Below are 71,100 nucleotides of genomic sequence, written 5' to 3' on the forward strand. Positions count from 1 at the left end.
GTGGTTGTATTGCAAGACTATGACGTCATCAAACAGGCTATGGATCAATACCAACTGAACGGGCGCCCTTCCTTTGAAATCAGTCAAATAACATTGCCTGGTCACGGTAGGTACAAAACAGCACGTAAGCTAAGGCAGTCAAGGAAATATACGAATGAATCTTGGCAGTGAACAGGGGGACCTAACATGCATCACTGAAGTTACTTCATCTTTTGTCTTTCATAATATTATTTGCAAATCGTATTATTTATCAATTTGAACTTTTTACTTCCCGCAGGCATTCTAACTGCCTCCGGAGCACCATGGGTGGAATTAAGACGTTTCTCCTCATCTGCTCTGCGAAAACTGGGGATGGGGAAGTCATCTTTGGGAAAGCAAATTTCCACTGAAGCGCAGTTTCTTGTCGAAGAAATACGAAAACAGGGAGGTAAAAGTTTCAATCCAAAGGATATGCTACAAAACGCCGTAGCTAACGTCATCTGCTATTTGGTGTTTGGTAGCAGGTTTGAGTATACTGACGTCAGATTCAAAGAGCTCCTCGTGGCGTTGAACTATTCGCATGAACTAGGCGGGGCAGGTGGGGTGGTCGAGTTCGTGCCAATCTTCGCTAAGTTAACTTTCTTACCCATTGTCAAGAAGCACATAGCCTCCAACAGGGCCTTTGAGAAGATAATGGGCAATCTCCTCAAGGAACACGAGAAGGGGTATCAGCCCGAGATCTCGCGAGACTACACAGACGCGTTCTACAGCGAGATGAAAGCGAAAGAGAGCAATGGTCAACCAACCTTCATGAACCCTGTCAGTCTATACTATTCCGTGTCGGGCCTGTTTGGAGCTGGAACGGAGACTACGACCAGTACCCTCGGCTGGATATTGCTGTACATGATTGGCTACCCTGAAATCCAGACCAAGGTTCAGCGTGAGATTGACAGTGTGGTGGGACGGGACAGGCTACCACAGCTCTCAGATAAGCCGAAGCTAGTCTTCACGCAGGCGGTACTGAGTGAGATTCATCGTGTCAGCATAGTCCCTCTTGGAGTGCCGCATAAATGCACAGAAGACACCACCGTTTCAGGGTAAAACATGTTTGCATCATCATTTTATCATCGTCCTATTTTGAAACAAACGAACATACAGAATGGGTACATTAACATTAATGAAATTGACGTAAGATTAACAATTGAAAATTGAATTTTACATTTAACTTTAATTTTTGTAATGGAAAGGTTTACCACAATGTGTACCTTGCACTGCTGTCTGGTTTGGTTAATGTACAACATGGTGTTCATTCAACACTTAAAAAAGCTGCCAAATATTTGGGTTCCTAAGTCTGATTTCTGAATCTTTTAATTCCACCAGGTTCCATATTCCAGAAGGAACCATTGTGATAACAAACCTCTGGCATATCTTGAACGACCCGCGTGAATGGACCAATCCCAAAGAGTTTCGTCCGGAGCGATTCCTGGACAGCGATGGCAACTTTGTGCGGCGGGAAAAGCTCATACCTTTTGGCATAGGTAAGTGATAAAGCGCCATGAAGTAAGGTTGCAGCTCTTCTCATCCCAGAGGGTCTGAGTTGTTTGTTTTATATATTTTGAATTCATTAAGGGTGTGCTAGCGAGTTTTATAACACCGGCAATCTTGGACCTAGGACAAAAGGGTAGGACACAAACAATACATCCACGATAGACCGAACGTCCACGATTGAAAATCCGTGTACAAAACTTATGAGAGCTGTTGCTAAAGTTAGTACAAACAACGGAATGAGAATTAAGGACAATTGGGGGTCCACGATTGCTGGCGTTTACGAAGATGGGTTTGTGTGGGGGAACGTGCATTACATTCACTGTACATGTGGACTTCCGAACAAAATTAAAGATACATGTATCCACATAAACCAGGTAGCAGCGACGTTGTATGGACTTTCCCATGTCCACACATCTGGAAAACAACTTTAGAGGCATTTTGGGGTTAGCTTTATCCGTGGCAAAATGAAGAGAACCTCTAAATGAAATCGGAGAAAAAAATGAGTTGGAAGAGTTTTCACAGTTTGAGTAAAATGAATTTTTTTTCACTGGTTTTTCTTAACTACACGAAAACAAAGGAATGTCCACACTAGGTTTGTGGTGAAACAAACGTCTGATTTTGTGTGTGTGTTTTTGTGTGTGTTTATTTGGTTCTTTTTTTATCGGGGTGGGGGGGGGGGGCTGTGTACACATGCTGCCTTATGGGGTATAGTAAGCACAATGTGGAAAATTGACCTCACAAGTCAGTCTTTACAAATCTATCAGCCCCATGAGGAGAACGCTATGGAGTTTGAGATTTCAATAGAAACAAAGAAGAATAAAGGAAAGGACACAAAGCACTTCCACTTAAGTACATGTAACATGTGTGTAATGTAAGGCTGTACATACCGAGGTTCCTCAATGGGTCAGAAGCACAATAGGGGAAAAAAGACCCCACAAGTCAGTCTTTCGAAATCTATTGCCCAATAAGGAAAACGCTATTGAGTTTGATATTTCAATAGAACCACAGAAAACAAAAGAAGGGAAACAAAGGTTTTCTTCCCTACAGATAATGTAGATGTGGGCGGGCGCGTGCACTACAAAGGAGAAGACAATGGCTTGTCCTCGGGAGTCGGGAATTATGTAAAACCCTACTCTGTGTGTGAGTGTAATAATAACCAATAGTTTACTTACTCTCATTTACAATGCATAAGTTTAAATCCATTCTTATTTTTTTTTTTCCTGATAGGGCGTCGTTTCTGCCTCGGTGAAAACCTAGCTAAGATGGAGTTGTTTATCGTCTTCACTGTCCTCATGCATCAGTTCACCTTCAAGGCTCCAGAGGGCGCTAGTGTCTCCTTTAAAGCGCGCGAGGCCTTAACGCTCGCGCCGATTCCATACGAAGTTGTTGCGATCCCACGCAACTCCGAGCACATAAATAACCCTTAAAGCTACAATCCATCATTTGCAGTTATCTTAAAAGTAACTGAAGTAATTGTTATTGAAAAGCGTACTTGGTTGAAAGATAGTAAGGGGACTAAACTCCCTGAGAATTTTCTTTCTGGCAAGCTGTCATTTTAAAGAAATCAACAAACGAAGGCCTTTCAAACGGTGCGCGCCATTGGACATTTTCGTCAGTAGTTCGTGTTTTTTTTTTCATTCGGCGAAGCGCGTGCAGTCGTCTGCACGACGCATATATACGCGCCCGCGGTTCGTCGGATCGGTGCGCTGAATGGACCGATCCAGTAAGCTCCGCCCAGTGCGCACGTGTGCAAATTAACACGTGCTCCTGTCCAATGCCATGTTGCATTTTCCTTCCGCGAGCATCATACGCGCATGTCGGTCGGAATGGTCGGACCGTAGTGCTCGCAGTCGGACATAAATCACGGCTGTGATTGGTCAAAACACCATGGGGCGGTGCTTACTGGATCAGTCCATTCAGGCACAAATCAAAACATGATTCAGCAACTTTTCTTTTGAAATCGAGATCGTAGAATGTTGTTTTTCTCGAAATTAACAGTTGGAGCTGAGCTGAAACTTCATCAGGTTAGTTGTTCAGCACCTTCTTTAGATTTTTGCACGTTTGTTGCTTCAAACGAACAAAATGCACAAACTCATGATGGACTGGGCGTACCTTTATAATGGGTTGCAGCGCAGTTTCAATAACCATGGCATTTTCTAAAAGAGTTTCATTTGCAACTTGAGTCACGTAAAATTGTTGAATGTTTGATAACTGTTTATTTCTTATTCGAAAACAATTTGATACAGAGCAAAAAATTATGTTATACTGACCGAATTCGTCGAAAACAACGGCTGTTTTAACGCAGCGTCTATCAATTTACTTGACACTTAAAATCAGAATCAAAATGTATTACTGTCTAATATAATTATCAAACATGTCAATGTTATTCAAAATGCATTCAAATTCAACTGGGCACTCCGAGACGTGTCGGTTTTCATGCACATCTATTCATGCACATGCACATTCCTTTTTATTAAATTTTGAACTGCTATAATTATTACCAAACTCCAAGAAGCAAGGGGTACACTAAAACATTAAAATGGCAGCTCGTAATTTTTTTTTAAATTATCCAATATAGACTGAGTTACATTAGTGAAGGTTGGGGAAAACGATCATGATTTCACGAATAACCTCGGGATAAAAGAGTCAAATGTTTTATTTACGTTATTTACGTTATCTATTAATGAGGGTAAATTCCGATCAGTGCAGAGCACGGCTTTCCATGGACGCCCACAATATGAGAAATATGAGACACATTATGTAGCACCTTTCATAGTTACAAGGTACTGCGGCGCATATTGCAGCCACTGCCAGAAACACCGGGCAAACCCCTTCTATAGCGATAAGTGTTACCTAACCCCTTCGAGCAGCGGCGCAGTGAAAGAAATCTTTTTGTTTTCCAAATATGGTCGTAATTTTTTTCAATGGGCCAATAAGGCCAAGCTTCCATGTAATCCTCACCCCTACTAAACACCACAAGCCTGTAGACTCCCATTGGCCAGACCCTAGCCACTCCGGAGTAAGGAGTTTTGAAAGACAGAAGCCAAGATGGCGGCTAATGCCTTTGTGCAGTAATTGGAGATCTTAGTGGCCAACCCCTAATAGTGCCAAACATCCCTTTGTGTCAACCCCTCGTGCCGCCCAGAGCCCAGACAGGTTGTAAACAAAGACCTATATCTTGTGCATGTACAGGCATGCCAGGGTTATTGACCTAGAAACACGTAATGTGATAAAACTCTCATGGTGGTTCCACTGCATAAATTTTTTGGGCAAGCTGCTCGAAGGGTTAAAGAGGTTGTGGAATGCTGGAAATCGTTTTGTTTTTTATATTTTTATATTGTAGAGTAGACCCATATCTATATATATAAGAGAGAGTTTAACTCGGCCTCCGAGACGATGTTTGCTCATGAAAGGATCCGAGACCGCGGGCTCCCGCGGCGCCAAAATCGCTCCACGTCCGTGGAAAAATGCGGAGGGTGTCTTCCGGCGGGTCGGACACTTCGGGTCGTCCTGATTTTCCCGTACGGACCGGCGATCCTTTTCGTCGATTTTTCGTGACTGCATTTTGCGCAGGAATTTGCCGTCGTGTGCGCTTTCACGTTGACTGCCTGGCCGCCCCCTGTCCTGGCTTTTCTGCGTGTCTAGACTGTGCGAGGTCAGCGGCTTCGACGTAGGGGTTCCGTTTACGTGTTCTACTCAGCCGTTCTGCAAAAGCGTTCACCAAATTGTGTATGGGTTGACCTTGGTAAAATATTTTTTCTCCATGGTGCATGGCCACCAAGTGCCCCTATTCTTTCATATGCTTCGCTTGCCGCCCCTGCGCCGTGTGCAACGAATACTCAGAAGGACTACACATTAAGTATGCCATGCGCGGTCTGACCAATCGAAAGTCTACACTGCGTAGTATTTCCGGGCTATGCAAAACTGTCGATGGCAATGCGTACTGCAGCCTGCTCCACACCCTGGAAACGAGGTTGGGTCTACGGTGCTCGCTATTTGAAGCGCAAGCATGTGACGTCGCGTGACAGAGTGCTGTTGCTTCCATAATGTGTTTACAGCTCCATGCTTCCACCACCTAGGCTGAGCGTTGGAGTTCGCTGCCCGCCACGTATAATTCAGTGTCGCGTTATAATTTCGGGGGCCTGTTTGGAGTCAACGAAGGATCGATGCATTGCTTCAAACTCGCGATCTTAAACGCAGTCACAAAAAAATCGACGAAAAAGTGTCCGACCCGACGGAAGACACCCATATTTTTCCACGGACGTGAAGCCGCGGTCTCGGATCCTTTCAGGAGCAAACATTTCTCGGCGGCCGAGTAAAACTTGCTCTTATATAGATGGTTGTACCAACTTTAATAAAAGTTACCGACTTTTTCCTCGCAGACGGTCTCGCAAATTGTTACAAGTTTACGTTTGTTGAAGAGTCCAATACTGAAACTTAATTATGACCTTCCTTCATGATTCAGACCGTTTGTAATTTTATGGTAACACTCAACATTTACATTTCAAATGACACCTTCACGTTTTATTGCATTATGATTTAAACCAGCCTTCGCCTGTGTACTACAGTAACCTCTTCACTACGTTTTCCAAATTCTGCCTCACAAAAAGCCAATTTAACAGAACAACGGCAACATTTACAGACAGTTGCCACGGTACATAATTATCATGTGCGTAAATCGACGGGGGACAGGGGGACCCCCCCCCCCCCACACACCCACACACACATTTTGAGGGGGGGACATTGTTTGGTCTCCCCCCCCCCCACACTTTTTCTTCCCCGAATAAAAATATTGTAGCCTACAATAATGATTCTATTGCTCAGAATACATGTAGCTGATTCAATTACTCAAAACTTTCACAGATGATCTTTTGCTCAAATTGGTTTTAGTGATCAGAAATTGCCTCAGATCACACCACAGAAATTGCTATTCTTTAACTGCATGTCTCCCCGACTATATCCCCCATTTACATTTAACTCCCCACAATTTCATCCCCAACACTACGCCCTACCCGATCTATGATCGGGTAAACCAGCTTGTATAGCATAATGGCAAACTCCCATTCTTTTCTAATGTGCGTTTATATGTTTATAAAACTGAAATTCATCGAGTTATTTGTTGGTCGGCGAGCGCATAATTGAAATCAACAGTCGTCGGGCTCTTCGTAAAATCAGAAAAAGCGTGAAGTAATAAACAGGACTCGTTTATAGAACGACTGTTTACTGCTGCCCAACCCGCCCCGTCAGCACGTGTGACTCGCAGTCAAGCAGTGAAAAATCAACATTTTGTAAAAGACTTGCGGAGATTGATATTCCTTCCCATTGCTTAATTTTTGGATGAGTATATTGAACAAGGACACGGTGACCTCTGAGCTGTTCTTCCGTATAAATTTGAGCCCCAACTGCCCGAAAAAGTGACCAGCGAAAACACGGATACTGCAACTGGCCAGCTGAAAACGCCAGGCAACGCGGCTCTGATGAGTGGTAGGTCTCAGTGCGACGTTTGCGTGAAAAAAACAGCTGCGTTATCCAAGGACTAAAGTATTATGTTCATGATAACATTTTTAGATGAGCATCAACAGTCCTACCGCAACTTTCTTCGTGATTTACAGACAATCTCAAACGTTATTCTGGTGAATATTCAGTCCACAGAGACGACAAACCGTCAGGTTGTTTTCGAATTATACGCGTACGGCACGCATAACGCATCACGGCAGTGGATGTGGTCGACCGTGTCCAGAACTAATGTTGTACGGTTAGCAGCGTCGTGGGCCCCGGTCAAGTTCCTTGCGTTGCCTGGTGCTTTTTATGTATACGTTCGCCACAAAAAATAGTCCTCTTCTCTTTTCTTTCCTTGTGCATTTTAACCCTTGTTTTAACACCCTGAAACGATAATTACGAATTTACTTGAATTTTGAAATTGTTAACTTTATTGTTTACCTAAAAAAAAGCCGTAGACTACCGCTTCACCTCGGCCTGTAAACGTGGCTACCAAAAAAGTACAACTCATAAATCATAGTCATGCTCCGTTCATAAAACAAAAATCTCTGGACTTACGACATGTTCGGGATCCTGGTTGGAAACACAATTCACTGGTCCCGAAATTTAACGAGCACTATCATTATTTTCAGTACCTAATTAAGACTTTATTCAAGAAATTCCAGTGGCAGAGAATTTGTCATTCGATCAAAAGAAGTTCTAGGGAAAATGGAGGGTGAGGCCTGTCACATTAATCAGCACTAACGTTAGGAAAACTAGCGGTCCTTTTTCTACGCATTTACCTTCAATTTGTGTATGTGTGACAACGCGTGCGCGTATGCTGCGCAGATAATGGAGGGTCGAGAGCGGATACATTTGAACGGGTCTACGGTTCTTCAAGATTGGCAATGGCCAAAGAAGACTGTTTTGGACCATTTGAAATGGTCCTATAAAACATTAACAAATCATATCTCTATTATTTCTTGTCCAATTTCAACAAATCTCTTGAGAAAAGAAGACTCTTGTCGTACAAATGTACAGTGCATGATCAGCGCTCTATCCGTTAATTTGGCTGAAATCCGATTCGCACGGTACCCTTCGGACAAACTGCATGGCTACGGAGGATTCTTTATTCCTCCATGCTGACACCCGGACGGGAAAGCTGGCAATTTATTGCATACAAAATGTGATTACAGCCAGCGACTGACACAATTATTTATAGGCATATAGGTTTGCCTTGGCCTAGTGCGTTCGCTACCCGTACACGTACACGTATCAACAACGAATTATTTTGAAATTCCAACACCGTTTACCGGTGTCAAAATCTACGGGCCCAACGGCCGGGCCCAGCGGCACAGTACACCCGTGAATTTCCAGCCAGCTTGGCATAGCGCGTGTCACGGTGATGCGATGTACTATGTGCATGTGAACGATCGACGATGTTGATGTAACGCAGACATCTATGGTTGGCCGTTGGGGCAAACACAAAAGAATGATCCCCGATCTATAAATAAAATGATGTGTAACTATCAAAACACTGAATAATCAATAGTAAGTACCAAAAAGTCAATGGAGATATCTTCCTATTAAATTCTGAACTTGCCCATTAGAATTTCGGGGGTAAAAGCTGTTGCCAACTACGGTTGAATATTATGGAGCATGTGGCTGCCCATACAAAATGTCGCTCAGTGTAATTGTAAACAAAGTCATGTCGTTGCGCGGAGTGATTTGCAAAAAGTTTCGCTGGAACTACGCTGCATCGGGAGTCCTGTTTATTACGTCACGATTTACTATGTTTTGTTTGCTGCCCCCAACGACGAATTTTACACAAATTGCACGTTCGGGTCGAAACAGGACCTGAAAAACAGCTCTCAAAGTACCTTTTGTATTCATTTCATGACAGAAACAATAGTTGTTTTTATTTCATCACAACCTAGGCTACATATACCCGAAAAATGACGGAAATGTCTTCGAGCATTCACCAACCTCTTTAAGGGGGGAAAATTCATTGAAGAGAAATGAAGTTCACGAGTCGCACCACGAACCGTCGTATCGCAATTTTTGGTGTTTTGAGAAAAACCGTTTTAAAGGCAGTCACGTTTGGTAGGCTCACTCCTTAAACTTCCTGTGTAAGGCAAAAAACAAAAATATTCGGTCTCTGGTCGGACCAAAGTTCCGGAATTGACGCGGGGACGCGGCTTTTTTTTTTCTTCAAGCTTGGATTGTACAGACAAGGTGGGGGTACTATTTTGCTTTTTTGGTGTCCTCATGTATATTGATGTCCTCCATAATTTGCCTTGGTGCTCTCGATCATTTGCCTTGGTGCAATTTCCCATTCCTTGGTGCTCTTTGGAAAAACAATTGAGGAGGTGCGGCAATAGAGGGAGCTGTTGGAGCGACCGCGGAACATTTTGGAAAAAAAAAGATTGACGCGCATGATTAAAATCGACGCGCGCGCTGACCAGAGACCGACTTATTATTTTTTTTGGCCTAATAAGAAGAGTTCAATCCGTTTCGTTTCAGCTCGAAAATTATAGTTTAAACGTCATCGTATGCAATCCGTTTGCTTCTGAGTTACTAATAGTTTTTAAGATATTCAGTTCCCAAGATACACGTAGCTTTGTAAAACTTACTGTTTTTTTTTATTGTATTTCATACAACGCGCGTATAATAGTGGCCACGTGGCAGATACGAGAATAAGACAGCTCGTGAAACGATGAATTCACGCTTTTCATGGGGGCTGGTGATGTTTAGCTTCGTCACAGCGCGCGCTATGGGAATAAGCGCGCGAAGCAACGTATTATTGGGATACGACACTTCGTGGTGAAACATTTTTGATTTTTTTTAGAGATACGCCGCACAGTCTAATTAGCGTTCTCAGTTAATTAGAACGCAGATCGGAATAAAACTTTGTGAAGTTGAGCACTTTGATGAAATAAAACGTTAAAAGCAAAAACTCAAATTGGCCCAAAATCGGGATACGACGGTTCTTGGTACGACATACGTTGTATAGTCAATGTGTTAATTTTTATATACGTCATAAATCTGAGTCAAAGTTAAGTTGTTAAAAAAGTACACTAATATACATTTTGTAAAAAGAAAGATCCTTTTAAAATTCTTTCGCCGACCTTTGTGAATGTTAAAATAGTATTAAAATCCCCTTCCATTCATCTAAGAGATGTAAAAGTGTGTGCTCAACTAATAATGGTAAACACAGAATAATGTTAATAAATAAATAATGTGGTTTTTTTTGGCATTGTATTCTATTTATTTTTTTGTGTAGACATTTCGAGCATGGGTATGCAGGCCTTAGGGCTACAGTGTTTAAGTACACTTTTGTTTACCCTGGCCGGTTTGGAATGTTATATTGTTCTTGTTTTCTGTCCCTCTATCTCCTCTCCCCTGTCAAACTGTCCACCCTCCCTTCCCTCCCCCTCCCACCGACCCATTCCTACTCGCATCCTTCAGTCTTGTCTGGTCTTACTTTTCAATTTCCAATTTTTGTTTACTTTCTGATATATATTTGCTTTGTCATTGTACTTTTGTTCATTTGTTGGCCGAATAATTAATAATAATAATAATAATAATAATAATAATAAACAAGTTCATCATCAATATGAATATTTTAAGATCAAAATCTCACACTTTTAAAAAAATATGAAGCCGCCAAGGGAAGGCGGATGGGGGGGGGGGGGGGCTAACGGGGGCCATGCCCCCCCCCCAAAAAAACCCACGAACCCATTGTTTTGTTTGAGTACACCACCATCTTTTCTTCCAAAAAATGGTCAAAGTGGTCAGAAATTGCCTCAGATCGCACCACAGAGCATCTAGAATCCAAAACATTTCGTGGCCCATGAGTGGGTCCCAAACTTCACGCCATCATTTTTGACCCACTTTTTGACCCAAACAAATGTGTTATGGATCCGCCCTTGAAGCTGCACCGATATAGTGAGCAACTTGAGAACTTTACTCGTTGCAATAATGTGTACATACTTCGCAACCAATTTAACCAATGCACGACATATATGTATTCCACTCCAAGATTATAGTCCATGAACAATCTGCTTCGGCTGGAAGGTTTGAAGGTCCCCTAGACTTGCAGAAAATGAAGGGTGCTAATAGTAAAAAGCATCGTCCAAACACTCCTGCAGCAGGGTTAGAAAAATAACACCGAGTTAGGGCCTATATGAAAAATGACAATATTATACAGTTCTAAGAGCGCACACGTATACGTGGCTACGCCGTACAAGGGACGTCTCTGTAGCGGTGAGTTGTGAAATTTAATTTGGGTTTAATCATAGTTGTTATTTCAAAGTGTTTTCTAAACTTTAATTTATGATCACGCATACCTTTGATTGGAAATAAGTTTGTTGCGGTAAAACTGTTCATTAATCGTTCCCGTACTTTCGTAATAGCGCCCTCTTGTGATATGGTGCATTTTGTAAGGTCAAAGTGTAAATTCTTCATGATTCCGATGATTCGTAAACAATGAACGTGTACCAAATTTATCTCCCCAAATAAATGTAAAATTATCAGGGTTTCTAAGTCCCAAATGTTGTAGTTTTGGATCCAACACAATCGGTAAGCCTTGTTGATTTATTCATGGTTATAATTTATCATATTCTGAGTGATTAAGTAAGATTATTTGTAGCTTTTCAAAGTGAAGATTTATATGTTTTGGGGGTGTTTACTTACACGTACAGGGATAATGTACGCACTATGTCAAGTGAAGGCTCAAGCTCAATCGCATCTATATTTGACTAATTAATCTAATGGTTTATTATGTTTTTTCTGTAATTGTTAATACTAAAGTTAAGTATTGTAATTTGTGTAATTACAGTGAACCACCACCACCACCATAAGAACCAAATACAGCAGCAATAAAGTACTACTGCCTCAGGGTGCGTTCAGAAAGGGACCAAATACTTCGAATAAAAACACTTGTGTAGCAAATGACGTTTGCAAGGCTACAGTCTCCCTTCTTGTACTCTATACAATCATTTACCGACCCTTGTCATTAGGTGAACAAAATCGTGATCTGTTCTTGTCAAACAAGACGTTTGGAAAGAGTGCGTTCGAGTAGCTTTCCTGTGTTCACTGGATTTACATTCAAAGAAGCTACAAAATAAGGCTAATCGAACACTGTTTTGTATTCGCCTTGCATTCTTTGAACAATGATAAGGTGAAAGTGGTAAACTTTTGATCCCAACACTAGAGAATGTCGTACCTGTAACTTTCGACCGAAACTCCGGTCTTCATCAGCAGGATGACCCGGATGTTGCAACCTTTACGTTACGGACACGTGATTCCAACACCGGGTAACAGACTCCTGGGAGGTTTGTACCGCCTCCCCCGTCCCAGTTTAAAGAAGGTTTGTAGGTTCTGATAAAGGCTGCCTCCTTCACCCCCTTTCGAAGTATCGTGCGTCTCTATCTAAGATGTTTACTTTAGATATGTCTCCGTGATGGCCTGGTGCTCTCTCTCTATATATATATGTTGAGAAACCTTCGCAGTGGACGAACTGGGGCTTGGGTCACGTGTTGGGATCACGTGTCCGTAAGGTCAAGGATGCAACATCCGGGTCTGCTGATGAAGACCGTTGCGGGTCGAAAATCACAGGTATACGAAACTCTCTAAAGTGTTGTGATCAACATGAAAGTTTACCTCTAAATTGTATTTCACTACCAACACAGATGAACTTTCACGCAGGTGAAAGGTTGTTGCCTAGCGGGATTAAAGAAACCAGAGATATATAAAGTCGTCTGCTCCACTGGTAAAATGGAATCAGTTCGATCGTGGGAACCAGATCAAGAACAATTAATGAAATCGGAAGACACGGGACAATCCAATCCAACACCGTTGACAACTGGGATTATTTGTGTCATAAATTTCTCCATTGCACTATTCAAGTTCCCGCCATCTTTAATCTCGCTAACCACGAAATCGTCCATTTATGTCATTACACACGTGCAACCACTATACACCCGCCTGCGAGCTGGGGCAGTCACGTGGTGGACACCATGCATGGCAGACACGAACATTACGTCGCGGCGAATCGCAAATCGACCACTGCAAAAACCGCAGTGTTAATTTAACACCATTCGGTATCTATATAGAACAACACCAGTACAATTTAACACCAGATGGTCTTATATAGATACCAACAGTGTGAATTTAACACTGCAGTTTTTGCAGTGAACGGTCTTGTGTAAGTTTTAGTTTCACTGAACGTGTAAGCTACTCGAACGCACCCAAATAGTGAACTAGAGATACAACCAACACCCCAAGGTAATTATTATTATTATTTTTTTGTCGGGGGGGGGGGGGTTGTCAATTTTTGTTTTGGTTGCAAATTTGTGATCCAAACTATGTCTGAGGTGTATTGCCAACATTTCAGACCGTATTACCTCTACACAGATGATTATTTTTACAAATGATTATATCTATTTTATTTGCAAACCATCAGCCTGAGGTTTTATTTCAACGAGAAGTTTGAAAGTGGGAGGACTAAGATTTCAAGAGTTGTATAGATGTACTATTTTTAAGGCGAGAGAGAGAGAGAAAACCACGATAAGCGACAACTATTATAAGCACTGCTGTAAGCCACACTGGAAAAGTATACTAACTGGTGTGTCGGGGACAACGTAAGGCAAGCGAAAGTTTTCCCTTTCCAGGTTGCGAACCCAATACTTCAAAAGAAATAAAGAAAAAGAAAAATCTGCTACACGTACAAAAAACAGTAATTTTTGACCAAAAAGTGAAGGGAAGACAATATTGCAAATACATAATATTAAAATGATCATTTAAACTTGGAAGAATTCGAAGAACATTTACATGTAGCATGCAGCCATTAATGAGGTGTCTTCTTATTTTATTTGTAACAGCAAACGCACAAGAGGTCTACCAAACTAATGAGCACATGCCTGTGGAATACAAACAACATCCTGAAGATGACTGCACTGCAAAATATCCAATATAGACTTTTCCGCCTACCTGAGATGGGGGACGTGTCGTAGCTCTGTCTGCAAAACCCACACCGAAGGATCTTTGATGATGATATCTGGGCGCGTTTGTCTCTGGCCTTTCAACTCTTCTTGCAGAGCGAGCACGCATCATGTTAACCACCGCCATCAGTCCCACGACGACAGCAAGAGCCACAACTCCCACAGCAGCCAGAATGACAATAACGTGGAAATTATCACCTACCTCTGGGCCTATATTATCATACAAAATACATGGCATTAGGAAAAATAATGGAATTATGCTTAGGAAATGCTTTCAAGTTCACTTTTTGTTTGAAAATATTTCATTCGAGCTCAAGGGGTGCCCTGACATCTTAGAGAAAACTCCGAGATATTCTTGGGTCGACGTGATTACGTTTAAATTTAGAAGTAAATTATCCATAACGTAGGCCTACTCCCATTTGGTAAATTTTGTATAACTATGGCCAAATCCTAAGTCAGTCCCCATGTATATTTCCCGTGAATTTCTCAAACAAAGAAGTAAAAACAATCAATTTAGATAATTCTGACTTATGCTTCATCAATCTTAATCACATTTACTGTATAAAACTGAGATTTACTTCAAGGGTTTGTTTTCTTACATTGTCGATTCATACAATCATTTACAAGATAGACACTACACAAACCTCCGTTTTCGCACAGACGTCCCGTGTAACCTTCCACGCATCTGTATGAGGAAAGGAATCAAGAACGAGATTAGCATATCGTTATCGTATTTTTTCCAAACATTACAATTCGTCACCTTAAGATCCTGCCAATTTTCAAAGAATAAAAATAATTTCACTTGATTATATAATCACATAATGTTAAGACTTACTCGCAAGAATACACGTAGTCTTGGGGACTTCCTGCTTGCTTGCAGATGCCGCCATTTGTGCAGTAGTTCGTGGGACAACCTTGATTTGGAACTGCTCAGAAATAAATAAAATACATCAATGATCATTTGCCGGAGACGGTGTAGTAAGACTGGAGTCCAGGACACGGACTCGAGTCAGTCTGGAGTCCAGGACACGGACTCGAGTCAATCTGGAGTCCAGGACACGGACTCGAGTCAATCTGGAGTCCAGGACACGGACTCGAGTCAATCTGGAGTCCAGGACACGGACTCGAGTCAGTCTGGAGTCCAGGACACGGACTCGAGTCAGTCTGGAGTCCAGGACACGGACTCGAGTCAGTCTGGAGTCCAGGACACGGACTCGAGTCAATCTGGAGTCCAGGACACGGACTCGAGTCAGTCTGGAGTCCAGGACACGGACTCGAGTCAGTCTGGAGTCCAGGACACGGACTCGAGTCAGTCTGGAGTCCAGGACACGGACTCGAGTCAGTCTGGAGTCCAGGACACGGACTCGAGTCAGTCTGGAGTCCAGGACACGGACTCGAGTCAGTCTGGAGTCCAGGACACGGACTCGAGTCAGTCTGGAGTCCAGGACACGGACTCGAGTCAGTCTGGAGTCCAGGACACGGACTCGAGTCAGTCTGGAGTCCAGGACACGGACTCGAGTCAGTCTGGAGTCCAGGACACGGACTCGAGTCAGTCTGGAGTCCAGGACACGGACTCGAGTCAGTCTGGAGTCCAGGACACGGACTCGAGTCAGTCTGGAGTCCAGGACACGGACTCGAGTCAGTCTGGAGTCCAGGACACGGACTCGAGTCAGTCTGGAGTCCAGGACACGGACTCGAGTCAGTCTGGAGTCCAGGACACGGACTCGAGTCAGTCTGGAGTCCAGGACACGGACTCGAGTCAGTCTGGAGTCCAGGACACGGACTCGAGTCAGTCTGGAGTCCAGGACACGGACTCGAGTCAGTCTGGAGTCCAGGACACGGACTCGAGTCAGTCTGGAGTCCAGGACACGGACTCGAGTCAGTCTGGAGTCCAGGACACGGACTCGAGTCAGTCTGGAGTCCAGGACACGGACTCAAGTCAGTCTTGATTCGTATTCTCGATTACTTGGACTCGACTTGAGTCACTAGTGGGGGGAAAGACTTCAAATTGAGACCTCGTGAGCCACCTTGTTTTAAACAAACAAAAAATAACTATAGTAAATAGTTCCGACGTTAATTTTTTTATCGAAAGTAACGCCACTGAAGATAAATAACACTCACCAGGTGGTAATGCAAATAAGTGTTTATTAAATGCGCCTCTCCTTATTTTTCTCGCAACAGCGCATCCTGATATCCATATCGCTACGTGTACATTATGGTTCTATGTCCATGCACATCAATATGGACTCGAATCGAATGACCGTGATACTCAGGCTCGGACTCGACCGGGCCCAAGTGCCTTAAAACTCAGACTCGAACTCGACTCAAGTACTCGACGACAACATTTACGATACCTCAATAGCATGTGTTGTAGAAAAACACCTTAATCAAAGTTCAGATTCCTTTCGCATTATTAAGATATTCTAGTTAAAATGTATTTAAGTGGCATTAAATGAACCTGCTGCATAGGTAGCCGACGGATCAATAGTAAGTGAATCGGATGCATCTCCGTCGTTACTTCCAGCGATGTTCAGGACCTGGACTAAAGCATTCGCCTCGATCGCCGAGTTGGTAGGAAATATGGCAACGCCGTTGACCAGTAAACTCCCATTACGTATCGAAGAAATCACAAAATCCACGACGAGAGCGGTGGATGGTGAACCGCGGAGGATGTCCAACACCTGCAACAAAACAAATCAACATTAATATTATTCCCAAAAGTAACAACAGATGCGACGGGAAAACACGATGAAAAGTTCGGCACGATATCAAATTTGAATTTACAAGTAGCACAGACTATGATCGTTTATCAAAGCTATCCGTATTCGAGATTATCTGATTCTGTAAAGGGTTACATCTAATAGTCCGACGTCCCATTGGTCCGATGAAACATAACAGTACTGCGTAGTTCCACTGGTTCAGGTTGACTGACACTGACCCCAGGACGTCGGACCAATGGGACGTCCCCTCTTTAAAGTACCGAACACCTACCGCCATGGTCACTTGTGCTGATAGCTCACGAAATGCCTGAGAGCTGCTGTTGGTAAGATCATCGGTAAATCTAGCTGATAAGCCATTCAACGCGAGGATTCGGAGTCCGACAGTCACTTCAAATGGTACAGAAAAAGAATATTATCACTAAATGTCACTTTTGACTTTTAAACTTGTAAGAGCAAGACGATGTTTTGTGTTTTAAATACTTCTCCTTTGTGTAGTAATGTCTGAATTGGGGCCACGATTCCTTTGGAGGCTAAATATATTCAGAAATATGATCCACAAGTTTCCTTTAAAATATTGTGTTTTACCATAATATGATGTCAGGGGCGGATCCAGCTATGACTTAAGCGGGAATTAACTGTCAAGGGTGGGGGTGGTTAGCAGTCAGTTTTGTGCATTGAAACGTCCATAAGCAACTCTGTTGCAAAATATGTAGATGACTGTCGTTTTGAACATTAATTTTTTTTATTTTAAAAGAATACGGCCACCAGCGTTGATGATGAATCAATCAATAGTAAATATTTGATTATTCGGGTGCACCACGAAGTGACGTATATATCGTCTATGGACTTTGGGCACACGATCACTTCGTGGTGCAACCGATAGCATAACCATTGTTATCAGAAAGTCTCTGTCGGCCAGCAGCGTATCTATATTTTTTTTATGCCGGGGCAACATTAAGACTCTACTGTATCGATGCCTGAACCCATAGAAGTACCTTCCGTAGTCAATTGTAGAGTAGAATCGGTGGTGGCCAGTCGGTCAATGGTGAATTCAGAAGTGGATGATCGGCCAGTCGTTGATGATACACTTGTTAGTAGTGGGTTGATTGTCGATTCTGCAGCTTTCGTTTCAGTCGACAATAATGATGCCGATGACAATGATCCTGGGAGAAAGAAAAACACACCAAATCACATTACATGGACAACTATTGTCAAAAAAATTAATTTTACATCCATTTGGTAATAAAAGTTGGAGAGAAGAAGTTTTTAAAATGAACTCTTTTTCCACTGAAACTGCATGGTCACTGGCCGATTATCCACGTCTGAATTTGCGGACTGGCTGGCCACTACTGATTCTATTCTTTAGTTGACTACAGAAGGTAACAATATGCAGGCCTCAATTTTGCGGAAAAAAAATCTTTCAGTTTTGGCCGTTCATATACTTTGAAATTGATGTACAACCGACAATGACCTTGAGCTCCAAAAGCAAGATAATTACTTTTCTCGGATGAGGAATGCGTGTTACCTGAATCAGTGGTGGCAAGTCGTTCGTTGATTGGCGATTCAGTGGTGCTTGGTCGACTAGTCGTTATTGGTGAATCACTCGTAGTCAGTTGGTTGATGTTTGCTTCCACAGTGGATGTGAAATCAACCGTCGTTGTTGATTCTTGTTGAAAGTAGAGAAAAGGAAAACGTCACCATGAAGTGAAAAAGCCCCAACTTTATCCAAAAGAGCAACATAAGTTTCTGCTTTCCAGGTGGCTGAACTAAGAAATTCCACTGGAATCAACACAATAGTATTAGAAGGGGAAAATGAGCTACATTAAAAGCGAGATAATTACTTTTTTCTGATGAGGAAAAGCGTGTTACCTGAGTCAGTGGTGGCAAGTCGTCCGTTGATTGGCGATTCAGTGGTGATTGGTCGACCAGTCGTTATAGGTGATTCACTCGTAGGGAGTTGGTTGATGTTTGCTTCCACAGTCGATGTCAAGTTAGCTGTCGTTGTTGATTCTAGTTGAAAGTAGAGAAAAGAAAAACGGCACCATGAAGTGAAAAAAGCCCCAACTTTATCCAAAAGAGCAACATAAGTTTCTGCTTTCCAGGTGGCTGAACTAAGAAATTCCACTGGAATCAACACAATAATATTAGAAGGGGAAAATGAGCTTCATTAAAAGCGAGACAATGACTTTTCTCTGATGAGGAAAAGCGTGTTACCTGAGTCAGTGGTGGCAAGTCGTCCGTTGATCGGCGATTCAGTGGTGATTGGTCGACTAGTCGTTATTGGCCAATCACTCGTAGTCAGTTGGTTGATGTTTGCTTCCACAGTCGATGTCAAGTCAGCTGTCGTTGTTGATTCTGGTTGAAAGTAGAGAAAAGGAAAACGGCACCATGAAGTGAAAAAAGCCCCAACTTTATCCAAAAGAGCAACATAAGTTTCTGCTTTCCAGGTGGCTGAACTAAGGAATTCCACTGGAATCAACACAATAATATTAAAACAAGAAAATGAGCTTCATTAAAAGCAAGACATTGAGTTTTCTCCGATGAGGAAAAGCGTGTTACCTGAGTCAGTGGTGGCAAGTCGTCCGTTGATCGGCGATTCAGTGGTGATTGGTCGACTAGTCGTTATTGGCGAATCACTCGTAGTCATTTGGTTGATGTTTGCTTCCACAGTCGATGTCAAGTCAGCTGTCGTTGTTGATTCTGGTTGAAAGTAGAGAAAAGGAAAACGGCACCATGAAGTGAAAAAAGCCCCAACTTTATCCAAAAGAGCAACATAAGTTTCTGCTTTCCAGGTGGCTGAACTAAGAAATTCCACTGGAATCAACACAATAATAGTAGGAGGGGAAAATTAGCTCCATTAAAAGCAAGACATTGAGTTTTCTCTGATGAGGAAAAGCGTGTTACCTGTGTCAGTGGTGGCAAGTCGTCCGTTGATTGGCGATTCAGTGGTGATTGGTCGACTAGTCGTTATTGGCGAATCACTCGTAGTCAGTTGGTTGATGTTTGCTTCCACAGTGGATGTCAAGTCAGCTGTCGTTGTTGATTCCAGATGAAAGTAGAGAAAAGGAAAACGGCACCATGAAGTTAAAAAAGCCACAACTTTATCCAAAAGAGCAAAATAAGTTTCTTCTTTCCAGGTGGCTGAACTAAGAAATTCCACTGGAATCAACACAATAATAGTAGGAGAGGAAAATGAGCTCCATTAAAAGCGAGACATTGAGTTTTCTCTGATGAGAAAAAGCGTGTTACCTGAGTCAGTGGTGGCAAGTCGTCCGTTGATCGGCGATTCAGTGGTGATTGGTCGACCAGTCGTTATTGGCCAATCACTCGTAGTCAGTTGATTGATGTTTGCTTCCACAGTGGATGTCAAGTCAGCTGTCGTTGTTGATTCTGGTTGAATGTAGAGAAAAGAAAAACGACACCATGAAGTGAAAAAAAACACAACTTTATCCAAAAGAGCTGCATGCGTTTGTGCTTTCCAGGTGGCTGGACTAAGAAATTCCACTCGAATCAACACAATAATATTTGACGGGAAAAAACAAGAGCTCCATTAAAAGCGAGACAATGACTTTTCTCTGATGAGGAAAAGAGTGTTACCTGAGTCAGTGGTGGCAAGTCGTCCGTTGATTGGCGATTCAGTGGTGATTGGTCGACCAGTCGTTATTTGTGAATCAGTCGTAGGTAGTTGGTTGATGTTTGCTTCCACAGTGGATGTCAAGTCAGCTGTCGTTGTTGATTCCAGATGAAAGTAGAGAAAAGGAAAACGGCACCATGAAGTGAAAAAAGCCCCAACTTTATCCAAAAGAGCAACATAAGTTTCTGCTTTCCAGGTGGCTGAACTAAGAAATTCCACTGGAATCAACACAATAATATTAGAAGGGGAAAATGAGCTTCATTAAAAGCGAGACAATGACTTTTCTCCGATGAGGAAAAGCGTGTTACCTGAGTCAGTGGTGGCAAGTCGTCCGTTGATCGGCGATTCAGTGGTGATTGGTCGACTAGTCGTTATTGGCGAATCACTCGTAGTCAGTTGGTTGATGTTTGCTTCCACAGTCGATGTCAAGTCAGCTTTCGTTGTTGATTCTGGTTGAAAGTAGAGAAAAGGAAAACGGCACCATGAAGTGAAAAAAAGCCCCAACTTTATCCAAAAGAGCAACATAAGTTTCTGCTTTCCAGGTGGCTGAACTAAGAAATTCCTTTGGAATCAACACAATAATAGTAGGAGGGGAAAATTAGCTCCATTAAAAGCAAGACATTGCGTTTTCTCTGATGAGGAAAAGCGTGTTACCTGAGTCAGTGGTGGCAAGTCGTCCGTTGATTGGCGATTCAGTGGTGATTGGTCGACCAGTCGTTATTTGTGAATCAGTCGTAGGTAGTTGGTTGATGTTTGCTTCCACAGTGGATGTCAAGTCAGCTGTCGTTGTTGATTCCAGATGAAAGTAGAGAAAAGGAAAACGGCACCATGAAGTGAAAAAGCCCAAACTTTATCCAAAAGAGCAACATAAGTTTCTGCTTTCCAGGTGGCTGAACTAAGAAATTCCACTGGAATCAACACAATAATATTAAAACAAGAAAATGAGCTTCATAAAAAGCAAGACATTGAGTTTTCTCTGATGAGGAAAAGCGTGTTACCTGAGTCAGTGGTGGCAAGTCGTCCGTTGATCGGCGATTCAGTGGTGATTGGTCGACCAGTCGTTATTTGTGAATCAGTCGTAGGTAGTTGGTTGATGTTTGCTTCCACAGTGGATGTCAAGTCAGCTGTCGTTGTTGATTCCAGATGAAAGTAGAGAAAAGGAAAACGGCACCATGAAGTGAAAAAAGCCCCAACTTTATCCAAAAGAGCAACATAAGTTTCTGCTTTCCAGGTGGCTGAACTAAGAAATTCCACTGGAATCAACACAATAATATTAGAAGGGGAAAATGAGCTTCATTAAAAGCGAGACAATGACTTTTCTCCGATGAGGAAAAGCGTGTTACCTGAGTCAGTGGTGGCAAGTCGTCCGTTGATCGGCGATTCAGTGGTGATTGGTCGACTAGTCGTTATTGGCGAATCACTCGTTGTCAGTTGGTTGATGTTTGCTTCCACAGTCGATGTCAAGTCAGCTGTCGTTGTTGATTCTGGTTGAAAGTAGAGAAAAGGAAAACAGCACCATAAAGTGAAAAAAGCCCCAACTTTATCCAAAAGAGCAACATAAGTTTCTGCTTTCCAGGTGGCTGAACTAAGAAATTCCACTGGAATCAACACAATAATAGTAGGAGGGGAAAATTAGCTCCATTAAAAGCAAGACATTGAGTTTTCTCTGATGAGGAAAAGCGTGTTACCTGTGTCAGTGGTGGCAAGTCGTCCGTTGATCGGCGATTCAGTGGTGATTGGTCGACTAGTCGTTATTGGCGAATCACTCGTAGTCAGTTGGTTGATGTTTGCTTCCACAGTGGATGTCAAGTCAGCTGTCGTTGTTGATTCCAGATGAAAGTAGAGAAAAGGAAAACGGCACCATGAAGTTAAAAAAGCCACAACTTTATCCAAAAGAGCAACATAAGTTTCTGCTTTCCAGGTGGCTGAACTAAGAAATTCCACTGGAATCAACACAATAATATTAGAAGGGGAAAATGAGCTTCATTAAAAGCGAGACAATGACTTTTCTCTGATGAGGAAAAGCGTGTTACCTGAGTCAGTGGTGGCAAGTCGTCCGTTGATCGGCGATTCAGTGGTGATTGGTCGACTAGTCGTTATTGGCGAATCACTCGTAGTCAGTTGGTTGATTGTTGGTTTCACAGTCGATGTCAAGTCAGCTGTCGTTGTTGATTCTGGTTGAAAGTAGAGCAAAGGAAAACGGCGCCATAAAGTGAAAAAATCCCCAACTTTATCCAAAAGAGCAACATAAGTTTCTGCTTTCCAGGTGGCTGAACTAAGAAATTCCACTGGAATCAACACAATAATATTAGAAGGGGAAAATAAGCTTCATTAAAAGCGAGTCAATGACTTTTCTCTGATGAGGAAAAGCGTGTTACCTGAGTCAGTGGTGGCAAGTCGTCCGTTGATCGGCGATTCAGTGGTGAGTGGTCGACTAGTCGTTATTGGCGAATCAGTCGTAGTCAGTTGGTTGATGTTTGCTTCCACAGTCGATGTCAAGTCAGCTGTCGTTGTTGATTCTGGTTGAAAGTAGAGAAAAGGAAAACGGCACCATAAAGTGAAAAAGCCCCAACTTTATCCAAAAGAGCAACATAAGTTTCTGCTTTCCAGGTGGCTGAACTAAGAAATTCCACTGGAATCAACACAATAATATTAGAAGGGGAAAATAAGCTTCATTAAAAGCGAGTCAATGACTTTTCTCTGATGAGGAAAAGCGTGTTACCTGAGTCAGTGGTGGCAAGTCGTCCGTTGATCGGCGATTCAGTGGTGATTGGTGGACTAGTCGTTATTGGCGAATCACTCGTAGTCAGTTGGTTGATGTTTGCTTCCACAGTCGATGTCAAGTCAGCTGTCGTTGTTGATTCTGGTTGAAAGTAGAGAAAAGGAAAACGGCACCATAAAGTGAAAAATGCCCCAACTTTATCCAAAAGAGCAACATAAGTTTCTGCTTTCCAGGTGGCTGAACTAAGAAATTCCACTGGAATCAACACAATAATATTTGACGGGAAAAAACAAGAGCTCGATTACAAGCGAGACAATGACTTTTGTCTGATGAGGAAAAGCGTGTTACCTGAGTCAGTGGTGGCAAGTCGTCCGTTGATCGGCGATTCAGTGGTGATTGGTCGACCAGTCGTTATTTGTGAATCAGTCGTAGGTAGTTGGTTGATGTTTGCTTCCACAGTGGATGTCAAGTCAGCTGTCGTTGTTGATTCTGGTTGAATGTAGTGAAAAGAAAAACGACACCATGAAGTGAAAAAAACACAACTTTATCCAAAAGAGCTGCATGCGTTTGTGCTTTCCAGGTGGCTGGACTAAGAAATTCCACTCGAATCAACACAATAATTGTAGGACGGGAAAAAACAAGAGCTCCATTAAAAGCGAGACAATGACTTTTCTCTGATGAGGAAAAGCGTGTTACCTGAGTCAGTGTTGGCAAGTCGTCCGTTGATCGGCGATTCAGTGGTGATTGGTCGACCAGTCGTTATTTGTGAATCAGTCGTAGGTAGTTGGTTGATGTTTGCTTCCACAGTGGATGTCAAGTCAGCTGTCGTTGTTGATTCTGGTTGAAAGTAGAGAAAAGGAAAACGGCACCATAAAGTGAAAAAAGCCCCAACTTTATCCAAAAGAGCAACATAAGTTTCTGCTTTCCAGGTGGCTGAACTAAGAAATTCCACTGGAATCAACACAATAATTGTAGGAGGGGAAAATTAGCTCCATTAAAAGCAAGACATTGAGTTTTCTCTGATGAGGAAAAGCGTGTTACCTGAGTCAGTGGTGGCAAGTCGTCCGTTGATTCGCGATTCAGTAGTGATTGGTCGACCAGTCGTTATTTGTGAATCAGTCGTAGGTAGTTGGTTGATGTTTGCTTCCACGGTGGATGTCAAGTCAGCTGTCGTTGTTGATTCCAGATGAAAGTAGAGAAAAGGAAAACGGCACCATGAAGTGAAAAAAACCCAACTTTATCAAAAGAGCAACATAAGTTTCTGCTTTCCAGGTGGCTGAACTAAGAAATTCCACTGGAATCAACACAATAATATTAAAACAAGAAAATGAGCTTCATTAAAAGCAAGACATTGAGTTTTCTCTGCCAGTGAGGAAAAGCGTGTTACCTGAGTCAGTGGTGGCAAGTCGTCCGTTGATCGGCGATTCAGTGGTGATTGGTCGACTAGTCGTTATTGGCGATTCACTCGTAGTCAGTTGGTTGATGTTTGCTTCCACTGTCGATGTCAAGTCAGCTGTCATTGTTGATTCTGGTTGAATGTAGTGAAAAGAAAAACGACACCATGAAGTGAAAAAAAACAACTTTATCCAAAAGAGCTGCATGCGTTTGTGCTTTCCAGGTGGCTGGACTAAGAAATTCCACTCGAATCAACACAATAATATTTGACGGGAAAAAACAAGAGCTCCATTAAAAGCGAGACAATGACTTTTCTCTGATGAGGAAAAGCGTGTTACCTGAGTCAGTGGTGGCAAGTCGTCCGTTGATCGGCGATTCAGTGGTGATTGGTCGACCAGTCGTTATTGGCGAATCACTCGTAGTCAGTTGGTTGATGTTTGCTTCCACAGTGGATGTCAAGTCAGCTGTCGTTGTTGATTCTGGTTGAAAGTAGAGAAAAGGAAAACGGCACCATAATGTGAAAAAAGCCCCAACTTTATCCAAAAGAGCAACATAAGTTTCTGCTTTCCAGGTGGCTGAACTAAGAAATTCCACTGGAATCAACACAATAATTGTAGGAGGGGAAAATTAGCTCCATTAAAAGCAAGACAATGACATTTCTCTGATGAGGAAAAGCGTGTTACCTGAGTCAGTGGTGGCAAGTCGTCCGTTGATCGGCGATTCAGTGGTGATTGGTCGACTAGTCGTTATTGGCGAATCACTCGTAGTCAGTTGGTTGATGTTTGCTTCCACAGTGGATGTCAAGTCAGCTGTCGTTGTTGATTCTGGTTGAAAGTAGAGAAAAGGAAAACGGCGCCATAAAGTGAAAAAAGCCCCAACTTTATCCAAAAGAGCAAAATAAGTTTCTGCTTTCCAGGTGGCTGAACTAAGAAATTCCACTGGAATCAACACAATAATATTAGAAGGGTAAAATGAGCTTCATTAAAAGCGAGACAATGACTTTTCTCTCATGAGGAAAAGCGTGTTACCTGAGTCAGTGGTGGCAAGTCGTCCGTTGATCGGCGATTCAGTGGTGATTGGTCGACTAGTCGTTATTGGCGAATCACTCGTAGTCAGTTGGTTGATGTTTGCTTCCACAGTCGATGTCAAGTCAGCTGTCGTTGTTGATTCTGGTTGAAAGTAGAGAAAAGGAAAACGGCACCATAAAGTGAAAAAAGCCCCAACTTTATCCAAAAGAGCAACATAAGTTTCTGCTTTCCAGGTGGCTGAACTAAGAAATTCCACTGGAGTCAACACAATAATATTTGATGGGAAAAAACAAGAGCTCCATTACAAGCGAGACAATGACTTTTCTCTGATGAGGAAAAGCGTGTTACCTGAGTCAGTGGTGGCAAGTTGTCCGTTGATTGGCGATTCAGTGGTGATTGGTCGACCAGTCGTTATTTGTGAATCAGTCGTAGGTAGTTGGTTGATGTTTGCTTCCACAGTGGATGTCAAGTCAGCTGTCGTTGTTGATTCCAGATGAAAGTAGAGAAAAGGAAAACGGCACCATGAAGTGAAAAAAGCCCCAACTTTATCCAAAAGAGCAACATAAGTTTCTGCTTTCCAGGTGGCTGAACTAAGAAATTCCACTGGAATCAACACAATAATATTTGACGCGAAAACACAAGAGCTCCATTAAAAGCGAGACAATGACTTTTCTCTGATGAGGAAAAGCGTGTTACCTGAGTCAGTGGTGGCAAGTCGTCCGTTGATCGGCGATTCAGTGGTGATTGGTAGACCAGTCGTTATTTGTGAATCAGTCGTAGGTAGTTGGTTGATGTTTGCTTCCACAGTGGATGTCAAGTCAGCTGTCGTTGTTGATTCCAGATGAAAGTAGAGAAAAGGAAAACGGCACCATGAAGTGAAAAAAGCCCCAACTTTATCCAAAAGAGCAACATAAGTTTCTGCTTTCCAGGTGGCTGAACTAAGAAATTCCACTGGAATCAACACAATAATATTAGAAGGGGAAAATGAGCTTCATTAAAAGCGAGACAATGACTTTTCTCTCATGAGGAAAAGCGTGTTACCTGAGTCAGTGGTGGCAAGTCGTCCGTTGATCGGCGATTCAGTGGTGATTGGTCGACTAGTCGTTATTGGCGAATCAGTCGTAGTCAGTTGGTTGATGTTTGCTTCCACAGTCGATGTCAAGTCAGCTGTCGTTGTTGATTCTGGTTGAAAGTAGAGAAAAGGAAAACGGCACCATAAAGTGAAAAAGCCCCAACTTTATCCAAAAGAGCAACATAAGTTTCTGCTTTCCAGGTGGCTGAACTAAGAAATTCCACTGGAATCAACACAATAATAGTAGGAGGGGAAAATTAGCTTCATTAAAAGCAAGACATTGACTTTTCTCTGATGAGGAAAAGCGTGTTACCTGAGTCAGTGGTGGCAAGTCGTCCGTTGATCGGCGATTCAGTGGTGATTGGTCGACTAGTCGTTATTGGCGAATCACTCGTAGTCAGTTGGTTGATGTTTGCTTCCACAGTCGATGTCAAGTCAGCTGTCGTTGTTGATTCTGGTTGAAAGTAGAGAAAAGGAAAACGGCACCATAAAGTGAAAAAAGCCCCAACTTTATCCAAAAGAGCAACATAAGTTTCTGCTTTCCAGGTGGCTGAACTAAGAAATTCCACTGGAATCAACACAATAATAGTAGGAGGGGAAAATTAGCTCCATTAAAAGCAAGACATTGACTTTTCTCTGATGAGGAAAAGCGTGTTACCTGAGTCAGTGGTGGCAAGTCGTCCGTTGATCGGCGATTCAGTGGTGATTGGTCGACTAGTCGTTATTGGCGAATCACTCGTAGTCAGTTGGTTGATGTTTGCTTCCACAGTGGATGTCAAGTCAGCTGTCGTTGTTGATTCCAGATGAAAGTAGAGAAAAGGAAAACGGCACCATGAAGTGAAAAAAGCCCCAACTTTATCCAAAAGAGCAACATAAGTTTCTGCTTTCCAGGTGCCTGAACTAAGAAATTCCACTGGAATCAACACAATAATATTAGAAGGAGATATGAGCTTCATTAAAAGCGAGACAATGACTTTTCTCTGATGAGGAAAAGCGTGTTACCTGAGTCAGTGGTGGCAAGTCGTCCGTTGATCGGCGATTCAGTGGTGATTGATCGACTAGTCGTTATTGGCGAATCACTCGTAGTCAGTTGGTTGATGTTTGCTTCCACAGTGGATGTGAAATCAGCTGTCGTTGTTGGTTCTTGTTGAAAGTAGAGAAAAGGAAAACGGCACCATAAAGTGAAAAAAACCCCAAATTTAGCCAAAAGAGCAACATAAGTTTCTGCTTTCGAGGTGGCTGAACTGAGAAATTCCACTGTGGCAAAAAAACCCTAACTGGATAGCCATAAGGGTGAAATTCTGTTCTTTTAACGTCATTTTCGTAATCAGAAATCATCATTTTATAGTTCTCAGAAAAATATTCGGTGATGCATTGGCGCACTCATAAAGGATAATTAAACAAACCGCTGTCTCCAAGGACTATGATGATAGCTCATTTTGTGGAGTTCCAATATGATCATGGTGGTAATGTATAGTTTACATCTCAAGGTTCCATCTCAGTCTTATTGAAAGAGATAATATGCTATAGGAGATAGGGCGACGGTTAAACTCAGGACTTTCAATGATCCCATATGCATTTTTGAACTGGAATTGCCCCAAACTCCGTTAAAAATAGTCTTTGTGAATAAAAGAAGATAGCTATAAAGACGAGCGTTTGTTGAGTTACAAGCGCAGGGTGATTGGGCATGCAACTATTTCATTGGACATGACCCAGTTAAGTTGTGAATATTTTTTTTAAATCCAGAACCAAAAAAAAGATCACGAATTTTGGCCTTTCCGGTAGTACAATTAGTTTGATTTGAACAAAAATATGGCCCTTTTGTGGTTTGATGAATATCAGCATACATTATATTTACACGTACCTGATATCTCCGGTTTGATGACGTCATCACATACAATGTGTAAACCGAAAATTGACTGTTTTAGTTCATATGTTCATTATGAATGAAACAGAAAAACCTTTTGAGAATTTGGAAATTATAATGATTTTTCACTCTCTTCCGGTTTTGGAAGCCAGTTTGGTCCATTTATGGACCAAATTGATCTTTATGATAGGCAGGTGATAAGTGACTAATATTCTTTTATTTTTGCCATTCCGTGTATATAAAACTGGTAACGTTGCACAACTAACTAGAGCTACGGTATTGTTGAGTTCCAACTGTTATTTATTGGCCAGTTAAGTTGTGAGTATTTTTTATGTCCGAACACGAAAATGGATCACGGAATTCAGCCTTTTACCGTAATAGTATATAGAACCATGTGTTTTAATTTGAACAAAAATGCACCTTAAGGGGTAGGCATATGATAAATTTCAGTACGCATTTTACGAACACCAACACCCAACTTTCGGTTTGATGGCGGCACAGCATGACGACTACAATCATTATATCATATGATGGATTTAAATACAAAAGAACTAAAGAAAACTAATCATTCACAAATTCTCCCTACAATAACTTCCGGTCTATCTGATGTCGTCATCATCTTGAAACCAAGGAATGTCCAAAGAATATAATGCCAACATTGATAACATTTTCATGAATGGTTTTTAGATCCAAGAAGTTCAACTGTTTTTGAAGTGCCGCTAAAGGACACCCTTTCGGTTGATGACGTCATCGTGCCTCTTTTGTGCTTGGCATCCTTCACTAAATATTTCTATGATTTGTTTAATGAAGAAAAATGCTTCAATTTCAAGTTACAGTCAATTCTCATTGCACTTCCAGTAACACCGGAAATATAGGTGAAAAGGGTTTGTCACCGGGAATCCAAACTATTGCCATATAGGCAATGTCTACCATATTACAAACAAATTATTTATTACTACATTCATTTAAAATGTTAGAGTTCAAAGTAATTTTTTCAAATGTTGACATTAAATCACTTGTAATTTGATACCTGAAGACGTCATGATGACGTTACAAAATTAAAGTTTGATCGTAATCCCGTGAACCGTATGGAAGACAGTTTGGTTTGTTTTGATGTGAGGCTTCTGTTTGCACTTTGATTTCTCCTATCTTTGACGTAACCCCGCAAGGAAATGCCAAGCGACACTACGTTTATCAATGTATGGTCAATTAGATAATGACTGAACATTCATTGATGACGTCATCATGATGTCAGAGTAATATTTGCACACCTCGGGATCAGGGTTGATCTTTGTTCAAGGTTTCAATTATATATATATATTGAAATACCTTTATTGTTATTCACATCAGTGATACAATAAGAACATTAAGAAATTACATTTATTTATAAATAAAAACATCTACATTTTGTTCATTATCACACAGAAAACGTCAAACATGGACAAATTCACAAATGTGCATACACCAAAGTAGCAGTTAAAAAAAAGGAAGAAGGGGGGAACCTAGGACTCAGGCGTAGGAACAGGGGGGGACCCTGAAAGGGCCTGGCAAGGTAAAAAGGGGAAAATTCCACCATCTGGAGGGGGACAAAGCTATAAAAAGGCAATTTGGAGGGACATGTATATTAAAAAAAAATATTTTTTTTAAAAAGGGGAGAGATTCAACATGCACAGAATACTTGCAATAAACACCTAAACCCTACTGTCTGGAGATAGAAAAAAAAAGAAAAAAAAATGCACATTCAAAGGCCTTATTTGATGCTCAACTTCCAGTCAAGCTAGGGAACTTGTACAACAACAGTGAGTGCACAAGAGGTCTACCCATGCCTTTCTCTGAGAAAACCAGCAAGCACCTACAATCATGATGGCCAGTGCAATTCAAAGGATTTCTCGTTATGTACACCAATTAAACTGTCATTCATGTGGCAAAGGAAAACAACAACGCACTAGAACTTACGAGTATGTAAACAACGGCAATCGTGGACATAGGGCAAAAGAGTTAGGGCCGGCACAAACAATACGTCCACGATTGACCGAACGTCCACGATTGAAATTCGTGTACAAAACCAATGAGAGCTGTTGCTAAAAAGTGTTCAAAACGAAGGGATGAGGGCTTTATAGGGACAATAGGGGGCCACGATTGCCGGTGTTTACGAAGGTGTGTTCGTTGCATGTGTCCCAAAGAGTGTCCTTTGTTGTTTTAATTTAGCAACAATGAAAACACACAAATGGTTACAATTATGCCTACCCAAGGGATACAAAACCGTTGCCCTCCAACTTCGCCTAAACGCATAAGGTTCGTTCTCAACTGGAATGCTCTCAGTGTTTGCCCAGTAAGCAAGATATTGGCCGATGAGTCCCACCCAAGCAGCTTTTGAATTTGTTGCAATAAGCCATTTGCGAGTAACCTATACCCTTTGGGATTTACATTTCAATAACATCTCGTACACTGACTTGCTCAGAATGCTTGGCACATTTTAACTTTGAATTCTCCAGACCAAAGACACTGTTGCTAATCACATTATTCGGGGCAAGCTGTTCCATAGTTACGTAAGAGACGCTCAGCATCAATACATCGCTCACAATGGGTGAGAATGGCACAAAGACACCAGACCATGCCAGAGCTGGGTGTTGCTAACATAAGGCTTGCCCCGAATCACGTGATGTAGTAACAGTCTCTTTGGTCGGGAGAATGCAAAGTTAAAATGTGCAATTGGATTAAGTCAGCGTTCCAGATTTTATTCAAATTTAACTCGCAAATGGCTTATTTCCTGAGGTCTATATCTCCCCAGTGGCTTTGGATTTACATGTCAAGTGCTTATAAGCTAACCCAGCACTGATATTTACATTTCCACTTCCCGATGAAAATGCCATCCAATGTTTCAGACGAAATGACGGAGAAGACTTACCTGCTTGGGTTGTAGGATTGTCCACAGCTGTGGACATCTGCGGGTTACATTCCGATGGATTCCCCCTCCTAAAAGACAACAGTCATAACTGAAATTAATACAGGATTTTTGCATAGAGATGGGGAAAAATTAACGAAACCCTGTAGAAAAAGGACAAAAGGAGTGTATTACTTAAGGAAAATATACATCACGCCCACAAAGGGGTGGTCGGGGATGGGTGGGTCAAATTGTTTCAGTTTGAATCAACAAATTGTACGAACGATTAGAGTTTCAGCCATTGCGGCAAATATCGCGCAACTTATAGTTACAAAATGTTACCACTTGGTTACCACTAGCTCCGGACCTACAGCTATTTACCAGTTGTTAGAAAAATCCGGGCATGGAGTGAAAATCGTCTTCGCAACGGCCATTTCTTGCCAAAGTAAGGGTGGGGGCAGCGGCGGCGGAACGGTTTTCAAACTGGGGGGGGGGGCATCACTAAAAAGGGCCACTTGCTCAGTAAAAGGCATCTTCCGTCGGTGGGGGGCACATCCGTGCTGAAATGTCCATAAGTTTTTTTCACCGGACACTTGGCCTCCGTAAATTCAAATAGTGCCCAGGTAGCAAGCCCATATGGGTGGCATATGGGCCCCATCGGGGCCAATATATGGGTCCCATATGGGAGGACCCATATGGGCCCCAGATAATTTTGCACCCAAGATTCTTATGGGGCCCATATGGGCCAGCCCAGATAAACCCATATGGGTTATTTCTGGGGCCCATCTGGGCAAACATCTGGGTAAAATATGGGAAAGCTTTAATGGGCCCCATCTGGGCCAAGATATGGGTCCCATATGGGCGGACCCAAATGGGCCCCAGATAATTTTGCACCCAAGATCCTTATGGGACCCATATGGGCCAGCCCAGATAACCCATATGGGTTACCTGTGGGGCCCATCTGGGTAAAATGTGGGTTGTCCAAAATATATTAATCCTAATCTTAATCCTGAATTTCAATCCTGAATCTTACCTTATTACATTCTCATCCACCATAATGTCCAAATCACATTATATTTCCATTTCTATTTATATTTGCATACCCTAGTCACATTCCTCGCTAATACATCTCACAATGCTCCATCCAACTTTACTTCTCCTAATTAATCCCTTAATCCTCCCAAATAGCGTCTACAACCATAATATACCCCGAAATCACATCCTCTATACCCGTAATCATATTCCCCATAATCATCCCTCCCTCTCTATCCTTTCTAATTATATCATTTGTGTGCACACTTCCTATATATATGCCCAATAATTTCCATTTTCTAAATCACAGTTAGCAAATTGTCAAGCTCCGCCCACAGCTTTGTTTCACAAGTGAGCATGCTCGGTTACGTAATAAATATTCATGACTTTTTGCATACCAACTCTTAATGATCAACAAGACATTTTCTAAACAACTTCTTTAGCTTATAACTCTTGACTAACACCGTCGATCTTGTGAATACTTTCCCTTTCCATAGACAATTCACTGAACAACAACTTGGCAGTGTGCACAACCTCGTTTGACCTTAACTTCCGGCTCTACCGGATGTTCGAAATATGATCAATTATTTCTCTTATAACTGTTCAACAATATCACCAATCGTGTTCATACTTTGCAATGCGATGCTACATTCATAGATCAACATTTGCGAACTGTACATGACCTCCTTCGACATTTACTTCCGGCTCGACCGGAAGTTCAAACTTAGATCAGCTTTTCCCCATGTAACACCCATATGGGCCGGCCCATATTCTGCCCACATAAGTTTGCCCAGGTTGTTCCCATGTGACACCCACATGAGCCCGCCCGTATTCAACCCACATTGGATTGCCACTTTTCCCCATATGACATCCGTAATGGGCCAGGCGGTGTTCTGCCCACTTGGTTTTGCCCACGGTTTTCCCATGTGATGCCCTTATAGGCCAGCCAGTATTCCGCGAACATGGGTTTGCCCAGCTTTTTCCCTAATGACACCCCAGTGAGCCCAGCCCGTATTTTGCCCACACACCCGGTTTTTACCATTTACCCCCATATGGGTCAGTCTGTATTCTGCCTACATGGAGTTGCCCAGTATTATGACACCCATACGGGCCATCCCGTATTTTGTCCACACGTGCTCGCCCAGGTTTTCTTTCCATTATTACACCCACATGGGCCAGCCAGCACTAGTATTCCGCCTACATGGGTTTGCCCAGGTTTTTCCCCAATGACACCCATATGGGCCAGCCCGTATTTTGCCCATTATGAGCGTGCCCAGGTTTATCCCATGACGCCCTCATGGGTCAGCCCGTATTTTCCCCTTATGGGTTTGCCCAGGTTTTTTCCCAATGACACCCATATCGGCCAGCCTGTATTTTGCCCATAATGAGCGTGCCCAGGTTTATCCCATATGACGCCCACATGGGTCAGCCCGTATTTTCCCCACATGGGCTTGCCCAGCTTTTTCCCTAATCACACCCATATGGGCAAGCCCATATTGTGCCCATATGAGCGTGCCCAGGTTTATCCCATTTGACGCCCACATGGGTCAGCCCGTATTTTCCCCATATGGGCTTGCCCAGCTTTTTCCCTAACGACACCCATATGGGCCAGCCGGTATTTTGCCCATATGAGCGTGCCCAGGTTTATCCCATATGACGCCCACATGGGTCAGCCCGTATTTTTCCCACATGGGCTTGCCCAGCTTTTTCCCTAATCACACCCATATGGGCAAGCCCATATTGTGCCCATATGAGCGTGCCCAGGTTTATCCCATATGACGCCCACATGGGTCAGACCGTATTTTCCCCACATGGGCTTGCCCAGCTTTTTTCCTAATGACACCCATATGGGCCAGCCCGTATTTTGCCCATATGAGCGTACCCAGATTTATCCCATATGACGCCCACATGGGTCAGCCCGTATTTTCCCCACATGGGCCAGCCCAGCTTTTTCCCTAATGACACCCATATGGGCCAGCCCATATTCTGCCCGAATGGGCTTGCCCAGTTTCTTCCCATATGACACCCATATGGGTCAACCCATTTCCTAGCCCATATGGGTTTGCCCAGTTTTCCCTCATATGACACCCATATGGGAAAGCCCAGGTAGACCCCCATATGGGATAACCCATATGGGTCCCATATGGGATACATAGAGGTTTGCCCATACCCAGGTTGCCCAGATACTTCCCATATGGGCCCCATATGGGCATGCTACCTGGGTGGGTGCGTGTGTGTGTGCATGTGCTCTTGTATTGTATTGTATTACGCTCCAGGACAGACAACAAAAGGAGCACAAAGGGGCCTTGCATCCTCGGACGACGGTGCCTATTGTCCTCAAATGCCGGTTTGTGCACTTAGTCTATGGGAAAGGTTTAGATAAGGGAACAAAGGAAAACACAAAGCCAATCTTCGGAAGCCTAGCAAAACACGACTGGGTGTGTGGGTGTGTGCGTGGGGGGGGGGGGGGGGGTGGGGTGGGGGGGGGGTGTGTGGGTGTGTGTTGGGGGGGGGAACCTTGGTAAGTAACCCCCTTCCTGCTGCCCCCCCCCCCCCCGGTTCGGTGGGGGACCGATCCAGTAGCAAGGAAAAGTGTTGTTGGAACCTTTAGATTCTCTGTTACGTCATTCATAATATGTAACTTACTTCCTTGTATACACATGCTTGCATTTCTGCGTTTTAGGTCCTTCGCCAACAATCCGATTTGAAGTAAAGTCGGTGATTTTTTTTGTCTTATCATCGAATAAACATTAAGAAGTATAATCGTAAAGATATAAACTATAAGTTTCAATTAAAAATCTGATATGGTCCCCCATTCAATCATTAAAATACAAATTGGTGTGGATCCAGACAAAATCTTGTGACAGACACAAAGGCAAGAAACTAATAAAAAGGAAATGCTTACCTTCCAGGATCCACTATTTTCAAAATGTGTCCTTGATCATTATTTATGGATGGTCGGCCATTTTTTCCCATAAAGTATACCTCACCTGCCAACGAAATGATGACATTTAGCAGTTCCCTTATAGCAGTTGCATTTAATGAAACTGTCCGTTAGAATTGATTAGTAGAACTGGTGATTTTTGTTTAATAGAAAAAAATCATTGATAGCATTTGTTGGTTATTTTTAGCAATTCAATGATATTTTGGGAAACTTTGAAAAATATCTTTTCTTTATTTTTCGAATCTTCCATTTGACTTATCACTCATGTAACAGTGCTGATAACAAAGGTGCCATTTTTGTGTCTCGCTATTTATATTGACGCCCGAGTACTCAGCAACTACTCACAATCCAGTACACAATTTTTGGGGCCCCAAAAAATTTGGTCCCCCAACAAGTGGGTCCGAAAATTACGGCGAGGGGCTCGGGGCCCGCTTGTTTTTTTTTTTTAGGAAAAGATGATGGTGTACGCAGTGCCTGCCTTTATTGCGAAGTCACTTAAATTTCATTTTTTGGGGGGGGGGGTTGACCCCCGTTGCCCCCCCCCCCCGGATCCGCCCTTGCCTACTCATTGTATTGACGTAAGGCGCCATCTTGCCGCTAAAAAGTGCGTACAATAAACTCTCGTTAATACGAGGGTGTCCGGACTCATTTAATGTCCTCGTATTATCCGGAAGCTCGTCTTATGCGGAAAGTCATTTGTATACTAGCTCGGCTTGAACGGAGAGTCGATTGCAAGCGTATCCCCAGTGTTGAAGTCGAGTCCATCACAAGTCCCCATACGGTCCCTGCAGGTCCATCACAAGTAAAGTCCATTACACGTCCTTCAGTCTCAGTCAAGTCATGGCTATTCAAATGAACCGTTTCGAAAGACCCTCTACGTCGAAGGTATAAGGCCAACCACGCCCTATCGGTCTCATGACGATCCGCCAACATAATGGATTAAGGTAACATTGCAAAGTGAGAGCTATTTAAAACCTCTGAAAAATGTGCATCATGTATACCTCTTTCGTCCTCTGCAAATGACAGGATGTATCTTGGGAAGGTACTGACAAGATTTCCTTTGCAAACCGATGAATCGCCCAAGCAGATATCTTGCCTTTCCCAGCTGTTCGCTGTTGTGTTTTCGGTGAGTTGGAACAGTCGGCTACAAACGGAGTCAGAGATCATACTCAATTAATTGCAAGAAGAATAAGACCCACTGCCCTGCCCCCTTCATTTTCGTCGGACGAGGCGGCTGCCAAGCACCCATGCGCATTCATTTTTTCTTCTGCAGCCAAGTATAGCCACTTACCAAAACACGCATCATGAGATGTCTTTGTGGGTGCAGACCAGTAAATCGGTCCGAAATTGCCTGCGCCGGCCAAATCACGATTTGCATGCCCTCAAAATCTTCGGTATTTGGGCATGCTTTGGGCCATGAACTTGAGGGTTTGTAAAAAATATGGGTGGAAGCCGTGCACAGGACTGGGAGCTTGCAGTTCTGTGTAATTTTGATGTAATTTGGACCCTAAAAGCGCTCTATTTTGCAATGGAGTGTAGGCATCGTTTTTCAAAATGGCGATGGGCTTCAGGACTATTTTCAGGGGTGATCATCTTCAGATGGAAATTTCTCCTCAAAGTCATCAGTTGACCCACCGAAAATTGAAAAGAAAATGAAAGATGATGAAATAAGCTTGAATTTGATGTGCATCTCGTGCACCTTGGAGAGTTGTGAGTATTTTTCCCGAATTTTTGAAGTGGGAGCATTTACCATTGGGGTCTATGGAAGTTTATTTACTGGTCTGCTACCTTGTGAGGCTTAGCTCTTAAATGGACGCCGAAGCTACACCGGGGCCTAGTGGTTATGGTGGGTTTTTTTTTTTTGGTAGAGAGCTTTGTGGAAACCGTGGGTTCGATTCCAAGCCAATACAAGTTACTCGTGACGCGAAAAGACAGGGTTGAAAATAGTGGTGGTTCTTACCCATACTGGAAATCGCCAAAGATATATTTGCCGTTAAGGTTGGGCGATTGACATCCTCTGTACACGAAACCTCCAATGACACATTTGCCCTCCGAGTGTGGATAGCTATGGATTGGTAAGACTTCATCAGCTGGGGAGGAAGAAGCAATGGTCAGGTGATTTTAATGTGTATTATTATATTTTATTACATAACTGGAGTCATAACACAGAAAAATCACCAATCGAGCCAGTGTTATGCAATTGACGCGATAATTAACAAGCAAACCACTTAACAATGTCATAATAGCGTTTTGAAGGTATGACGTTTGCTCTGTGTTTTTGTTCGGAAGGGTAAAGAACAGAAAGCTGTCCGCTGGATCACCTGAATTCCAATTGTAGAACAAAAATCAAACAAAGATTTGCGATATTTGTTTAAGAGGGGTTTTGACACTTTTAATTACCTAGCCACTGGTCGTTACACTGTCCGCTTTTGAAACAGGAGAATCCCTCTTTAGCCCGCCAGCCATAGTTGCCTCCTTTGACGATGATATTGACCTCCTCATACGACCTCTGGCCGACGTCGCCGAAGAACATGCGTCCCTTACCGTACCCGGTCAGTCTGTCGCCCCGGTCCACCGAACCTCTCCATGAATTACGTACTCCATATGCGTAGATTTCTGGGCGGGTGTTCACGACCCCCACAAATGGGTTATCTGGTGGAATTCCGTAGTTTCGGCCGCCTGTCGGGCTGTCCACGTCAATTCGGAGAATCTTACCTAGAAGACTATTCCTTTGTAAGATGGAAGAAAATAACATGATCAAGGTGGAGTCATCTTAATTTGCTCTTGCAAACAAACATTCCTACCTTTCGAGTAGACTGGTTCATGCATAAGGGGGAACCAGTCGACCCTGAGCGTGGGAAATATATGATAATCAAGCCCAATATAATTCAGAGTTGGCCATTGGACCCCTTCCTCCCCCCCCCCCAATGTGTGTGGTGAGAAACAAAGAAATTTCGATTTTAAGGTTCTCATAGTCCAAAACTCCAAATGAATATAGTTAAGAAAATTGGATAATAAACAGTATAAAGCTTTAAACACACCATTTAGCGGTAAGGTTAAGGGACATAAGCGCACAACTTTGCATACGATGTACATAGCACCCCTAGTGTCATATGTGTTGTCCAGCCTCCCCCCTATATAAATTCGAATAACCTCTGGCCCGACAATAATTCGGCTATCGCAAGGCGTGTTTTGTGCGCAAAATGAAACATTTCTTGAGAGGGTGTCAAAACCCCCAAATAGAGAAGAAATGGTTTTTAGTGAAAACAAAGCTACAAATTCAAATTTCGCTCGGACGAAAAACGCCCTGATTTTTAATTATGGGGTTATGCTATTTAAAATGATTTCTGTATATGTTTTTCCATAAAAAAATCGGAAATTGAAGTTTTATTGAAACTTACTTATTGAGTGCGACATTTTGTGGATCACCAGCTGCTCCCCCGTCTCCAAGGCTTGCGTACAGGTAGCCATCTAACCCAAACAGTAACTGACCGCCATTGTGGTTGACATATGGCTGGTCCTCCTCCAAGATAACTTTTTCCGTTGAGACATTAGCTCTATTTTTGTCATTGACCATAACTTTGAATTCGCTAATTCGAATGAATATATTGTTGCTGACCGGGCCTGTCGTGTAAAAAACATAGAACTTGGAATTGTCTGTGAAGTTTGGGTGGAAGGCACCGCCAAGTAAACCTCGTTCGCCACTATAAAATTTCACTGAATCGCGGATGTCCAAGAAAGGGGTCTCTAGTCTGGTACGATTCTCCAAAAACACAAGTATGACTCCGAATTGCTCTCCAATGAACAATCGGTGGGTGTTGTCGTTGGCGTGGATTGCGAACAAAGGATTGCGTAGACCGCCGGCGAATTCCTCGAGGCACAGACACTGACCACGACCGGTCCCTGACTGCGCCTCCCCCACCCACTTCGAGAGATCATCATCGGTTAAAACATCGGGAAAGCAGTAATCCATATCCGTTATGGCCATTCTATCACAAAACTCAACAGCCGAGTCGGCAGCGGCTTGTCGCACCAGCTCCTCCGTGGTGATGAAGGGGACGAGTTGGCTGCAATATCGATGAAACTCGGTGCAGTAATCGCTGCAAAGCCCGGGCAACCGTCTTATATTCTCCTGTGAGTCCTCACCATCGAAAACATGAGCCGCGTACGGTGAACACTCCTGACAGAGGATTTCGCTCAGGAAATTACTGCAATTGCTCGATAAGCTTCCATGCATGGTATTATATTCCGTGACGATAGTCTGAAAGGTCTGCCTAATTTGCCGATCCTTTGCGAGGGTGCAGCATCCGAAGTCTTGGTACAGAGTGCAGAACTCTGGTTGATCGCCCTGGTCGAAGTTAAACGGTGGGGAAAAGTCAAGGCATTGTGGATGTGCTGACGAATCTCTAATTGTCGACAGCAAAATCAGGACCACAAAATACAACTTTGTCCCGACGAAAATGAAATGTGCATTGGATGTCGTCATTGTATGTACATGTAAATACAGAGTGTTAGGGGTACACACCTGTAAATCGATCCGCCAAGCTCATGAATAAAAGTTATACCCTCAAAATATTCTATATTAGAGAGTTCTGAGCGCCGTAAAATTGGGGAATTGAAGAGATATGGTAGTGAACCTCTAGCCCGGACTTGGGGCTTCCAATTCTGAGCATTTTGGATGCTATTGGGCTCGAAAGTGGCGCTATTTTGCCATGTTGTGGAGGGATCGTTTTTCAAGATGGCTACTTTTCCGCTTTGGGGAAAATAGGGGTCGTCTTCTTTGCGTGAAAATATCTCGAAAAGTCAATGGTCAACCCACCATAAATTGAAAAGAAAATGAAAGATGACACATTGATCATCATTTTTCTGTGCAGCTTGAATACCTGTGAGAGTTTTGAGTATTTTTAAAAGAATTTTGAAGTACGGGCATTTAGCACTAGTGTCTATGGGAGTTTATTTGCAGGTATGCACCCTATAAAGAATCACAAAGATGGCCGTTTCGCGCATGCGCTGTGCCGCGGCAGTGGTCTTTTCAGTGGGCGGAACCTACGGGGAGGGGGAAAAAGTGTTTTAAAGGTATCAACAAGGGTTTTTTGCCGTAACGGATGCTTCCAAATCATTAGGGAGCAGTAGGCTATCACCCGATTACAACAATTGATACTTGAAAAGGGGGGGGGGGCATTTTGAGCTTAAAAGTAGCTGGAACTCAATTTATTGTCGCTGGGGGCGCTCTACAGCTTAGCAGGGGCAAAACAATCACTATTTTCGGGCTTAATATCTACCTCGGATAATATTTTTCTTTCATTTTTTTTTTCAAAATATTGACTTTGGAGATATTCTGCTTGTCCTGAATGTGATTTTGTGTTAAAATTTAAAAGTTGCCTGCTATTATAAAGAATCACAAAGATGGCCGTTTCGCGCATGCGCTGTGCCGCGGCAGTGGTCTTTTCAGTGGGCGGAACCTACGGGGAGGGGGAAAAAGTGTTTTAAAGGTATCAACAAGGGTTTTTTGCCGTAACGGATGCTTCCAAATCATTAGGGAGCAGTAGGCTATCACCCGATTACAACAATTGATACTTGAAAAGGGGGGGGGGGGGCATTTTGAGCTTAAAAGTAGCTGGAACTCAATTTATTGTCGCTGGGGGCGCTCTACAGCTTAGCAGGGGCAAAACAATCACTATTTTCGGGCTTAATATCTACCTCAGATAATATTTTTCTTTCATTTTTTTTTTCAAAATATTGACTTTGGAGATATTCTGCTTGTCCTGAATGTGATTTTGTGTTAAAATTTAAAAGTTGCCTGCTATTATAGGGTACACACCTGTAAATCGATCCGCCAAGCTCATGAATAAAAGTTATACCCTCAAAATATTCTATATTAGAGAGTTCTGAGCGCCGTAAAATTGGGGAATTGAAGAGATATGGTAGTGAACCTCTAGCCCGGACTTGGGGCTTCCAATTCTGAGCATTTTGGATGCTATTGGGCTCGAAAGTGGCGCTATTTTGCCATGTTGTGGAGGGATCGTTTTTCAAGATGGCTACTTTTCCGCTTTGGGGAAAATAGGGGTCGTCTTCTTTGCGTGAAAATATCTCGAAAAGTCAATGGTCAACCCACCATAAATTGAAAAGAAAATGAAAGATGACACATTGATCATCATTTTTCTGTGCAGCTTGAATACCTGTGAGAGTTTTGAGTATTTTTAAAAGAATTTAGAAGTACGGGCATTTAGCACTAGTGTCTATGGGAGTTTATTTGCAGGTATGCACCCTTAGATATCATGTACACGTTGATGTTAACCACAGCTAGCGTATACCGCCATCCTTCTGACATGCTTCAGTGAGCACACAGAGACAACTTCAGCATCCTGTCAGATACTCCCGCTTTAACGATCCACCGAACTTATTTAGGTAAAGGATAATGCCCGAGGTACGCGACATTCGTGGGTAAGAATGGCCCGAGGGCGAAGCCTGAGGGCCATTCTTACCCACGAATGGCGCGGTACCGAGCGGCATTATCCGACTTAAACTCCACCCGTGACGTCACCCTATTGTCCTAGCGCTCCATTATTTTGCACGAATGGAGCGACTTTGTTTCATACAAAGACACACGCTTTGTCTTATTGCGTAACTGTTAAATGCATTAGTATGAATGGAATTGTACAGAATTGTGCTGTGAATCGTATGTTAGCGTATGTTCTTACGTAACCAATACAATGCTGGATTCTAGGCGCGCTTGGTATAAATGCTAAACCCCACCCAGGTACCATGCACAGGCGCGGATCCAGGATTTCTTTAGACGGATTTCTTTTTGAATGTATTTCGGCGTGGGGTGCGGGGCCCGCTTTAGGACCCCGTGAAATTTTTGATAATTAGATGCTCTGTGGTGCAACCTGAGGCGATTCCTGGCCCCTCTTTCCCCCCTTTTTTTTTATTGGTTTAATATATACTCTTGCAATAACAAGCGTTTTAAGTTTCTTCTTTTTTCACTTTCGTCTGCATGTTTTTGTGCATTTTATTTTTGAAACGGAAATGTATAGACTTAGTTTGTAAACTTTTGCAAGAATGCTTTCTAATGTTTTGTATAAAGTTTAATTTTTCAGTTTATCAACAAGATAAGATTTTCTACGGAAATTTTATACGGAAGCAGACATGTTTTGGACTCGATCCTTGAAAGCGCGTGGAAGAAATGCTGGCCCCCATAGTGTGGTCTAAAGAGCACACTATAACGGCCGTCACACGTACACTGACTTGCGTGTTTTTCGTACGGGTACATACGCTCAGAATCGCATTTCATAAACCGATATACTATGCAGAGTTAAGTACGGTGGGATCGCGGTTTATTTCGAAGCTTCTCGAATTCCCTGTGTCATACGGCCACACAATGTTTGCAGGCCGGTATTTTTGTTAGAAGGTTGCCCTCCTCCTTCCCTGTTTTATTAATTTTATTTTTTTGTGGACTCAATTTGACGGAGGGCACGTGCCCCCGCGGCCCACCCCTGGATCCGCGCCTGGATCCGTTCTTGGATAGCGTGCTGATGACAGGCAGTGTTCAGTCTCAATACGTTGAGGACTGATATTGCCGTGTGTGAGATGGTGAGATACTGTGAGTGGAATTATAGCGTGCCAGGGAACTGGCTCTAATATGGTGCTGATACTAGCTCCTTGGATATATCGGATGATAATTTACCGGCCGCTTCAAAGTTTGCCTGGAAGATATAAAAGACCATTTCGACACTCCAAATGAATATGAAGATTGCATGTAAAGGGAATAAAGGTAAGAAGTACCCTTTTTGTTAAGTAGAAATAACAGCAAATAAAATCAGAAATTTAAATGTTGCTGTATTTTGAGCATGATAATGTCAGATACATTAAGCTTTATTCTTTAATTTGTTATCTGATAAAGTTTATTCAGACATCGTGTTTGCACTAAAACTGTTCTAATTCGAAGCTTTCTGTGTCGTCACTTTTGCAATCAGCTTTGCAATAGTCAAATCTGCCCTGTGCCTTTTACGGCTTTGTAAAACTTAAAAATAAGTGGATTTACAGGAATATGAACTTGAGCTTAATATTGTTTGACCCCAAAAACTAATTTTCTGATTTTGTTTTCTTCTAATTCTGGCTATACAGACTGTGGATAGTGTCATGAAGAGGGTCAAAACTAGCGGACAGTCTCCATTCGGACTACTTCGTCGACGGATGATATAACCAACACAACTCGAGACTATAACTACTCATCACTGGACAAGGACTGGGACGAGCTAAAACCTCTAAAAATAAAAAGATTAAGAATTTGGTGCATTTTTTAGGCAAAACGGCTTAAAGTTTTCCAGGCCGGATTTACATTGCACGAACTTGTGATTTTCAAGATTGAGATATAATTTGTATTATACGAACCTTGTCAAAACATTTGCTTTAACTGTGAAACATTTATATCGTTGAAACGTTTATATTATTACATGTAACATTACTATGTGTGAACATTCTGTACAAGAAAAAATGGTTCTTGAATTTTGCCTAAACACTGTAAGAAATTGTATAAAAAAATGCATAAAATTCTACTTGAGAAACGGTGTAGCATGCTGTATAGCCTAAGAAACAAGCATGTTTTTTTACTTTCACGTAAACGTACGAATGATGCCTAAAATTCCATTTGAGAAACGGTGTAGCAGGCTGTATAAAGAAAGAAAATGGTCCTTAACTTCACGTTATTGTAGGAATGATGCACAAAATTCCATTTAAGAAACGGTGTAAACGGTGTAGCAGGCTGTATAAAGAAAGAAAATGGTCCTTAACTTCACGTTATTGTAGGAATGATGCACAAAATTCCATTTAAGAAACGGTGTATGGCCTATGAGAAAATATGAGAAAAAAAAGGTTCTTGACTTACGTAAGCATTGTACGAAATGTATAAGAGAATGCATAAAATCATCATTGAGAAACTGTGTAGTAAAGTTGCAACTGCAAAACTATAATTGTGTCATTTTTTGTGTTTCTTTATTTCTCGCTTCATTATTTTGTAAGAATAGAGTGATAGAGGCATTTATTACCTTCCAAAAGAATGGAGAGGTATCGCCTCCAACGCTCCATTCGTACAAAATAATGGAGCGCTAGGACAATAGGGGGACGTCACGGGCGGAGTGATCGGTCGAGCTCGCGCTCGAGTATGGCCTTTTCATAAGTCATTCATTGCGGGATTACGTCAGTCAGTTGATAAAAAGCATCTACGTTCGCTCGCCCAGCCAGTTTTCATAGGTTGCTTTATAATGGATCGATACCTTTCAGCTATCCAGACTAAAGCCTTTCAGCTATCCAGAATATTAGTCAGGTGGCTTAGATCTAATTTTCGTCAAGATCGTGACCGACTGGTCCAAAGCACCAAACTTGGCAGATATATTCGTATAGACCTAGAGAAGATATTTAGAAGGGGTGACACCTGAAATTCTTTTGGGAAGGGTGCCTTATTTGCATAAATCGTTAATCCCTGACGTGTAATATATTTATTCCCATATTTGGATATATTTCCATTTTTTTATTTTTTTGAAAAGTATATTTTGGGGATTCTATTTACATATCTTTACTTAAATAACATTTTCCAAAGCATATAAGTGACTGAATAATTATGAGGACATAGTAACGATCCAAAATGGCTACTATTATGACCTAAAATTGCGCGCATCTACCTTGTCTCCAGATATCATCAATTAGTCTTGCCAAACATTAGCATTGATGAACTTCAAATTCACCAAGTAGCTTACTTGTACAGTTACCCTATTAAAACCTTATGCAAAATCATGTAAACTTTGATAACATTGTGATATTAAGCCCAGAAAACAAAAACTGGGGAAAAACGAGGTGTCCATAAATTAGGCTAACAAGTAGGTGAATGGTTGCCTAACATGGAACACTGGAACAAGTTCAAGGAAATTCCCCTAATTATTGTTGAGAAAACGTTTTGGCGTAGACAAAATTATTGTAAACAACAATAATCTCTTATTTAGGGGGATTTTTTTGAACTTGTTTAAGTTCCCACGTTACCCTTCCCGTACTAGCCCAATTTACGGACACTACATTTTCTCCCCTTTTTTGGTCTTTTGGGCTAAGCATCAAGATGTTATCAATTTTCACTTAATTTCCCACTTATTTTTGTTAGTGTAACTATACCAGTAAGTAACTTTGTTAATTTGAAGCTCATCAATACCCACGTTTGGCGAGACTAGTTGATGATATCTGAGGAAAAGGTAAATGCGCGTAACTTTAGGGTAAAATAGTAGCAATTGTGGTTCTTTACTATGTCCTCCTAATTATTCAGTCACTTATATGTTTTACAAAATGTTATTGAAGTAAGAATATGCAAGTAGAATCACAAAATACACTTTTCAAAAAAATAAAAAAATAAAAATATACCCAAATATGGGAATAAATATATTACACGGCAGGGATTAACGATTTATGCAAATTAGGCACCCTTCCCAAAAGACATTCAGGTGTCACCCCTTCTAAATATCTTCTTTAGGGCTATAAGAATATATCTGCCAAGTTTGGTGCTTTGGACCAGTCGGTCACGATTCCGACCATATGCCACCTGACTATATAGCCTTTTTGAGAAGTGGCGGACACAATAAGATGGCGTAATTTAGTTTGGGTAAAAGCGCCCTTTTATTGTGTCTGCCATAACACCTCGAATAGGCTAAAAAAAGTCTGAGAGTTACATAAGCCAATGCACAGAATTCCCAGATGTCCGCGCACACTATTCAGCAGCGACGATTTTTCGTCAACATTATTTTGGAGTGGGGGACTATGTTCGCATGTATAGTGTAATTTGGCACATACCTCGCAGTACATGTAAATAATATTGTTGAAGGTTGTTTGGCAAGCGCTATCTTATCGTTGTTTTATTATATGATTGTGAAAACTTGGGCTGCTTTGGTAAATAAAATCTTTACGCGCTTGGTTGGATAGGTTAAATTGAGCGCCGGGTGGAAGGGTAGTGCCCCCCCCCCAAAAAAAAAAATGGCCGCCTTCGTTACAGCTCCCATAATAACTTGATCTACAGTGTGTCCAAATAAATATTGACAATGGGTAAACGGCTCAATTAAAAAAAAAAATTGGATCCGTAGATTTTAGTTCTCTTATTATATACTAGTAAAATTTCCACGAAAATTCGTTGATGCTTATTTGAGTTATGGAAGTATTTGTAAATTTTGCTCCGTTCCGATGGAAAAGCTTTACATTGTATAATTTAATTGACAAAGCCACTTTATCCGTCATACAGTCGAATCAAGGCGATTTTGCTTAAACTATTTGTTCCTGGGATCAGTTTTAAAAAATTCAGGCACTCCAATTCACATGTTGTGTCATTCATGTGGTACGGTACATTCGTCATTTATTCCACCCGATTGACTCATGGGATTGAAGATGTGTTACATTCGCTATTTCGAGTTTCACCTCGAAGTTATAAAACAAAACTCAATGGCTATTTCCGAAGCAATATAAAAGATGGTCACTTTTGAATGAGATATCGAACGAAAACTTTCCACCGATGGAAATTATTATTTTCTTTGTTATGTATGCATTTCTTTAGAATTAAAAATTATAAAATTATTTGTTCTCAAGAAACATTCGAATTGTTGGCAGCTAGACAATCATTCGGCTCTCCCTGGGCGGGTTCATTTATGCGCAAATTGAAAGCCTTTTTTTGCAGACGGATGCAGGTGCCCAAAATCAGAAGAAGGACTTTTTTCGTTAAAACACAACAAATTGAAAATTCGTTAGGAGCGACACAAATCTATTTGTTTAAGAGAAAGCGGTTTGCAAGTTTGCCCTTCGATTTATAAAAATAAGAAAATAAGAGAAGTATGTCATTCGAACAATTCAGCCTTAAAATGTAGTCTACTCAGTGATGTTCATCTAGTTTTCTTCACTTCTAGTAAACTCTCTAAATTCCTAAATCAGAGTGAAAACGCACTCATTTACATTGTTTTACATCTTACTGCTTTTATTCTAGCGCTATTGATGATCAACTTTTCATACTGTCTCTTTTTGTACCTCTTTGCCTACGTTACAGTTCTTATGATTTTGGGCATTACTGTCTCGTAACTGAAAATATTTCATAATGAACACAACAGGGAAACTGACAAGGTGAATTATAACAATCGAATTGTTGAACGTAGATATTGACTGAAGCGGGGATTGAACCTGCGACCTCCGGACAACCGTTTTGGTGCTCTTACCAACTGAGCTATCCAGCCCTATGTTGGCGGTTGCCCAATTATCTTTTTTTTTGTTCAAGTGGCGCTAATCAGAAGCGCCGGAACGGTTATCCAGAGGGCGGTATTTTTATTTCCAGCACACATCGTCAAAGGATCATGATTATTCAGCTAATTCGATGTTTATTCATAAGAGAATAACAATGACGTCTCAACATTGCTATCACCCGGTCATGCATGTTCATAAAAGCATTTCCAAGAACGGCTTTCGTCGAACTGCCACAGTAACCTATATAGTTGATAGTGGAGTGAACTATGGATCGCAAGATTAGTGGTTCATGCCCATTTTTATCAAATATTGTTGTTGGTTGGGATAGGTTTAATAATCCATTTGCGTGTAACCTATACCCTTTGGGATTTACATTTGAAAAACGTCTGGTACAATGACTTGCTCAGAATGCTTGGCACATTTTAACTGTGAATTCTCAAGACCAAAGACACTGTTGCTAATCACATGATTCGGGGCAAGCTCTTGCATAGTTACGTAAGAGACGCTCAGCACCAATACATCGTTCACAATGGGTGAGAATGGCACAAAGACACCAGACCATGCCGGAGCTGGGGGTTGCTAGCATAAGGCTTGCCCCGAATCACATGATATAGTAACAGTCTCTTTGGTCGGGAGAATGCTAGGTTAAAACGTGCAAAGCATTGTATTAAGTCAGCGTTCCAGATTTTATTCAAATTTAACACGCAAGTGGCTTATTGAAGAGAAAACATTACGAGAACCTAAGTGTCTTCCATCCACACAGAGTAATAAATATTCATGTTAGGGTGTGTGATGTAATTGGTTAAAATACGATATATGCTGCAACAAAAATAATACGTGTCCGCAGAGGTGGCAAGTCTAGCCCCGCTCCACCATGGAGCTATAGCTCCATGGCTCCACTGAGTCAGTTTTCTTTGTTCAACTTGTCCATTGCATTATATTTCGTCGTAATCTTCGAACTTCAAAGTCCAATCACGTCCTTCATTTTGTGATGCGTGTGTGCCACTGCCAGTCATCTGGGCAATATGTTTGGGTGTGGTTGTACCGTTGCATACGTTTTGGCTCAACGATTTGCTGTAGAACAACGTTTGCCTGAATCTTCTTGCTACAGTCGTCACACACTGACACTGTGAAGCTTTTTGTATACACGTCGTGTACATGCATATCTAACACTGCCTTATTTTGATATACAATGACGACATGCAATGCACATTTTATTTACTTCGGGACAAAGTCTTATTTTGTGGTCCAGATTTTGCTGTCGATGATTGGAGATTCAACTGCACATCCACAATGCCTTGACTTTTTCCCACCGTTTAGCTTCGACCAGGGCGATCAACCAGAGTTCTGCACTCTGTACCAAGACTTCGGATGCTGCACCCTCGCAAAGGATCGGCAAATTAGGCAGACCTTTCAGACTATCGTCACGGAATATAATACCATGCATGGAAGCTTATCGAGCAATTGCAGTAATTTCCTGAGAGAAATCCTCTGTCAGGATTGTTCACCGTACGCGGCTCATGTTTTCGATGGTGAGGACTCACCGGAGAATATAAGACAGTTGCCCGGGCTTTGCAGCGATTACTGCACCGAGTTTCATCGATATTGCGGCCAACTCGTCCCCTTCATCACCACGGAGGAGCTGGTGCGACAAGCCGCTGCCGACTCGGCTGTTGAGTTTTGTGATAGAATGGCCATAACGGATATGGATTACTGCTTTCCCGATGTCTTAACCGATGATGATCTCTCAAAGTGGGTGGGGGAGGCGCAGTCAGGGACCGGTCGCAGTCAGTGTCTGTGCCTTGAGGAATTCGCCGGCGGTCTACGCAATCCTATCTTCGCCATCCACGCCAACGACAACACCCACCGATTGTTTATTGGAGAGCAGCTCGGAGTCATACATGTGTTTTTGGAGAATCGTACCAGACTGGAGACCCCTTTCTTGGACATCCGCGATTCAGTTACCGTAAAAAAATTTAATGGAGACGAACGAGGTTTACTTGGCGCGGCCTTTCACCCAAACTTCACAGACAATTCCAAGTTCTATGTTTTTTACACGGCGGGCCCGAGGCTCAACAATATATTCATTCGAATTAGCGAATTCAAAGTTATGGCCAATGACAAAAATAGAGCTGATGTTTCAACGGAAAAAGTTATCTTAGACGAGGACCAGCCATTTGTCAACCACAACGGCGGTCAGTTACTGTTTGGGTTAGATGGCTACCTGTACGCAAGCCTTGGAGACGGAGGAGCAGGTGGTGATCCACACAATGTCGCACTCAATAAGTAAGTTTCATTAAACTTCAATTTCCGACTTTTTATGGAAACACGCACAGAAATCAGTTTAAATAGCATAACCCTGTAATCTTCAAAAAACAGGGTTTTTTCCCTCCTAACGAAATTTGAAATTTGTAGTTTTGTTTTCACTAAAAACTATTTCTTTTCGATTTTGGGGTTTTGACACCCTCTCAAATGAGGTTTCATTTTGCGCACAAAACACGCCTTGCGATAGCCGAATTATTGTCGGGCCGGAGGTTATTCGAATTTATAAAGGGGGGAGGCTGGACAACACATATGACACTAGGGTCGCTGTCCATGATACAAATGTACATCGTATGCAAAGTTGTGCGCTTATGTCCCTTAACCTTACCGCTAAATGGTGTATTTAAAGCTTTATACTGTTTATTATCCTATTTTCTTAACTATATCCATTTGGAGTTTTGGACTATGGGAACCTTAAAATCGACATTTCTTTGTTTCCCACCACACAAATGGGGGAGGGGGGGCGGGGTGGGTCCGATGGCCAACTCCGAATTATATTCGGCTCGCAAAAGTCGACTGGTTCCCCCTTATGCATGAACCAGTCTACTCGAAAGGTAGGCATGTTTGTTTGCAAAAGCAAATTAAAGACGACTCCACCTTGATCATGTTATTCTTTTCCTTCTTACAAAGGAATAGTCTTCTAGGTAAGATTCTCCGAATTGACGTGGACAGCCAGACAGGCGGCCGAAACTACGGAATTCCACCAGATAACCCATTTGTGGGGGTCGTTAACACCCGCCCAGAAATCTACGCCTATGGAGTACGTAACTCATGGAGAGGTTCGGTGGACCGGGGCGACAGACTGACCGGGTACGGTAAGGGTCGCATGTTCTTCGGCGACGTCGGTCAGAGTTCGTATGAGGAGGTCAATATCATCGTCAAAGGAGGCAACTATGGCTGGCGGGCTAAAGAGGGATTCTCCTGTTTCAAAAGCGGACAGTGTAACGACCAGTGGCTAGGTAATTAAAAGTGGCAAAACCCCTCTTAAACAAATAACGCAAATCTTCCTTCAATTTTTGTTTTACAATAACTTAGGTGTTCCAGCGGACAGCTTTCTGTTCTTTACCCTTCCGAACCAGAACACAGAGCAAAAGACATACTTCCGAAACGCAAATATGACATTGTTAAATGCTTTGCTTGTTGATTGTCGCGTCAATTACATATCACTAGCTAGATTGCTTTTTGTTTTGTTTTTTGCTTTTTTTATAATAATACTCATGAAAATAACCTCAACATTGCTTCCTCCCCAGCTGATGAAGTCTTACCAATCCATAGCTATCCACACTCAGAGGGCAAATGTGTCATTGGAGGTTTCGTGTACAGAGGATGTCAATCGCCCAACCTTAACGGCAAATATATCTTTGGCGATTTCCAGTATGGGTAAGAACCACCACTGTTTTCAACCCTGTCTTTTCGCATCTTTTCGCATTTACTTGTATTCGCTTGGATTCGAAGCCATGGTTTCCAGAAATCTATATACAAAAAGAAACACCAGTAAATAACCACTAGGCCACGGTGTATAGCTTTGGCGTCGATTTAAGAGCTAAACCCCACATAGGCCTATTAAGACATGTCATGATTAACACACAAGATAGATTACATTGTGTACTTCAATCACGTGGTTGCTGCACGCATGCGTGTTTTGGTAAGTGACTTGGCTACAAAAGAAAAAAATACGCATGGGTCCTTGGCAGCCGCCTTGACCGACAAATGAGTATTAACCGTCTCAGATTATTAATTGAGTATGATCTCTGACTCTGTTTGTAGCCGACTGTTCCAACTCACCGAAAACACAACGACGAACACCTGGGAGAGGCAAGATATCTGCTTGGGCGACTCATCGGTTTGCAAAGGAAATCTGCTCAATACCTTCCCAAGATACATCATGTCATTCGCAGAGGACGAAAGAGGTAAATGCGTGTTGCACATTGTTCAGAGTTTTTAAATAGCTCTCACTTTGTAACGTTATCTAGATCCATCATGTTGAGACCGGTTAGGGCGTAGTTGGTCTTACATACGAAGTAGAGGGTCTTTTGAAACGGTTCATTTGAATACAAGCCCGCTGGAACAAACTTTTGCCAGGGGCGCTGGAATTTCTTAAGGACGGACAAAATTAATGCGAACGCGGAGCACAAAGCCCTTATGGCGTGGCTTAAAGGGCCCCGGGGATTCTAGAATATGGATGCTCTGTGGTGCAATCTGAGGCGATTCCAGGCCTCTTTCATATGACTTTTTTTTAGCAAAAGGTGTTTTTTGGGTTTTTTTAGATTATAAAGACAATTTATTTCACTTTTTTGTTTAGAAAACTGTTGCTATTATAACGTTTCTACTGTACTGAAAAATCGAGAACCCTGTATTTTTATCTCCATTTTTTGTTCCATTTAATTCTGTTAAGAAGAATTGTATCATTATGCATGACATCGCATGTAAATATTATTATTGCAAGGTTGCTTTCTTACATTTAGTAAATTCCGTCGTGTATGTTTTGTTTTATTTTCCGAGCCCTTACGGCGTGAGGCCACAGGGCAAAGGGCCTGCTTTAAGGCCCCTGAAAATGTTGGATTCTGGATGCACTGTGATGAAATATAATGAAGTATATACTTAAACTTATAAAACCCGAAAGGATGTTTTTTGGTTCAAGTTAAAACAAAATGGTTCCACTGGAAGCGGATGAATTGCTGTTCATAAAAATATTCACATAGGCCTAGACGATGTAGCTCTCGATATATTTGCAGTGTATTTTGTTTGTTACAGGGAATGGCAAATATAAAAGACTAACACACCAAATGCATCTTTGTGTTTATGATCAATAGATGGCAAGTTTGGGGCTATAGGCAAGGATTTATCGGTCTACTGATTTTTTATGAGGAAAAAAACTTGCAGAGGGTAAAACTTGAATAGCTTCTTTTTTTTATAACTACACTGGAATTTGCGTAAAGCATGACTGGTTTCAATGAAAGCCGCTCCCACTCCTATTAGTTTGGGAATGGGTGAGCTTGTCTTACATACGCAGTGTGGACTTCCGAACAAAAGACGTCCACATAATGTAGGTAGCACCGACGTTGTGTGGACTTGCCCCACGTCCACACAGTGTTTCCCCATTTCTGGAAAACAGGTTTAGAGGCATTTTTGGGTTAGGTTTATCTGTAGCAGAATGAAGAGAAACACTAAAGGGAATCATAGAAAAAAAATTGGGTTGAAAGAGTTTTCACAGTTTGAGAAAAATGAGTTTTTTCACTGGTTTTTCTTAACTACACGAAAGCAATGGAAAGTCCACACTAGTCATGTGAAACAAGTCTGTGTGTGTGTGTGTGTGTGTGAACCTTGCTATATGTTGAATACAGAATGCTAGCAACGTCTATAAAAGTTTTAAATGAAAAGAAAAACCTTCAGGGGAAAGGTATGAATATTTGCCCCTATTGAAAGATCGAATGAAAAAAATCCTGGCAAGCATAATCAACTTTGCCACCATTGTCATCGCCGAGGTTATTGCTTTCGGGTCAAAGCTTCCATTATGGCGGAAATATCCTATATCATGTTATGAATTTAGATACATTAGATTAAGCACTGCCTGAAGATTTAGAAAATACCTCTTCTGGATATTTTGCAGTGTTCCTTTGTGCTAGACGTTCAAAGCGCCGCGCTTAGCCGTGGCAAAACTAGAAACGAACAAAACGAAGAAGATATTTGTATAGAGCAAGCATAATGTATAGTGCAGCGGCGCAATTTCATCGTCGTTGAACACTGCTGGCTGGAACACATTTTTCCCGGGAGTAGGGGGTACTGAAGCATATTCCAGCACCCCCATCCAAAAAGATGGGGGTGCTACAGCACCCACAGCACCCCCGTTCCCGCGAGCTTGTTTGAATAGCAAGTGGATTGAGACTGAAGGACTTGTGATGGGCTTGTGATCGACTTGCAGGGACCGTATGGGGACTTGTGATTGACTCGACAACAACACTACATGGGGATATGCTTGCGCAATCGACTTTCCGTGCAAGCCGAGTAGGCTAATATACAAATGGCTTTCCGCATAAAACGATCTTCCGGATAATAAGAGGACATCCATGCATTCATGAGTCCGGAGAACTTTGTATTAACGAGAGTCGATTCTACGCACTTTTTCTGCGGCAAGATGACGCCGTACGTCAATCCAATGAGTATAGGTGCTGAGAACTCGGGCGTCAACATTAACAGTGAGGCACAAAACTGCTAAAAGAAATATGTCTATCTTCTTCCTGACGTGCATTTTATCATTTCGTCGGCAGGTGAGGTGTACTTTATGGGAAAAACTGAACAATCCGCAAATAATGATCGAGGACAAATTTTGAAAATAGTGGATCCTGGAAGGTAGGGATTTCCTTTTTTATTATTTCTTGCCTCTGTCTTTTAAAAGATTTTGTATGGGGGCCGTATCATACGTCCGACGCCTCATAAGTCCGACTTCGGAAAACCGAGGCGTCGGACTTATCAGGCGTCGGAGCTATGGACCGCTATACCAGAAAAGGCAAGAACGAGCTTTAAAAAAAATACGACGTTTTAAGTATACGCGAGTTTGTCTGCAAAGGACGGTGCACGTAGCATGAATGTACTGGCCGCAGATCATACTATACAGTTTGGAGACAATGTGCCCCTCTGCAATCTGCTGACAAAGTCAAAGTTGGTAAATTAAGGAAAGAATATCTGCAGTGCTGGTCAGAGATTCGATTTTTTTCAGAGCCGTGCTGTCTACGATTTTCTAATATTGAAATTTAAAGTCTATATCTGTACGATTATACTACATCTGAATGTTTATTTGGTGACTAAGACAAAACAAATCACTCGCTTTACTTTAAATGAGTGCAATTGTTGGCGAAGGACCTACGCAGAAGTGCAAGAAGTAAGTTTCAAATTATAAGTGACGTAACAGAGAATCCATAGGTTCCCACAACACTCTTCCTCGCTAACTGTTCGGTCCCCCATATTTTGACAAGAAATGGCCACGACTCACACGATTTTCCCTCCATGCCCGGTTTTTTTTCTAACAACTGCTATATGCTATGCAGCTGCAGGACCGGGGCTAGCTTGTTGTGAGGGTAATCGCGCTTTTTTTGTTAACCAAGTATTTACATTTTGTATCTAAAAGTTGTACGATACTTAAAATGTAATCATTCACACAATATTTGTTGATTCAAAATATTAGCCAATGAAACTACATGTGTTGGTAATTGAACCCAACCCTCCCCGACCATATCCATTTCTACGGACCCGATGTCAATTTTCCTTATTAAAGTAACACACTCCTTTTGTCCTTTTTTTTACAGGGTTTTGTTGATTTTAGTTCCATCTCCATCCAAAAAAAACTGTATATATTTCAATTACGACTGTTGTCTTTTAGGAGAGGGAATCCATCGGAATGTAGCACAGAGGTGTCAACAGTTGTGGACAATCCTACAACCCCAGCAGGTAAGTCTTCTCCGTCAATCCGTCTGAAACATTCGATGGAATTTTCATCGGGAACTGGATATGTAAATATCAGTCCCGAGTTTGCTTAGGCCAAAAAAGTCTCCGGTTTCTGGTATGGAGCTTGTCCAAAAAGAGGTGCGGCGACGCGGCTTTTTTTTTTTTTTTGACCTGACTTTTTTGCTTCAAATGTCGGCTGATGACTGCAACTGGTGCCCGCCTAAACTAAGTCTTAGACTAGTGCAAATATATGGGAGTCCAGAGAGGCCACATAAAGCTTATTTTCGATCATAACCCCATCTAAAAACACGTTAAAATCGTGCAGCAGCAGGATTCCAGTCAAACCAGTGAGTTTGGCGGTTTTGAGACATCATCTTTCATTGAAAAAAAAACTTTTTCATTTTGCCGACACGCATGGCTACGGCGACGCGCGCGCATACCAGAAACCGGAGACTTTTTTTGTTGGCCTTATAAGCACTTGACATGTATATCCAAAGCCATTGGCTGGCAGGCCTTGCTTGCTGGTTTTATCGGAGAGGCACGGGTATACTTCTGGTACATTTAATGCCTGTATAAATATATTGAGCCATAGCTCCCAGTCACCTAGACCTAACGGCGAAACTTATGACTAAAATTTACACATTGTTGAACAGCCCCACTTTCGACAGTCTAACCCCTCGGTCAACACTTTCCGAAATACTGCTTCCGTTTATTGGGTGGAAACGTCGATAATTCTCCGCGACTTTTCTTCTAAACGGTTCATGGTATAAACTTGAAACTTTGAACAAAGATCAACCCTGATCCCGAGGTGTGCAAATATTACTCTGACATCATGATGACGTCATCGGGTATAAAAATAATGAGCTATTTGAGTGCAAAAAGTAAACATTTTCTGTCACTTATAACTCTTGAAAAAATTTTCATCATTATCTAATATACCACACATTGATAAACGTGAGGTCGCTTGGCCTTGACTTGCGGGGTTACGTCAAAGTTAGGTGAAATCAAAATGCAAACAGAAGCCTCACATCAAAACAAACCAAACTGTCTTCCATACGGTTCACGGGGTTACGATAAAACCTTGTATTAACTTTAATTTTGTAACGTCATCATGACGTCATCAGGTATCAAATTACAAGCGATTTTATGTCAACATTTGAAAAATTACTTTGAACTCTAACATTTTAAATGAATCCGTTCTATTTTGTTTGTAACATTGCCTAAATGACAATAGTTTGGATTCCCGGTGACAAACCCTTTTCACCTTTATTTCCGGTGTTAACGGAAGTGCAATGAGAATGTAATATAACTGGAAACTGACGCATTTTTTTTTCATTAAACAAATTATGGTAATATTTAGTGAAGGATGCCAAACACAAAAGAGGCATGATGACGTCATCAAAGGGTGCCCTCTAGCGGCACTTCAAAGACAGTTGAACTTCTTGAATTGAAAAACCATTCGTCAAAATTGCCTATAGATATTCTTTGAACAACTGCAAATGGTTTAACGAGTTTTCAGAATCACGACATCAGACCGCAAGTAATTGTAGGGCAAATTTGTGAATGATTAGTTTTCTTTATTTCTTTTCGATTCAAATCCATCATATGATCCATGTATAATGACTGTAGTCGTAGTACAAATAATGATATCCGGTAAAATGTTGACCTTGGGCTTCCAAATGCTTTGACGTCATCAAACTGAAAGTAAGGTGTATACGTGTTAGTAAAATATTCACAACCATTTGGTCATGACCAATGAAATAGTTGCCTGCCCGATCACCCTGCGTATGTAACTCACCAAACGCTAATATCTATTGGCTATTATTATTATTTTTTTCACAAAGACTATTTTACGGAGTTTGGGGCAATTCCAGTTAAAAAAAAAATGGGATCATTGAAAGTCCTGGGTTTACCCGTCGCTCTATATCTTATAGCATATTTCTTTCAATAATGAGATTGAGATAGAACTTGAGATGTAAACTACACATTACCACCGTGATTAATTGTATCCTTAGTGCCGGTATCGTTTTGGTTTGCGGTAACACCATGTGGCAATAACTACTGCTCAGTAGATATTTACTTTGGAAAAGGACCGTTGTCCTGCTTGTTATCAACTTTCGCTGAGTAGTTTTATTTCTTATGAGAACAGTCTCCTGACGATGACTAGAGCAGGCTAGTCGGAACGTTGAGACCAACGACAAGTTCTTTTAGAACTTAAAGCAGGACTGTTCTTATCAGAACTAAAACTACTTAGCGAAAGTTGATAATCAGTAGGACAAGTTCTTTTCAGAACTAAATATCTACTGAGCAGTAGTTATTACCACATGGTGTTACCACAAACCGAAACGATACCGATACTCCACCATGCAAAGCCTCAAATCTTATATCCTTAGTGCGCCAATGCTTCTCTGAATGCATATCTGAGAACTGTAAAAGGAAGATTTTTTTAGTACGAAAATGTCGGTAATAGAAAAGAATTTCGCTCTTTTGGCTAAAGTTGTTTTTTTTTTCCACTTCATGGTGCCGTTTTCCTTTTCTCTACTTTCAACCAGAATCAACAACGACAGCTGACTTGACATCCACTATGGAACCAAGAATCAACCAACTACCTACGAGTGATTCACCAATAACGACTGGTCGACCAATCACCACTGAATCGCCAATCAACGAACGACTTGCCACCACTGACTCAGGTAACACGCTTTTCCTCATCAGAGAAAAGTCAATGTCTTGCTTTTAATGGAGCTCATTTTCCCCTTCTAATATTATTGTGTTGATTCCAGCGGAATTTCTTAGTTCAGCCACCTGGAAAGCAGAAACTTATGTTGCTCTTTTGGCTAAGTTTTTTTTTTTCCACTTCATGGTGCCGTTTTCCTTTTCTCTACTTTCAACCAGAATCAACAACGACAGCTGACTTGACATCCACTATGGAACCAAGAATCAACCAACTACCTACGAATGATTCACCAATAACGACTAGTCGACCAATCACCACTGAATCGCCGATCAACGGACGACTTGCCACCACTGACTCAGGTAACACGCTTTTCCTCATCAGAGAAAAGTCATTGTCTTGCTTTTAATGAAGCTCATTTTCCCATTCAAATATTATTGTGTTGATTCCAGTGGAATTTCTTAGTTCAGCCACCTGGAAAGCAGAAACTTATGTTGCTCTTTTGGATAAAGTTGGGGCTTTTTTCACTTCATGGTGCCGTTTTCCTTTTCTCTACTTTCATCTGGAATCAACAACGACAGCTGACTTGACATCCACTATGGAACCAAGAATCAACCAACTACCTACGAGTGATTTACCAATAACGACTAGTCGACCAATCACCACTGAATCGCCGATCAACGGACGACTTGCCACCACTGACTCAGGTAACACGCTTTTCCTCATCAGAGAAAAGTCATCGCTCGCTTGTAATGGAGCTCTTGTTTTTTCCCGTCAAACATTATTGTGTTGATTCCAGTGGGATTTCTTAGTTCAGCCACCTGGAAAGCAGAAACTTATGTTGCTCTTTTGGATAAAGTTGGGGCTTTTTTCACTTCATGGTGCCGTTTTCCTTTTCTCTACTTTCATCTGGAATCAACAACGACAGCTGACTTGACATCCGCTGTGGAAGCAAACATCAACCAACTACCTACGACTGATTCACAAATAACGACTGGTCGACCAATCACCACTGAATCGCCAATCAACGGACGACTTGCCACCACTGACTCAGGTAACACGCTTTTCCTCATCAGAGAAAACTCAATGTCTTGCTTTTAATGGAGCTAATTTTCCCCTCCTACTATTATTGTGTTGATTCCAGTGGAATTTCTTAGTTCAGTCACCTGGAAAGCAGAAACTTATGTTGCTCTTTTGGATAAAGTTGGGGCTTTTTCCACTTTATGGTGCCATTTTCCTTTTCTCTACTTTCAACCAGAATCAACAACGACGGCTGACTTGACATCGACTGTGGAAGCAAACATCAACCAACTGACTACGAGTGATTCGCCAATAACGACTAGTCGACCAATCACCACTGAATCGCCGATCAACGGACGACTTGCCACCACTGACTCAGGTAACACGCTTTTCCTCATCAGAGAAAAGTCATTGTCTCGCTTTTAATGAAGCTCATTTTCAATGAAGCTCATTTTCCCCTTCTAATATTATTGTGTTGATTCCAGTGGAATTTCTTAGTTCAGCCACCTGGAAAGCAGAAACTTATGTTGCTCTTTTGGATAAAGTTGGGGCTTTTTTTCACTTTATCATGCCGTTTTCCTTTTCTCTACTTTCATCTGGAATCAACAACGACAGCTGACTTGACATCCACTGTGGAAGCAAACATCAACCAACTACCTACGACTGATTCACAAATAACGACTGGTCGACCAATCACCACTGAATCGCCAATCAACGGACGACTTGCCACCACTGACTCAGGTAACACGCTTTTCCTCATCAGAGAAAAGTCATTGTCTCGCTTTTAATGAAGCTAAGTTTCCCCTCTTACTATTATTGTGTTGATTTCAGTGGAATTTCTTAGTTCAGCCACCTGAAAAGCAGAAACTTATGTTGCTCTTTTGGATAAAGTTGGGGCTTTTTTCACTTTATGGTGCCGTTTTCCTTTTCTCTACTTTCATCTGGAATCAACAACGACAGCTGACTTGACATCCACTGTGGAAGCAAACATCAACCAACTACCTACGAGTGATTCGCCAATAACGACTAGTCGACCAATCACCACTGAATCGCCTATCAACGGACGACTTGCCACCACTGACTCAGGTAACACGCTTTTCCTCATCAGAGAAAAGTCATTGTCTCGCTTTTAATGAAGCTCATTTTCCCCTTCTAATATTATTGTGTTGATTCCAGTGGAATTTCTTAGTTCAGCCACCTGGACAGCAGAAACTTATGTTGCTCTTTTGGATAAAGTTGGGGCTTTTTCACTTTTTAAAGTTGGGGCTCGCTTTTAATGAAGCTCATTTTCCCCTTCTAATATTATTGTGTTGATTCCAGTGGAATTTCTTAGTTCAGCCACCTGGAAAGCAGAAACCTTTGTTGCTCTTTTGGATAAAGTTGGGGCTTTTTTCACTTCATGGTGACGTTTTCCTTTTCTCTACTTTCAACAAGAATCAACAACGACAGTTGATTTCACATCCATTGTGGAAGTAAACATCAACCAACTACCTACGACTGATTCACCAATAACGACTGGTCGACCAATCACCACTGAATCGCCAATCAACGGACGACTTGCCACCACTGACTCAGGTAAAACGCTTTTCCTCATCAGAGAAAACTCAATGTCTTGCTTTTAATGGAGCTAATTTTCCCCTCCTACTATTATTGTGTTGATTCCAGTGGAATTTCTTAGTTCAGCCACCTGGAAAGCAGAAACTTATGTTGCTCTTTTGGATAAAGTTGGGGCTTTTTTCACTTCATGGTGCCGTTTTCCTTTTCTCTACTTTCATCTGGAATCAACAACGACAGCTGACTTGACATCCACTGTGGAAGCAAACATCAACCAAGTGACTACGAGTGATTCACCAATAACGACTTGTCGACCAATCACCACTGAATCGCCAATCAACGGACGACTTGCCACCACTGACTCAGGTAACACGCTTTTCCTCATCAGAGAAAACTCAATGTCTTGCTTTTAATGGAGCTAATTTTCCCCTCCTACTATTATTGTGTTGATTCCAGTGGAATTTCTTAGTTCAGCCACCTGGAAAGCAGAAACTTATGTTGCTCTTTTGGATAAAGTTGGGGCTTTTTTCACTTTATGGTGCCGTTTTCCTTTTCTCTACTTTCAACCAGAATCAACAACGACAGCTGACTTGACATCGACTGTGGAAGCAAACATCAACCAACTGACTACGAGTGATTCGCCAATAACGACTAGTCGACCAATCACCACTGAATCGCCGATCAACGGACGACTTGCCACCACTGACTCAGGTAACACGCTTTTCCTCATCAGAGAAAAGTCATTGTCTCGCTTTTAATGAAGCTCATTTTCCCCTTCTACTATTATTGTGTTGATTCCAGTGGAATTTCGTTCAGCCACCTGGAAAGCAGAAACTTATGTCGCTCTTTTGGATAAAGTTGGGGCTTTTTTCACTTCATGGTGCCGTTTTCCTTTTCTCTACTTTCATCTGGAATCAACAACGACAGCTGACTTGACATCCACTGTGGAAGCAAACATCAACCAACTGACTACGAGTGATTCGCCAATAACGACTAGTCGACCAATCACCACTGAATCGCCGATCAACGGACGACTTGCCACCACTGACTCAGGTAACACGCTTTTCCTCATCAGAGAAAAGTCATTGTCTCGCTTTTAATGAAGCTCATTTTCAATGAAGCTCATTTTCCCCTTCTAATATTATTGTGTTGATTCCAGTGGAATTTCTTAGTTCAGCCACCTGGAAAGCAGAAACTTATGTTGCTCTTTTGGATAAAGTTGGGGCTTTTTTTCACTTTATCATGCCGTTTTCCTTTTCTCTACTTTCATCTGGAATCAACAACGACAGCTGACTTGACATCCACTGTGGAAGCAAACATCAACCAACTACCTACGACTGATTCACAAATAACGACTGGTCGACCAATCACCACTGAATCGCCAATCAACGGACGACTTGCCACCACTGACTCAGGTAACACGCTTTTCCTCATCAGAGAAAAGTCATTGTCTCGCTTTTAATGAAGCTAAGTTTCCCCTCTTACTATTATTGTGTTGATTTCAGTGGAATTTCTTAGTTCAGCCACCTGAAAAGCAGAAACTTATGTTGCTCTTTTGGATAAAGTTGGGGCTTTTTTCACTTTATGGTGCCGTTTTCCTTTTCTCTACTTTCATCTGGAATCAACAACGACAGCTGACTTGACATCCACTGTGGAAGCAAACATCAACCAACTACCTACGAGTGATTCGCCAATAACGACTAGTCGACCAATCACCACTGAATCGCCTATCAACGGACGACTTGCCACCACTGACTCAGGTAACACGCTTTTCCTCATCAGAGAAAAGTCATTGTCTCGCTTTTAATGAAGCTCATTTTCCCCTTCTAATATTATTGTGTTGATTCCAGTGGAATTTCTTAGTTCAGCCACCTGGACAGCAGAAACTTATGTTGCTCTTTTGGATAAAGTTGGGGCTTTTTCACTTTTTAAAGTTGGGGCTCGCTTTTAATGAAGCTCATTTTCCCCTTCTAATATTATTGTGTTGATTCCAGTGGAATTTCTTAGTTCAGCCACCTGGAAAGCAGAAACCTTTGTTGCTCTTTTGGATAAAGTTGGGGCTTTTTTCACTTCATGGTGACGTTTTCCTTTTCTCTACTTTCAACAAGAATCAACAACGACAGTTGATTTCACATCCATTGTGGAAGTAAACATCAACCAACTACCTACGACTGATTCACCAATAACGACTGGTCGACCAATCACCACTGAATCGCCAATCAACGGACGACTTGCCACCACTGACTCAGGTAAAACGCTTTTCCTCATCAGAGAAAACTCAATGTCTTGCTTTTAATGGAGCTAATTTTCCCCTCCTACTATTATTGTGTTGATTCCAGTGGAATTTCTTAGTTCAGCCACCTGGAAAGCAGAAACTTATGTTGCTCTTTTGGATAAAGTTGGGGCTTTTTTCACTTCATGGTGCCGTTTTCCTTTTCTCTACTTTCATCTGGAATCAACAACGACAGCTGACTTGACATCCACTGTGGAAGCAAACATCAACCAAGTGACTACGAGTGATTCACCAATAACGACTTGTCGACCAATCACCACTGAATCGCCAATCAACGGACGACTTGCCACCACTGACTCAGGTAACACGCTTTTCCTCATCAGAGAAAACTCAATGTCTTGCTTTTAATGGAGCTAATTTTCCCCTCCTACTATTATTGTGTTGATTCCAGTGGAATTTCTTAGTTCAGCCACCTGGAAAGCAGAAACTTATGTTGCTCTTTTGGATAAAGTTGGGGCTTTTTTCACTTTATGGTGCCGTTTTCCTTTTCTCTACTTTCAACCAGAATCAACAACGACAGCTGACTTGACATCGACTGTGGAAGCAAACATCAACCAACTGACTACGAGTGATTCGCCAATAACGACTAGTCGACCAATCACCACTGAATCGCCGATCAACGGACGACTTGCCACCACTGACTCAGGTAACACGCTTTTCCTCATCAGAGAAAAGTCATTGTCTCGCTTTTAATGAAGCTCATTTTCCCCTTCTACTATTATTGTGTTGATTCCAGTGGAATTTCGTTCAGCCACCTGGAAAGCAGAAACTTATGTCGCTCTTTTGGATAAAGTTGGGGCTTTTTTCACTTCATGGTGCCGTTTTCCTTTTCTCTACTTTCATCTGGAATCAACAACGACAGCTGACTTGACATCCACTGTGGAAGCAAACATCAACCAACTACCTACGACTGATTCACAAATAACGACTGGTCGACCAATCACCACTGAATCGCCGATTAACGGACGACTTGCCACCACTGACTCAGGTAACACGCTTTTCCTCATCAGAGAAAAGTCATTGTCTCGCTTTTAATGAAGCTAATTTTCCCCTCTTACTATTATTGTGTTGATTTCAGTGGAATTTCTTAGTTTAGCCACCTGGAAAGCAGAAACTTATGTTGCTCTTTTGGATAAAGTTGGGGCTTTTTTCACTTCATGGTGCCGTTTTCCTTTTCTCTACTTTCATCTGGAATCAACAACGACAGCTGACTTGACATCCACTGTGGAAGCAAACATCAACCAACTGACTACGAGTGATTCGCCAATAACGACTAGTCGACCAATCACCACTGAATCGCCAATCAACGGAAGACTTGCCACCACTGACTCAGGTAACACGCTTTTCCTCATCAGAGAAAAGTCATTGTCTCGCTTTTAATGGAGCTCTTGTTTTTTCCCGTCAAATATTATTGTGTTGATTCGAGTGTAATTTCTTAGTCCAGCCACCTGGAAAGCACAAACGCATGCAGCTCTTTTGGATAAAGTTGTGTTTTTTCACTTCATGGTGTCGTTTTTGTTTTCTCTACATTCAACAAGAATCAACAACGACAGCTGACTTGACATCCACTGTGGAAGCAAACATCAATCAACTGACTACGAGTGATTCGCCAATAACGACTGGTCGACCAATCACCACTGAATCGCCAATCAACGGACGACTTGCCACCACTGACTCAGGTAACACGCTTTTCCTCATCAGAGAAAGCTCAATGTCTTGCTTTTAATGGAGCTAATTTTCCCCTCCTACTATTATTGTGTTGATTACAGCGGAATTTCTTAGTTCAGCCACCTGGAAAGCAGAAACTTATGTTGCTCTTTTGGCTAAAGTTGGGGCTTTTTCTCCACTTCATGGTGCAGTTTACCTTTTCTTTACTTTCAACCAGAATCAACAACGACAGCTGACTTGACATCCACTGTGGAAGCAAACATCAACCAAGTGACTACGAGTGATTCACCAATAACGACTAGTCGACCAATCACCACTGAATCGCCAATCAACGAACGACTTGCCACCACTGACTCGGGTAACACGCATTTCCTCGTCAGAGAAAACTCAATGTCTCGCTTTTTATGTAGCTCATTCCTCCCGTTTAATATTATTACACTGATTCTTGTGGCAATCCTTTTGTCACCCACCTGGAAAGCAGGAAACCTAACTTATTGATCATGGTAGGGCAAAGCTGATATTTGCTTGATTTGAAAACATTTTTGCCTCATGAAGTGCACATTTCAGGTCAAAGATAGTCTTTTCTTGTGAAAATGACAATAAAGAAGTCAGTTTCTAATAATTGAAGCTCACATTTTTTCTGTTCTCACTATATACATAGACCAACCACAAACCCCTTCAGTGTTTTCTAAAACCTGCAACCGTCGTTTGATGAATCATTTGCATGTATTTTCATTATTTCACATGAGTAGATCTACAGGAATTATTCTATGTCAAATGACAGTTCCGCCAATAGTTCTTAAATTTGCTTTAAAAATCCAAATATTTTACAAAACTATCTATTTACTTTACCATTATTTAAATATTTTAAATTTCATGTCACCAAGCACCACTTTGTAATTGAAAATATACCTCACCTAACAGATTTTATGGAATGCAGTAGGCCTTTTATGCCCTCCAACCCAAGAACCAAAACTCACTGATGAAAAATTCCTCTGTCTGAGGCGAATACACGTTTGTTATCAATTATTGCAATTGCGATTTTTTTCCATGGCAACAGTGACTTAATAACGACAACCCTAGGTCCCCAACGCTTGCAATCGGTAACTGTTCCAACTTTCAAAGAAGTTTATTGTCGTACTACAGTACCGTCATCAGATAGCGCTATTATCTTCCCGTAAATTACGCCTTCTGATGGTTGAATAGTTTTAAATGCGAAAGTGCACATAAAAGCCTACATGCGTAACAAACACCGGACACTTACGTCACTCGACCAAGAATATCCAATATCCCACATTTTAACTGATAATAAGATTATCAGAGAAACATTTCACATGCCCCCGTCCTCAGTCAGCATCACCATTATATCAACACCTTTCATTTTTGACGAGATGTTTCTTTTGTACCACAGAATCACTATCGACGACCGACGATCATACTTCCACTGATTCATCGAACAAAGGAGGTAAATTATTGTAACGTAATTAAGACTGTTCAACAGACCAACTGGAAAATAATTACTGGTCTGAATAGCCGAGCGGGGTTCCTTTTTTGGGGTGGGGGTTGCCAAATTGTCTCTTCTTTTTTGACGGGAACATTTTCGAGCAGAATTATCATTGACGACTGAATACGTATCCACTGAAGAACCAAGCTTCGTTAACGACTGGTCAAACAGCAAATTGTCTTATAACTTCTGACCATTACTTTACCTGATTCGGTGAGATTTTCCTTTCCTGCAGGACCGTCGTCATCGTTACCAGTTTTGTCGACTGAAACAAATGCAGCTGAATCGACAATCAACCAACTAATTACAACTGAATCATCAACGACTGGCCGTTCATCCACTTCTGAATTAGCCAATGACCGACTGGCCACTACCGGTTCCACTCTACAATTGAATACGGAAGGTAGCAAGCCAGTTTATTTTACCAAAATAATTCTTTCACACATGCTGTTGTTGTTGGTCGACAGTTGGCAGATATTATACTTCAAAATCAAATTACGACCGACAGTCATCTGCAGATTTTGTCACAGAGCTGTCCTTGCATTTTTCAATAAAAACAATATTTCACTTTTTCACAAAATTGTCTCTAACTTATGACCATGGAGAATTATTATTATTAATTGGGTGAGTTTTGCCCTTCCTCCAGAATCGTTATCATCGTCACCATTAGTGACTACTGAAACAAAAGCAGCAGAATCGACAATCAACCAACTACTTTCAACTGAATCATCAACAACTGGCCGATTATCCACTTCTGAATTTGCGGACCGGCTGGCCACTACTGATTCTATTCTTCAGTTGACTACAGAAGGTAACAATATGCAAGCCTCAATTTTGCATTTTCAAAAATCTTTCAGTTTTGGCCGTCCATATATGTATACTTTGAAATTGATGTACAACCGACAGTCATCTACAGATTCTTTTCACAACAGTGACCATGCAGTTTCAATGGAAAAAGAGTTCATTTTAAAAGTTCTTCTCGCTAACTTTTATGACCATGTAGAATTATTTTTTGACAATAGTTGTCCATGTAATGTGATTTGGTGTGTTTTTCTTTCTCCCAGGATCGTTGTCATCGTCATCATTATTGTCGACTGAAACGAAAGCAGCAGAATCGACAATCAACCAACTGCTTACAACAGAATCATCAACGACTGGCCGTTCATCCACGTCTGAATTCACCACTGACCGACTGGCCACTACCGATTCTACTCTACAGTTGACTACGGAAGGTATTTCTAGGATCGGTTCAGGCATCGATACAGTAAAGTCTTAATGTTGCCCCGGCATACTAAAACAGATACGCTGCTGGCCGACAGAGACTTTCTGATAGCAATGGCTATGCTATCGGTCGCACCACGAAGTGATCGTGTGCACAAAGTCCATAGACGATATATACGTCACTTCGTGGTGCACCCGAAGAATCAAATATTTACTATTGATTGATTCATCATCAACGCTGGTGGCCATATTCTTTTAAAATAAAAATATTAACGTTCAAACGACAGTCATCTACATATTTTGCAACAGAGTTGTTTATGGACGTTTCAATGCACAAAACTGACTGCTAACCACCCCCACCCTTGACAGTTAATTCCCCCTTGAGTCATAGCTGGATCCGCCCCTGTGTAATGATGACATCATAAGGCGAAACACAATATTTAAAGGAAACTTGCTGATCATATTTCTGTATACAATTAGCCTCCAAAGGAAACGTGGGCCCAATTCAGACATTATTTAAAGGAGAAGCCTTTGCAACACAAAACATTGTCTCGCTGATATAAGTTTAAAAGTCAAAAGTGACATTTAGTGATAATATTCTTTTTCTGTACCATTTGAAGTGACTGTCGGACTCCGAATCCTCGCGTTGAATGGCATATCAGCTAGATTTACCGCTGATCTTACCAACAGCAGCTCTCAGGCATTTCGTGAGCTATCAGCACAAGTGACCATGGCGGTAGGTGTTCGGTACTTTAAAGAGGGGACGTCCCATTGGTCCGACGTCCTGGGGTCAGTGTCAGTCAACCTGAACCAGTGGAACTACACAGTACTGTTATGTTTCATCGGACCAATGGGACGTCGGACAATTAGATGTAACCCTTTACAGAATCAGATAATGTCGAATATGGATAGCTTCTTTGATAAACGATCATAGACTGTGCTACTTGTAAATTTAAATTTGATATCGTGTCGAACTTTTCATCGTGTTTTCCCATCGCATCTGTTGTTAGGCCTACTTGTGGGGAAACATATGAATGTTGATTTGTTTTGTTGCAGGTGTTGGACATCCTCCGCGGTTCACCATCCACCGCTCTCGTCATGGATTTTGTGATTTCTTCGATACGTAATGGGAGTTTACTGGTCAACGGTGTTGCCATATTTCCTACCAACTCGGTGATCGAGGCGAATGCTTTAGTCCAGGTCCTGAACAGCGCTGGAAGTAACGACGGAGATGTATCCAGTTCACTAACTATTGATCCGTCAGCTACCTATGCAGCAGGTTCATTTAATACCATTTATATACATTTTAACTGGAATATAATATAATGCAAAAGGAATTTGAACTTTAGTTATGTTGTGTTTCTACATCACATGCTATTGAGGTATCGTAAAGTGTTGTCGTCGAGTACTTGAGTCGAGTTCGAGTCCGAGTTTGGAGTCAGTTGGGTCGAGTCAGAGCCTGAGTATCAAGTCATTTGATTCGAGTCCGATTCCGAGTCATGCATTGTATGATATTGATGTGCATGGACATGGAACCACGGTACACGTAGCGATATGGATATCAGGATTGTCTCTAACTTATGACCATGGAGAATTATTATTATTAATTGGGTGAGTTTTGCCCTTCCTCCAGAATCGTTATCATCGTCACCATTAGTGACTACTGAAACAAAAGCAGCAGAATCGACAATCAACCAACTACTTTCAACTGAATCATCAACAACTGGCCGATTATCCACTTCTGAATTTGCGGACCGGCTGGCCACTACTGATTCTATTCTTCAGTTGACTACAGAAGGTAACAATATGCAAGCCTCAATTTTGCATTTTCAAAAATCTTTCAGTTTTGGCCGTCCATATATGTATACTTTGAAATTGATGTACAACCGACAGTCATCTACAGATTCTTTTCACAACAGTGACCATGCAGTTTCAATGGAAAAAGAGTTCATTTTAAAAGTTCTTCTCGCTAACTTTTATGACCATGTAGAATTATTTTTTGACAATAGTTGTCCATGTAATGTGATTTGGTGTGTTTTTCTTTCTCCCAGGATCGTTGTCATCGTCATCATTATTGTCGACTGAAACGAAAGCAGCAGAATCGACAATCAACCAACTGCTTACAACAGAATCATCAACGACTGGCCGTTCATCCACGTCTGAATTCACCACTGACCGACTGGCCACTACCGATTCTACTCTACAGTTGACTACGGAAGGTATTTCTAGGATCGGTTCAGGCATCGATACAGTAAAGTCTTAATGTTGCCCCGGCATACTAAAACAGATACGCTGCTGGCCGACAGAGACTTTCTGATAACAATGGCTATGCTATCGGTCGCACCACGAAGTGATCATGTGCACAAAGTCCATAGACGATATATACGTCACTTCGTGGTGCACCCGAATAATCAAATATTTACTATTTATTGATTCATCATCAACGCTGGTGGCCATATTCTTTTAAAATAAAAAAATTAATGTTCAAAACGACAGTCATCTACATAGTTTGCAACAGAGTTGTTTATGGACGTTTCAATGCACAAAACTGACTGCTAACCACCCCCACCCTTGACATTTAATTCCCCTTAAGTCATAGCTGGATCCGCCCCTGTGTAATGATGACATCATAAGGTGAAAGATAATATTTAAAGGAACTTGCTGATCATATTTCTGTATACAATTAGCCTCCAAAGGAATCGTGGGCCCAATTCAGACATTATTACACAAAGGAGCAACACAAGCCTTTGCAACACAAAACATCATCTCGCTGATATAAGTTTAAAAGTGAAAAGTGACATTTAATGATAATAATTTTGTTTACTCTACCATTTGAAGTGACTGTCGGACTCCGAATCCTCGCGTTGAATGGCATATCAGCTAGATTTACCGATGATCTTACCGACAGCAGCTCTCAGGCATTTCGTGAGCTATCAGCACAAGTGACCATGGCGGTAGGTGTTTGGCGCTCTAAAGAGGGGACGTCCCATTGGTCCGACGTCCTTGGGTCAGTGTCAGTGTTACAACTGATAATGTAGTAACCAACGGATAATGTATCACCAACCAATAATGTCACACAAATTGACCGATAGGGCCTACTGTATCACTGACCGATAATGTAACAACAATTGACCGATAGTGCAGTAAAATGTACTACACTATCAGTCGATTGTTGTTACATTATCGGTCCTAACCGATAACGTTGCAAATTTTGACTGATAGTGTAGTACATTTTACTACACTATCGGTCATTTGTTGTTACATCATCGGTCAGTGTTACAGTATCGGTCAATTTGTGTGACATTATCGGTTGGTGATACATTATCGGTTGTAACAGTCAGTCAACATGAACCAGTGGAACTACACAGTACTATTATGTTTCATGGGACCAATGGGACGTCGGACCAATGGGACGTCGGACTATTAGATGTAACCCTTTACAGAATCAGATAATCTCGAATATGGATAGCTTCTTTGATAAACGATAATCATAGACTGTGCTACTTGTAAATTTAAATTTGATATCGTGTCGAACTTTTCATCGTGTTTTCCATCGCATCTGTTGTTAGGCCTACTTGTGGGGAAAAATATTAATGTTGATTTGATTTGTTGCAGGTGTTGGACATCCTCCGCGGTTCACCATCCACCGCTCTCGTCATGGATTTTGTGATTTCTTCGATACGTAATGGGAGTTTACTGGTCAACGGCGTTGCCATATTTCCTACCAACTCGGTGATCGAGGCGAATGCTTTAGTCCAAGTCCTGAACAGCGCAGGAAGTAACGACGGAGATGTATCCAGTTCACTTACTATTGATCCGTCAGCTACCTATGCAGCAGGT

At 41.8% G+C, this 71,100-nt stretch overlaps 3 protein-coding genes across 100 annotated transcripts in view; 2 read left to right on the plus strand and 1 right to left on the minus strand.

Annotated features, from left to right (window-relative positions):
• The window catches only part of LOC119742535 (cytochrome P450 2J6-like), a 4,684-nt gene extending 1,264 nt beyond the window's left edge, over positions 1–3,420 (plus strand). Inside the window, exons 2-5 of the mRNA XM_038218547.1 lie at positions 1–106; positions 278–1,076; positions 1,360–1,517; positions 2,755–3,420. The exon at positions 1–106 is cut by the window's left edge and continues 40 nt beyond it. Of these exons, the coding sequence (XP_038074475.1) occupies positions 1–106; positions 278–1,076; positions 1,360–1,517; positions 2,755–2,954 (1,263 nt within the window). The 3' untranslated portion in view covers positions 2,955–3,420. The remainder of the gene's footprint in view (positions 107–277; positions 1,077–1,359; positions 1,518–2,754) is intronic.
• A 6,230-nt stretch (positions 3,421–9,650) lies between these two features.
• LOC119742530 (uncharacterized threonine-rich GPI-anchored glycoprotein PJ4664.02-like) lies at positions 9,651–39,816 on the minus strand. Of its 49 annotated transcripts, none has more exons than XM_038218500.1 (42): positions 38,709–39,816; positions 37,708–38,036; positions 37,268–37,397; positions 36,309–36,451; positions 35,269–35,353; positions 31,356–31,423; positions 27,583–27,723; positions 27,239–27,364; positions 26,894–27,034; positions 26,550–26,690; positions 26,205–26,345; positions 25,857–25,997; positions 25,509–25,649; positions 25,164–25,304; positions 24,819–24,959; positions 24,473–24,613; positions 24,127–24,267; positions 23,782–23,922; positions 23,434–23,574; positions 23,086–23,226; positions 22,742–22,882; positions 22,397–22,537; positions 22,052–22,192; positions 21,707–21,847; positions 21,362–21,502; positions 21,018–21,158; positions 20,672–20,812; positions 20,327–20,467; positions 19,979–20,119; positions 19,634–19,774; positions 19,289–19,429; positions 18,944–19,084; positions 18,599–18,739; positions 18,255–18,395; positions 17,725–17,892; positions 17,001–17,116; positions 16,468–16,690; positions 14,845–14,935; positions 14,609–14,694; positions 13,999–14,219; positions 13,628–13,694; positions 9,651–11,150 (listed from the first exon to the last, which is right to left on the minus strand). In XM_038218500.1, exons 1-42 carry the CDS (start codon positions 39,791–39,793, stop codon positions 11,011–11,013), a joined length of 6,885 nt encoding a protein of 2,294 aa, XP_038074428.1. In that variant the 5' UTR covers positions 39,794–39,816; the 3' UTR covers positions 9,651–11,010. The 49 variants fall into 49 exon arrangements, with proteins under 49 accessions (XP_038074428.1, XP_038074448.1, XP_038074445.1 ...); XM_038218520.1 differs by having other exon boundaries at positions 26,894–27,019; positions 27,239–27,379; XM_038218517.1 differs by having other exon boundaries at positions 26,550–26,675; positions 27,239–27,379.
• Positions 39,817–48,360: 8,544 nt separating this feature from the next.
• Positions 48,361–71,100, plus strand: part of LOC119742551 (uncharacterized threonine-rich GPI-anchored glycoprotein PJ4664.02-like) — a 27,345-nt gene continuing 4,605 nt past the window's right edge. Inside the window, exons 1-36 of one of the 50 annotated variants that reach the window (XM_038218584.1) lie at positions 48,363–49,848; positions 50,515–50,843; positions 51,135–51,264; positions 51,652–51,794; positions 54,153–54,234; positions 55,262–55,329; positions 57,879–58,019; positions 58,222–58,362; positions 58,567–58,707; positions 58,914–59,054; positions 59,259–59,399; positions 59,621–59,761; positions 59,966–60,106; positions 60,455–60,595; positions 60,800–60,940; positions 61,145–61,285; positions 61,487–61,627; positions 61,849–61,989; positions 62,194–62,334; positions 62,683–62,823; positions 63,028–63,168; positions 63,388–63,513; positions 63,715–63,855; positions 64,060–64,200; positions 64,406–64,546; positions 64,753–64,893; positions 65,947–66,000; positions 66,275–66,442; positions 66,686–66,850; positions 67,104–67,271; positions 67,881–67,996; positions 68,317–68,539; positions 68,894–69,058; positions 69,312–69,479; positions 70,099–70,214; positions 70,876–71,098. In XM_038218584.1, coding sequence (XP_038074512.1) covers positions 48,755–49,848; positions 50,515–50,843; positions 51,135–51,264; positions 51,652–51,794; positions 54,153–54,234; positions 55,262–55,329; positions 57,879–58,019; positions 58,222–58,362; positions 58,567–58,707; positions 58,914–59,054; positions 59,259–59,399; positions 59,621–59,761; positions 59,966–60,106; positions 60,455–60,595; positions 60,800–60,940; positions 61,145–61,285; positions 61,487–61,627; positions 61,849–61,989; positions 62,194–62,334; positions 62,683–62,823; positions 63,028–63,168; positions 63,388–63,513; positions 63,715–63,855; positions 64,060–64,200; positions 64,406–64,546; positions 64,753–64,893; positions 65,947–66,000; positions 66,275–66,442; positions 66,686–66,850; positions 67,104–67,271; positions 67,881–67,996; positions 68,317–68,539; positions 68,894–69,058; positions 69,312–69,479; positions 70,099–70,214; positions 70,876–71,098 — 6,217 coding nt within the window. In that variant the 5' untranslated portion in view covers positions 48,363–48,754. Of the gene's footprint in view, positions 49,849–50,514; positions 50,844–51,134; positions 51,265–51,651; positions 51,795–54,152; positions 54,235–55,261; positions 55,330–57,878; positions 58,020–58,221; positions 58,363–58,566; positions 58,708–58,913; positions 59,055–59,258; positions 59,400–59,620; positions 59,762–59,965; positions 60,107–60,454; positions 60,596–60,799; positions 60,941–61,144; positions 61,286–61,486; positions 61,628–61,848; positions 61,990–62,193; positions 62,335–62,682; positions 62,824–63,027; positions 63,169–63,372; positions 63,514–63,714; positions 63,856–64,059; positions 64,201–64,405; positions 64,547–64,752; positions 64,894–65,946; positions 66,001–66,274; positions 66,443–66,685; positions 66,851–67,103; positions 67,272–67,880; positions 67,997–68,316; positions 68,540–68,893; positions 69,059–69,311; positions 69,480–70,098; positions 70,215–70,875; positions 71,099–71,100 lie in introns of all 50 variants that reach the window. The other 49 variants (XM_038218590.1, XM_038218585.1, XM_038218591.1 and 46 more) reach the window with 49 other exon arrangements.

Source organism: Patiria miniata, unplaced genomic scaffold (assembly GCF_015706575.1).
Source record: "Patiria miniata isolate m_02_andy unplaced genomic scaffold, ASM1570657v1 HiC_scaffold_6, whole genome shotgun sequence".
In the NCBI taxonomy this organism is placed as follows: domain Eukaryota; kingdom Metazoa; phylum Echinodermata; class Asteroidea; order Valvatida; family Asterinidae; genus Patiria; species Patiria miniata.

Bases quoted from the DNA above. Each gene is read 5' to 3' on its own strand.
- LOC119742530 (XM_038218492.1), bottom strand. From the start codon at position 39,793: ATGACGACATCCAATGCACATTTCATTTTCGTCGGGACAAAGTTGTAT. The intron at 14,936-16,467 runs GTTCATTTAATG...ATTTCTGAGCAG, and splicing joins GTCGGCTACCTATGCAGCAG to TTCCAAATCAAGGTTGTCCC. The intron at 14,220-14,608 runs GTAAGAAAACAA...ATGATAATATAG, and splicing joins TGATTGTATGAATCGACAAT to GCCCAGAGGTAGGTGATAAT.